The sequence below is a fragment of the Notolepis coatsorum genome (assembly GCF_963971535.1).
Source record: "Notolepis coatsorum genome assembly, chromosome: 1".
NCBI lineage: Eukaryota > Metazoa > Chordata > Actinopteri > Aulopiformes > Paralepididae > Notolepis > Notolepis coatsorum.
In genome coordinates, this window is record NC_140165.1 from 209,326,362 (window position 1) to 209,398,450 (window position 72,089).

The 72,089-nt window shown below is 45.4% G+C and overlaps 1 protein-coding gene across 1 annotated transcript; it reads left to right on the plus strand.

Annotated features, from left to right (window-relative positions):
- Positions 1-3,225: 3,225 nt before the first annotated feature.
- Positions 3,226-19,997, plus strand: tirap (toll-interleukin 1 receptor (TIR) domain containing adaptor protein; the record flags this gene model as incomplete). Its single annotated transcript, XM_084308800.1, has 5 exons — positions 3,226-3,722; positions 4,875-5,005; positions 10,464-11,018; positions 17,624-17,719; positions 19,667-19,997. The coding sequence occupies 5 exons, from the start codon at positions 3,226-3,228 to the stop codon at positions 19,714-19,716; spliced, it is 1,329 nt and encodes a 442-aa protein (XP_084164926.1). The 3' UTR covers positions 19,717-19,997.
- Between the last annotated feature and the right edge of the window lie 52,092 nt (positions 19,998-72,089).

The following is a 72,089-nucleotide window of genomic DNA, read 5'->3' on the forward strand; positions in this document are numbered from 1 at the left end:
TACAACGTTCACTTGTTTACACTTATGATTTGAAATATGCACTTGTATGGCAAATGAGTATTCGTAGGCAAATCAACACTGAATGTCCAATCTCTGGCCACGCAGGGAGTAAGTATACAACCTGGATATTTAGGAAATATAGCGATGGTACTTAAATGATTATAGCTGGATACACTAAGGGGGGGGGGGGGTCCCGCTGGTTGTAAGACAGTAGGAGGGGGGGGTTAGAGAAGCCGCTGGCGGTATCCCATCTGGCCGACGATTTCTTGGGAGAATTCAAAGTCTTGAACACGGTGCCCACAGAACCTCGGTCCGCAGACGAATACAGCTGGACCCTCTGGTGGATGGTAGCTGCCGGTCCACAACGGAGAGACGTGAGGCGACCTCACTGGTGTAGAGCGCCGTCTCACCTGGAGTCCTCTCCGGGGGGTAGTTCCAACACTCCGCAGTGTTGGCCGTTATCCATGGAATAATCAAAGCACCCAAAGCATAATCCAAGCCGTGGAAGGCTCGCCGTCGTCCGGGTAGAGTAATCCAATATACAGGTCCAGTCGCCCTGGCCCGGAGCTCCTCGGATGCAAGCACCACTAGGGGTCTGCCCAGCCTGGTTAAGCGTCCAGATAACGTCAGGAACGATGGGGGTACTGATAACTTTATAACTCTAACCGAACGATGCACCATACATAAATAGACTATTATTAGCTTAATAGAATACGTCCAACTCGAAGGTATAGTGCCAAACTATGACTATTCAACTATTAATCAACACGATATCTCAATGCCTATTCTGAGGCCAAGTAGGCCTTACTACACCACACGTGCGTTGTGGGTGAGGCTTCGCGTCTGTCACTCTGTTGGAGGGTAAAGAACTGAACTAAAAAGAAAGTTCTACTTTACTTGCGCCATATATATATGCGCTATGAACAAATAGTACCATTCGTATTTCGCCAGACGTATTCCTGCGCGGAACCGGGGCCTGCCACGACATGTTGGGCGGCACGATTGAACTTGAACCTAGGGGTATGGCAACCTGGCGCCAGGTTCTCGTCCAATGGTAGAATGAAACTATTATGGGCTGTTTAGTAGACTAAAGGGATATTCAGTGCATATTGTACAAGGAATATACAGGGGATATCAAACGATATACAAACACTATTTAAATATATATATATAAATAAATATATATATATTCGGTTTAATCTGATCCTTCACAACAGTGAGGAAGCAGACCCCTCCACCTATGGACTTTCCCGACTCCTCTGTTCGATCATCGCGGAAGACAGAGAAGGAATCAGACGGGATGATATTTTGATCTGGTGTTGATGGCTTCAACCATGTCTCCGTGAAACATAGGATGTTACAGTCCCTCACGTCCTGTTGGAATCTAATCCTTGCTCTGAGATCATCCATCTTGTTCTAACAAGGCCACTGGCCATGACAATATCCCCTCCAAATTCCTCAGAGACTCAGCAGCCGCCATCACCCCAGTCATCACACACATAATAAACCTCTCCATAAAACAGGGACATGTACCCAAAGACTTCAAAATTGCGAGAGTACCCCCCCTGCACAAAAAGGGCAGCAAATTAGACCCAGACAACTACCGCCCTGTTTCTATTCTTACCTCCATCTCGAAAGTCATGGAAAAAATAGTATACAAACAGGTCGAAAAGTACCTTGTGGAAAAAAATCTAATCTACGAATTCCAATCTGGCTTCAGAACATCCCACTCCACTGACACATGCCTTCTCTATTTGAACGACCACATCAAACAAGAGGTGGACGTGGGCAAATACTGCGGCATGGTCATGCTGGACCTACAAAAGGCCTTCGACACTGTCAATCACTCCACTCTGATTGACGAGCTAAAAGCTATTGGATTTGATAGTTTATCAGTGAGCTGGATGCAATCCTACATGGAGGGGAGAGAACAGATGGTGGAGGTAAACGGTACCCTATCCGCCCCCCCCTCCCAGTGAGCTGTGGTGTTTCACAAGGAAGCATACTAGGACCGCTACTGTTCCTAATTTATGCAAATGACATGTCGTCAGCTTGTGACTGCAACTTGTTCCTGTTCACGGACGACTCAGCCCTGCTGGTCTCTGACAAAAACAAGTTACAGGTTGAAAAAACTCTCAGCTCGGAACTAGGCAGATTCTGCACCTGGCTCGCTGATAACAAACTATCATTACACCTGGGTAAAACAGAGTCCATTCTCTTCGGTTCAAGTAATAAACTCATCAAGACCGACGGCTTCTCAGTTTCAGTGGGTGACAATATTATCACAAGGAAAGATGAAATTACATACCTGGGCCCTCATTCATCAACGTGTCTTACGCACAGATATGTGCTTAACCTGTGCGTACGACCATTTCTAAGCAAAGAGTGGGATTCATCAATTTCAACTTGAACTTGACTTCGTGCTTATGTGTACGCACAGCTCGGAGCACACTTAGCTGACGCCCAGTGGTAGAATATATTATTACAACAAGGAAATGAGCTTCTGTGCATTAGTTTCAACACTGGCATGTTCTGTATGAACCGTAATTCATTATAGTTCATTGTAAAATAGCAACAGTAGTGTAATTATGGTCAAACCCCTATAAATAGCATTTGGAATAATAGATATTTCTCTCAGAATGAATGCAGCATGGTTTATATAGCGTTATCGGAATATACGGGGTGTACTGACTGACTGCGCTCCGCGTAGCTCAACTCGTTATTATTTTGCGCACAGACCGCAGAAACACGGGAACGTTTTGATTATATTTAAAAGGCTTTACGTTAAACGAAACAAGTGGAATTTCGAAGCTGTAAGCAGAATACAAGTCATATGAACACCCACGATATAGTGTTCTTCCCCCTTTTTACTGTATAAGAAAGAATAAAAACGCATTGCAATGACACCAGATAGTGGACAGACTATGTAAATATGATGATGGGATTCAAGTTCGCGTTTTTGTTGATCATAGGCATGCTGTCAGAGTATGATATCTTAATCAAACATTCTAGAACATTTGTCGTCACAGATCATGTCATAATAGTGTTAAGTTCACTTCTACTGCGGCCATTACGGTAATCTGGATAAAGGTGAATGGGCACTGTTGTTGCGCGTCACTGGTTTTGGACTGGAGGAAGGCAGTGGCCACTACGCTGTGGAGCGTGAAATAAACATGAATGAAAGATAACGGTTGTCTTATTTGCGACTTAACATGGTAGCAGAGGATGGCGGCCTCTAACGTTAATAACTACAGGCAGCCGCCTGGACTGGACGAAAAGACGTCTTTTGACAAGTGGAAGAATGAAGTGGAGATGTGGAGTCGGGTGACGGATTTAGCCAAGAAGAAACAAGCGTTGGCTGTTGCTCTATCGTTGACGGGTAGAGCGAGGGATACTGCGTTGGAAATACCTGTCGATGATCTGAATAAGGATGATGGAATGGTAACTTTGATTCGGGAACTTGACAGTGTGTTTTTGAGAGAAGAGAAGGACCGGGCTTACGAAGCCTATTCGGAGTTTGATCAGATTTCGCGAGGAGACGGCGTCTCTATGGTGGACTATATTGTTGATTTTGAACAGAAGTACAACCGGATCAAGAAGTTCGATATGGTTCTACCTGACGCTGTTTTGGCATTCAAACTACTGGATACAGCGGGCCTCGACATCAAAGACAAACAACTGGCGTTGACTGCCTGTGGTAAGCACACCTTTGTTGATATGAAGTCAGGACTGAAACGTATATTTGGAGAAAAAACGGAGAAAAGGGCAGGAGGCATTACTGTGAAGCAAGATGCAGCTTTTTACACAGATCAGAGACGAGAGCAGCAGAGGCGGGAGCAGCCGCGATCTCAAAGTGGACAAGTTAGAGGACCATTCGCAGGCACTAATCCGCTTGATAAATTTGGAAGACGAACGAAGTGTGGGATTTGTCAGAGCACATTCCACTGGGTGAAAGATTGCCCAAACAAGAAAGAATATGTAAAAGTGACGGAAGAAAATGAAGAGCCAGATGAGTGTAATATAACACTTATTTCTAAGGAATCAGATGGAGCAATATTCATGGTTGAGGCTCTGGGAACGGCCGTCATTGATACGGCATGTACACGGACTGTATGTGGTGAAAAATGGCTGGATAACTATGTTGGGGGACTAAATGAGAAACAAGTCAAAAGGTTGGTTAGCACAGAGAGTAGCAAACCTTTTAAGTTTGGGGATGGGCGAGTTGTGCATTCTACAAAAAAGGTCAAGATACCAGCCAAGATAGGAGAAACAAAATGTTATATTGAAACAGAGGTAGTCTCATCTGACATTCCTTTACTGCTCAGTAAAACTTCGCTAAAGAGAGCAGGAGCTGTGTTGAACCTGGAAAACGATACAGCTATAATGTTTCAGAAACCAGTAGCTCTAGAGTTGACTTCATCTGGACACTACTGTCTGAACATACTGGATAAGGAGTCCCCGAGTGAAGCATATGAGAATGTGGTCCTGGCCATCACAGATAATATGACCAGTGTGGAAAAACACAAAGCTTTACTTAAACTTCACAAGCAATTTGGACATGCATCAGTTGATAGGCTAAAGAAGCTGCTGACAAATGCTGGAAACACGGATGATGAATGCACTGCTATTCTAGGGGAAATAGTAGGAAAATGTGAGATATGTCTCAAGTACAGCAAGGCTAAGCCCAAGCCTGCTGTTGGTCTGCCCATGGCCTCCAGGTACAACGAGACTGTGGCAGTTGATCTACATGAGCTAGAACCAAATGTGTGGTACCTACACATTATCGATCACTTCACTCGCTTTAGTGCAGGTAGCATCGTGACCTCAAAGAAGCCAAGTGTGATAGTGAACAATTTTGTGCATTCCTGGATCAGTGTCCATGGTCCACCTGAGCGTCTCTTCACTGACAACGGTGGAGAGTTCAATAATGAGGAAATAAGAGACATGGCGGAGAACTTCAACATCGAGATCAAGACGACTGCTGGCTACAGTCCATGGAGCAATGGTTTGCAGGAACGCCACAACCAATCCCTTACAGAGATACTACTGAAGGTAAAACTTGACAAAGGACTTGACTGGAAAACGGCTCTTGATTGGGCACTCATGGCAAAGAACACAATGCAGAATGTGCATGGCTACAGTCCACATCAGCTGGTGTTTGGACAGAACCCGAACCTTCCCTCTGTGTTTGTTGACCAGCCACCTGCTTTGGAGGGAACTACAATGAGCGCATGGGTGGGAAAGCACATAACAGCATTACATGCAGCAAGGAAAGCTTTTACGGAGGCAGAATGCTCAGAGAGAATCAGACGAGCTCTTCGAAAACAGCTTCGTCCAACAGATGAGAAGTATGAAACGGGAGACAAAGTGTTCTACAAAAGGACAGACTGTGTTGAATGGAAAGGCCCTGGGGTTGTGATAGGGCAAGATGGGGTGGTGATTTTTGTACGTCATGGTGGGACATATGTCAGGGTTCATCAATCTAGGCTGCGAAAAGTGCACCCTGGGGAAAGTAATACTGTGGGCAATGTCGATGTATCTGTTAGTGATAATAATGTGCCTGTTACTGACAATGATATGAATAGTAACAGTGAGGACATGCCCGTTACTGATGGTGACATGAATAATGACGCAGCAGGTGTAGCAAACCAGGATATAGATAACCCTAATGCGATCAATCAAGACGATTATCACCAGACCGGCATAGAGGTGAAAACCGGTATAAAGGTAAAAGCCGGTCAGACAATCAGCTTTGTGGATAATGTAACAGGTGTTTCTCACACAGCTAAAGTGATGGGACGAGCAGGAAAGGCTACAGGAAAAAACAGCAACTGGTACAACCTACAGTACTTAGAACCTTTTGACATCACTGGTACTATGGGGTCAGTTGATCTTACTAAAGTAGACAATTTTCAGGTTAAGCCACTAGATGGTGTAGAACTAGATGGTCTAGAACTATGCTCTGATATGCAGGAAAATGATGTATTAGTAACAGAGGGTGTACCATTTGATAAGGCTAAACAAGATGAAATCAGTAACTGGAGGAAAAATGTGGGTCAAAGACAGGTGTCAACGAGATGGGTGTGTACGCTTAAAGAAACCCCAGATGGTATCATACCTAAAGCACGGCTAGTGGCTAGGGGTTTTGAAGAATTTAACACTCAAGATCTACAGAAGGACTCGCCTACATGCTCATCAGAGTCCCTTAGATTACTCATATCAGTTCTGTGTCAGAAAAAATGGACATTGAACTCTATGGACATAAAGTCAGCTTTTCTTCAAGGAATGGAGCTGTCTCGGGATATACACATCCGCCCTCCTCCTGAGGCTAAAAGTGACGGGACACTGGAAGCTGAAGAAGTGTGTCTATGGACTTGCTGATGCCTCTCTCTACTGGTACAACAGAGTAAAAGCAACGATGATCAAAACAGGGGCCACTATGTCACAAGTTGATCCTGCTGTATTCTACTGGCTTGATGAAAACTGTATTGTGACTGGTGTTCTTGCCTGTCATGTGGATGATTTCATCTGGGGTGGCTCACACACATTTGCCACAACGACCATTCCCCACCTCAAAACTGTTTTCCAGGTGGGACGTGAGGAACAAGACAACTTTCGCTATGTGGGGATGGAACTCTCCACAGTAGGTGGAGAAGTGCTTGTGCAACAGGAGATCTACATAAAGAACCTTCAGCCCATTCTCATAGACCCATCAAGAGCGTTGCACCGTGATGCTCTTCTCACAGAGTGTGAGACTGACAACCTAAGGTCAAAAATAGGACAACTCTTGTGGGTGGCTAGACAGAGTAGGCCAGATATCATGTTCGATACATGTGTCCTTGCAACCAATCTAAAACATGCTACTGTGCAAACTATGCATGAAGCAAATAAGGTAGTACGAAAACTGCAATCAGAACATGTCACCCTGAAGTTTCACAACTTAGGAAAGGAGGACTGTTTGAAGCTTGTTGTTTTCAGCGACGCATCCATGGGAAACCTCCCAGATGGGGGAACACAAGGAGGGCATCTCATCGTTCTGATGGGTGAGAAAGGACGATTCTCTCCAATCTGCTGGAAATCAAAAAGGATCAGAAGAGTGGTTCAGAGCACGCTGGCAGGAGAGACACTAGCCCTGGCTGATGGTATTGATAATGCCATATTTTTGTCCTCTCTCTACTCTGAACTTACTACAGGTATGGTCAAACAGCGCACCCTACCTGTGATGTGTGTTACAGACAACTTCTCCCTTGTGGAGGCTATCAAGTCCACCAAGTCAGTGACTGAGAAACGACTGAGACTGGAAATAAGTGGAATCAAAGAACTTATCCAGGACAAAAGGATCCAACGGATTCTGTGGTCTACTACGAAGGACCAGCTGGCAAACTGTCTGACCAAAAAGGGAGCATCTTCCCTTGTGCTGCTTAAAGCACTGAAGAATGGACAGTGGAAGCTAGATTACTGAATAACTGGTTATGATGACTGAGTTTATTTTTGTTTTGTTTTCTTGAAATATCCTTGCAGTGTATTATTTGTTAAAAAAAAAAGAGTGAGATCTTGTATTATTTGTTTAAAAAAAGAGAGTGAGATCTGATCTTGTATTATTTGTTTAAAAAAGAGAGTGAGATTGTTAAGTTCACTTCTACTGCGGCCATTACGGTAATCTGGATAAAGGTGAATGGGCACTGTTGTTGCGCGTCACTGGTTTTGGACTGGAGGAAGGCAGTGGCCACTACGCTGTGGAGCGTGAAATAAACATGAATGAAAGATAACGGTTGTCTTATTTGCGACTTAACAAATAGAACATAGGCTATGGCATGGTCCATCGTGATATTGTGTAGACTGTTATTACTGTACCGGTACCACCCATTGTGACAACAGCCTTGTGAGTCCCGCACACAAACATGATGGAATTCAAGTTCATGTATTGAAAGGCAGGCTACATCATACATGCAGTGAGATTCATTGTTCTTGTATATGCTCTCGTATTATTGTTTATATAGGCTACCCAATACTGACATCAAAATAGATTGTAGTATGCCTCTAGAAATCATATGCAGCAGGTAGAAAATTGACGGAAAATCCATCGCGATTTGGAATAAAATTGAGGAGAACTTTAATCCCTGGGTATTAATCAAACAACACGGGAAAAGGCAGTCATATTCCAGCACAGTCTTTATTAGTGTTTGCGCTGCCCAGGCAGCAATGGTTAATAGATATCATATCCGACATCACCGTACGTGTACACGTCTGTCAGCCTGTCTCATAACACGCTTCCCTCGGCTTAGTCCATTTTTCCACATTTCATGGGGGTATTCCATTACCGTATATGGTTAATCGGGGCGGTTCTGGTATGCAAATACATAAAACAGTGCACGAGCTCAAACGTAGGATCAAAGTCATATTTATCAAGACAGGTGTGCATAGAACCTGCGTACGCACGTGTGGTAAATCCCGTTTATTTTGTGCGTGCACTGATTCTAAATTCTGTGCTTACGTGTGGAAATAGAACATTTTCTACGCCACGTTGATGAATGAGGGCCCTGGGTTCCATCTTAGAGGCAAATCTTACCTGTGACAAAATGGCATCCAATGTAATCAAAAAAGTCAACCAACGAACTAGATTCCTGTACTGGATCTCCTCTCTGGTAAACAAGAATACCCTGAAGACTCTGGCAGGAGCACTCATTCAAGGGTACTACGACTATGCTTGCACCTCATGGTACCAAAGCACCTCAAAGGCGCAAAAAAACAAAATTACAAACATCACAAAACAAACTGGTCAGACTACTGCTTAACCTTACTCCTAGAACCCACCTCACCCCTGCCCACTTTGACAACCTATGATGGCTTAGAGTAGACGAGTACAGCAACTTGCAATGGGCCTGGTCTACAAGATACACTACACCACTAAGGTACCCATGTACATGTCAAAATACTTCCCAAAGGTCAGTGAATACCATGACCACAACACCAGAGGGAGCTCCACAAATCATGTTAAACCCAGATTCGGCTCAAACAAGGGACTAAACACGTTTCGCAATTATGCCACATCAATGTGGAACGCCCTACCATGATGTTCGCAGATGACATCGCGATCTGTAGTGAGAGTAGGGAGCAGGTGGAAGAGAACCTGGAGAAGTGGAGGCATGCCCTGGAGAGAAGGCGGATGAGGGTGAGCAGAAGCAAGACCGAGTATATGTGTGTGAACGGGAAGGAAGACGGAGGGGTGGTGATGATGCAAGGAGTAGAGGTACCAAAAGTGGACGAGTTTAAGTACTTGGGGTCAACAGTCCAAAGTAATGGGGACTGTGGTAGGGAGGTGAAGAAGAGAGTGCAGGCCGGGTGGTGCGGGTGGAGAAGGATGACGGGGGTGATCTGCGATAGAAGGGTACCAGCAAGAGTAAAGGGAAAGGTCTACAGCACGGTAGTGAGACCAGCTATGCTGTATGGTCTAGAAACAGTGGCGCTGACCAACAAGCAGGTGGCGGAGCTGGAGGTGGCAGAGATGAAGATGTTAAGGTTCTCTCTGGGAGTAACAAGGTTGGACAAAATCGAAAATGTCTACATCAGAGGAACGGCCCATGTTGAGCAGTTCGGGCAGAAAGTGAGAGAAGCAAGACTGAGATGGTTTGGACATGTGCGGAGGAGGGAGGTGGGGTATATCGGGAGGAGGATGCTGGAGATGGAGCTGCCAGGAAAGAGGAGGAGGGGAAGGCCCAAGAGGAGGTTTATGGACACAGTGAAGGAGGACATGCAGGCAGTGGGAGTGACGGAGGACGACACAGATTACAGAAACAGATGGAAACGGATGATCCGCTGTGGCGACCCCTGATGGGAAAAGCCGAAAGAAAAAGAAGAATGTGGAACGCCCTACCCACAGCTGTAAAGGAATGTGAATCACTACCCACTTTCAAAACCACTCTCAAAGAGCACCTACGCAAGACTGCAATTCGAAACTGGCGCCTGTAAATGTCTAAACCCAACCCCCTCCAATGTAGAGTTTCCCCCACCCCGCCTACCCAACCCGCCCCCCCCACTCCACCAACCCAACCACCTCCAATGTACAGTTTCCCACCCCATCTACCCAACCTCCTCCAATGTACAGTATCTTCCCCCTCAAATGTATATTCCCTTTTTAGACTCCTTTTGTACACATAAACAGTACTGTATATTCGTAGATCTGGTATGTCATAAATGTCTAGATGCAACAGTACTGTCTATCTGTATGTCATGTATGTCATATATGTTATGATGAATTGAAAATGGGGGAACCTGATGTAAACAAGACGAAAGTCTTTCTCTGGTCTGCATCCCCTTAACAATTGTGTGTATTGAGCTGTACTGTATTGTACCCATTCTGCACTCTGTTAATAAAGTTTTCAATAAATCAATCAATCAATCAAATCTCCAGCGATCTCACATATAATCAAATATATGGGTAGCTTATCCTTTTCTCATTTCAGGCTGGCTCCGTAAGCTCTTGGTGAATTCAAGAGTTTCCTCGCCACACAGAGACTCGCCACAACAAAGCACAGCGCCTTCATCACCATCTCCATCATCCACTAAACCAGCGCACCAGTCACAATCTGCTCTGAGCTCACAGGTGCGCTGGAGCCTCCAATACGACGTGTGCGTGTGTCACAGCTCTGTGGACGTTGACATCGAAGAGGCCATACGCCTGGTCTCTTTCTTGGAGGCCCCTCCCTGCCGCCTCCGCTGCTTCCTGTGGCAGCGGGACACCACTCCGGGGGCAGCCATCTGTACAGAGCTGTGCCAGGCTGTTCAGAACAGCCACTGTAGGGCTCTGCTCATCACACCGAGCTTCCTGCAGGACGAATGGTGCAGGTACACGATGCACCAAACTCTGTCAGAGGGACCCATGTCCAATCGGATTATTCCCCTGATTCAGGGCCTGTCGCACACCCAGTACCCACTGGAACTGAAGTACTGCTACTACATAGACCTGAGCAAGAACCCTGAGCAAGGTTACACTATGGTCAACAAGACTGTGCTGACGTGTGAGTATCCATAATATTCTATTACATCATCATTACAGAAAGGTGATACTCATTAAATGACGACCGTGGCCAATGAGCTGTGTATATGGCATTGAGCCGTAATGGTAGTGTGGTAGCTACTTTGGTGGCAGAAGTGGGACGGTGGACCATGAGGCCCTCGGAAGCGCGTGTACCCTGCCGTAACTGCTTGTTTTGGTGTTCCCCCTACTACCTTGTCTCTGCCACGATATAAACCTGACCTGGTGGCCTTTGTTACTCTCCTGGCTAGACGTCTCATTTTACTGCGATGGAAGTCACCTACTCCTCCATCTCACTCTATGTGGCTCAGGGATATTTTGCACTTTCTTAAGATGGAGAAAATAAGGGGCGGTCAGGTGGCGTAGCGGAGATTGCGTTCGTCACCAACACCGGAGACGCTAGATTCGCCTGTTCGAATCCAGCTCACAGCTCCGGCGTTGTCACCAGTTTGGCTGGCCGTTCACACTAATACAATTGGCTGTATTAGAGGGTGGGAAAGCTGGCGGGGTGGGTCCGGGTCGTTGTAAACAGCGACTCCTACAGTTAGGTCGGAGCGCCTGCTCAGCGCGGATAGGATCTAAGGGGGGTAGTGTGATCCTTCCACACGTTACACCCTCTCAGTGAGAGTCCGCACTGCCAGGTGAAAAGAAGCGGTTGATTGGCTAGACGTGTGTCGGAGGAAGCACGTGATAGCTTCCACTCTCCCAGACCGACTGTGGGGGGTAAGTGCGCAGCGACCAGGAAGGGGATTGGGAATTGGCATAACGACTAACATTGGGATGGGAGAAAATCGGGGGAAAAAGGAGGGGGAAAAAGATCAAAAAATAAAAAGAAATATGGAGAAAATAAGGTGTGTTATAAGGGGTTCGACAGCTAGATTTGATAAAACATGGGGTTGTTTCTTTACCTATGTTAGGGAACAGGGTTCAATTAACACCCCATAAGCAATACTCACTTTTAACCTAGAATTATCTGGCTGGGTTCCTTTGTCTACATATGTGGTGAGGTGTAACCCGATGTTTACCTTCAATTTTTTTTTAAATGTTTTATTTCTGTCTTCTGTACAATCATTGTCTTGAGGATACAATCAATATCGATAGGTTATGTAGATAACCTAGTTATATTAGTATTGGCTAAGCGTCCCGCTCTGAGCCTTACGAGATACTCCTATCTCCTGTGATACCTAAACCTTACAAAGGAGCCCGGGGAGGACCATGAAGCTGCAGCACAGATGGCCTCCACCGAGGCCCCACCCAGGAGAGCGGCAGAGGCAGCCACCCCACGAGTGGAGTGCGCCCTGACGCCCCCAGGGGGATCCTGCCCAGCCAGCGTGTAGCAGAGGGTAACACCCTCGCACAACCAATGGGACAGGCGCTGCTCCGACAGTGCCTTACCAGCACGAGCCCCACCGTAACAGACAAAAAGCTGGTCGGTAACCCTGAAATCCTGAGTACGGCTGAGGTAAATCCCCAAGCACGGACTGGACATGACAGGTGAAGGCCCGCATCTAACTCACCAGTGTGAGGAGGAGGACGAAACACCTGAACCACAATATCCCGGGAGCGGAAGGAACTCCGGATATTCTTAGGCACGAAAGCAGGATTAGGTCGCAGAGTGACACCGCAATCGGTCCGAAAAGACAGGCACTCTGGATGTACCGAGAGAGCACAGAGCTCACCTACGCGTTTAGCGGAAGTGACAGCCAGAAGGAACGCGGTCCTGAAGGACAGCTGTCCCAACGGCGCCCGCTCGAGCGGCTCAAACGGGGCCAAGGACAACCGACCGAGGACCAATTGAAGATCCCAAGTCGGAGCCAAGGAGCGTTGCACCGGCTTAACGCGTCGAGCGCCAAGCAGGAAACGCTTCACAAGAGGGTGGCTGAACAAGACATCCCCTCAAACCCCTCATGATAGGAGGATATAGCTGCTGCATATACCCTCACCGTCGAAGCCGACAGTCTATCAAGGAGAGACTGGAGGTAACTAAGGACAGCAACCAGGGGGCAGGAGACTGAGTCCTGGCCCCCCGCCTTACACCACACTTGGAACATACGTCATCTGCCCGCGTAAGCGCGACAGTGGAGGGAGCATGCGCATTCCAGATGGTAACACCATCAGGATCAAGAACCTGCGCCCCTCAACGTACCCGTCCCAACAACTGACCTAACAGATGTATGGGGAAGAATCCCTGGCGGCACGGCATCGGTCCCAGACCTGCCTGGCCATGTCCAGACGCAATCCTCACCCGTCAGGATGAGGGCCGCCCCGCGACAGTACACCTGCACCCACATTCTCCCCGGGGATGTGGGGAGCCCTTAGGCCGCGCAGATGGAGGACGCCCATAGCCAGCCGCCCATAGCCTGGTGCAGACAGGGGGAGCGCACTCCTCCCTGTCTGTCGATACACGACACTGACGTCGTATCGTCCGTCCTGATCAACACCATTTGTGGACCAGAAGGACCGCTTTCAACACCAACACATTGAACGTAGCGCAGACCGGGCAGCATGGTTTGCCAGCTGCCCCCTACTGCGTTGGCCCGACGCATCACCAGCGAGGGAGGCGTCGGTGAAAACGCGACGTGAGACAGCGCCGTAACCGTCCTAGGACGGAACCTCCCGAGCGTGTTGACAACACGCTCTGAGATGGATGCCCATAGCCCTCCAACCGTTGACTGGGAAGAGGAATACTCTACATCCAGTCTACAGCAACCCCAGGCTGGTAGAGACCTGCCTGGTACGAGACCTGACGATCCACCTTGACCGCGAAGGACCAGAACGTCATCAGGGCAGAACACTCCGTAACCCCGGATGACGCAGAGGCCCCAGTGCGGCCTCCACGCACTTGGTGAAGATGCGGGGAGCCAGAGAAAACCGAACGGCAGCCTCTGGTACTCATACGCTAACCCTGCAAAGGAAGCGTAGGTAAGCCCTAGGATGGAAGATCGGGGATGCGCATACGCATCCTACAGGTCTATGGAGGAGAACCAGACCCCCACCTGACAGTGTTCAACAGGTAGGAGACGATCCAAAAAATGCTGAACCTTCCCATGGGACAGGTCCAGCCTGGGTCTTACACCCCTCCCTCCCGACTTCTCGGGCAGAGAACACCGGGAGGAGAATGCCACGACGATGGCTTGCTTCGTCCACAGAGATTGGATCTCGTCGACCAGAGCTGTCCCTGCTGGAGACCCCGACAACAGGGTCTGTACCAAACCTGAAAACGGGTGGGGTTGTGTAAACACAAGTCCCCGCCTCACCATTCTCTCCATCTACCTCGACATATGGTACTGCCGTAGTCATATGTGACGACACTCCCAACGCACCCGCCGTCACGTGGCGCAGGTCCGCCAGGAACTGTAGATAGTTGGCCCGGTCCCCCCCGCTGTGCGAAGACAACCCTGGAATCGTGCGAGGAGCGCGTTCCGTGTCGGAACACCTGACCCTGACACCACCCACGAGGCAATCGCACCCAAGGGGGAACCCCGACAGAAAAGGGCCTGTCTGATACGGGGGGCTTCCGATCAAAAAAGCTCCCCCACTGAACACCCCTCAGAACATGCTGAAGGAGTTGTTCTGCAGCCGGACATGCAAGGTGTAAGGCCCCCATGGGTTCCTACACACCGTAGCCCTGCAGTGATATCACTACCACCCCAAACCATGTGAGCTGCGACCACTTGCCAATATTCCAGGAGTGGGAGCACCAACATGATACCTGGCCTGGCGAAGGCGAGGCCGGGGAAGCCCGCACTGTGTGCCTCAAAAGGTTCCGAGCCCCCCTGCTGACAACACTTAAGTTGACAGACGTAACACCAGGCTCAACCAACATAGTTCAAGGTGTGGGAGCCGCTTGACAGCACAACATTCTCACGGACAGACCCAGGCTCAGCCATCAACTGGGTGTCAGCCCCTGTCTCCATGAGAAGCGAAGAATGGGGCCGCATACGCTTCAAGAAGGTTCGCGGCCCGCAGCCAAAGGAACACACCCAGAGCCCCGCTTCTGAGGGTAACAGAAAGCGGACTGAGCGGGGAGCGGGCTGCTCGCGGCAAAATGACGACGGAGTGGTTTACCAACACCAAAATCACCCAAAATGGCCGATCCCTCGGCCGCCAAGACTGTCGGCCTCGCGATACCCTGTCGATTCTCCAACCAGGGCACCACTGGCGGGGGAAACATGGCCGCCTGTCGAGGGCCCCGTCATCGCCGCTGACGAGGCCGTGCTCTCTCTTCTTCTGGCTGCGCGGTGTGAGGCGGTGTAGGGCCTAGGACAATACCGCCCGCGCTCCAGCAGAAGACCAAAATCCCCTGCGGAGAGGGGAACCCTGAGCGGTTATAGCTTGCGGCTGGGTCAAAGCTAATAACGTCAACAACCTTGCGCGATGTGTCGACGTCGGCCGGCCCTCAAGGCCCCTCCACCAGACACCATTTCTTTAATAGAAAAAACACCAATTCGAACACAGTTCTAATCGTTGCCAATTCCATACCGTGGCGGTACAAGCCTTAACAGCCCACCAGCCACTCGCCAGGCCGACCCATGGTGTCGGCCGGGCGGGGCATTGTTTCAATATATCAAAAACAAAGGACTGACGTTAACATGGAGCACCAGTGGTGATTGCAAACAGCACCCTCCACTGTGGTGTGGACCATGAAAAGGTTAAATGAAGAGCTAAACCACAAAAACTGTAGAATGAGCAAACCCATACACACAAAGTTTAAGGGGAGACGGACCAGACCCGTCTTCATTCAAAATATTCACAACAGAACACCAGCCCTAGTTTAGCCCATTTACCAAAAAAAGGTAAACAAAGCCCTCCCCCCGCACTACTCCCCCAGTATACCGATTGACCGTCAGTATGAATGGTTTGAGAGGAGAGAAAGCTGTAGCAAGACAGACCTTCTCATAGCAGAGTGACAAAATGAAACAATAGCCCCCTACACAGGGCCGCCCCAGGAGATGGGGGGCCTCGCGTCTAAAAACGCACAGGGCCTCACATTTCTCCCAAGCGGCCCTGCCCTTATACTACTGCAGCCTAACGCCAGGCAATGTGGAACCCAAGACAACAATTGCCTGTGCACAGACACTCAACATGTTTACCATGTCGGCTGGACCCATAGCCCCACTACCCGACGCCAACCCAGATGGGAACACCGTTCAACAAACCCCGCCGGAACACAAGGTAATACCTGGCTAGAACCTAGCCACGACCTACCCCGTTGTCAACCCATTTACCCGAAAAAGGTAAATAGAACTCAAAACCCCACAACAGCTACCGACTGACCTTCATTGATGAACCGGGCAAGAGGCGGGAGAGTGACAACATCTCACGGCGGAGACATTAAAACAGCATAGCAATTAGCAGTAGTGATAGCATGCGGCAGTAGCGATAGCATGTTAGCATAGCTTTAGATGTTTTAGCAGCACGCCCAAGACAGCTTGGAAACCGTTCCCTGCAGAGAACGTTCACCAAACCATCTTGCCCCTGGCGCCAACACACAACAAGGTTGTGTTAACAACACAAACCAGCATTACTAACACTAATACCCATGCCTGAAGACACAGGGCCTACCTGAGTACAAGCTGGCCCGACAGCCAGCCTTGTACAGCTGAACCTCGATGTGCAGTCATCAAACGAGGAACATCACAGGCCCGTCGTGTCGCCGAAAACATGCGTCGAAGATGCCAGGGGCCAGCAACCTCCGGTAAGCTTCCAACATCATTAATCTTCCTTAATCTTTTCATTCCGCTAGCTCGTATGGTGCACGCATCCAATACGCTGGGACGAAAATAGAGGAAGGGTGTTTCATGACCAGGGTCATGGTTATATGGGCGGTGCCACCATAAGGGGCGGGGCCCCATACAGGTGGGGTGCATGTGTTTTTGTTCGTGGGAGATACATTAGGTATCACAGGAGATAGGAGTATCTCGTAAGGCTCAGAGCGGGACGCGATGCAATACGAAATATAACTGTCCAATTGGCTATATGTCAGAACTAATTATATATATATTTATTTGTTGTGGTGTATTCGCTGTAGTCTACGTTCAATAGATATTTTGACTACTTATAGGTAAATAATGTGCAATATGTCTAGCATATATGTGTACAGTTTGACCTACTGCTCATTTTGTATTGCCATACAAATAAACAACGTTTTGAAGAGGAAGCACGGGTGGCGTGAGGGAGCTGATAGGCTGAAGCGCAGGGAATTGCTTCCAGAAGGAGGGGCGTAGTGTAACAACAACCATAGATATATATCACTAGATGACTCACCCGCGCTGCTGGCCAACGGAGACCGACGTTGCCACATGGCGGCCATCTTGCGTGGGTGGAGCACGCCCACTCATAACATGCATGAATATGGTGCGTACTATTGAAATAACCATAGCTTGCTCAATTTTCAACCGTTTGGTTTGTTAAAAACGTCAGAGATGTAGTTAGCATACTGCATACTTAGAATGGACTTTGATATAAAAAAATTATTTTTATTTAAAAGAAACATTTCCAAGCCACGTTAATAACATTTGTAATAAACCAAACCATTTGTAAATCCGTCAAAATTTCAGCGAGTTAAGAGTATTTTTGTTTGTGCAGATCATCACATTAAAGCAGTGGTCCACTCAAGCAAGATGGCCGCCGGTGAACTACGTGGGAGACTCCGCCTTGAGCCATCTAGTGTATATATCTATGGTAACAACCACCGATGCTTAGACTTGCTACTGTAGCTCTTGGTTAGCCTCCTCTTCCGGCCGTGCGGTCGGTCGGTGGACCGCAAATGACATCATGTCATAAATCAATCTCTCCAGACTGTTTGACAAAAGTATATGTTTTTTCAAACATATTCAAGTATAAACATCATAACCATGTCACAACAGCATTTATAATGTATATTATCATCAATATGTTAGTTTAGGAATAGGTTAAAGTGTTATTAGATAGATTTAACTTTTCGATTTGGTCTGTTTATTTCGTGAGAGGCGACCATTTTGGAAATTTTTAACCATGGGAATTGTAGTTTTTTGTGGCCATTTTGTAGAGGACAGCACTATCTCTGGATCAGCGTTGGAATTTTTCAGAACTACACTCCCTGAAAGCCTCTATGGGGTTTCAAGCTTCATAATTCTGTATGAATTTTTTTAATAACTCTTATTATTCGGGATAATAAACCACAAAACGTAACGTTATTGACAAATATTGAAGCGCAGTTAGTTTCTCTTCCCTATTTTTAGCATGCAGCAACAATTAGATTTGAAATTAGTTTCAAAACGGTTGCACCCTGATCAAAATAAAAAAGTACAGTAGATTACAGTAGATTTCATTATCTGTTCTTATGCACGCCTGGTGATACTAAATCCAAATTGAACTCAGCGATTTGAAAGATAATATTATGTACTGTATATATAAATGTGCGAATTGGCTATAATAAAGTAATTTATAAGCCTGCTATTCTATATTCTATAATAATATTGCATTGGTCCGGATGGGAGAATTCAGTACTGTATCTACAGAACATTCTGTTTAATCATCTTCGCTTTATTCATTTCCTTCGATTTTTTTACACATGATCTCAAGAAGGTACTGAACGAGATGGCAGTTCTTCATGTCTGGTCATTATTAGCATGGTGTTATTCACTGTCAAAGATGCAAAGAAAAATCATAATTCATATTCTCCTTTGTTTCATCACAATTTAAGTAAGCCTAGTAATAGAGACAATATTTCTGACACTGGGAATACATTCACTGAGGTCCATAGATGTCCCTAGATACCAAGAATATGCAAATAGACCTTGTAGAAGTGGAGCAATATTCCATTTACTTAGGTATGTACTTTAGGCAAATTTCTTGAAAATTGGCTCCGGGCTTAAGAGGTTAACACGGAACGGCCCACATGTGGGCCCTCTTGAGGACGATTTGCCCACCGGCGCAACGCGCCACTTTGCCGACCTCTAGCGGGTGTGTATATAGAATTAAAGCCCTATTTGTTGCCTGTCGATTGGCGTTTAAGGCGACAAAATCCGTTCAGCGGTTCTCGAGTTACATGCCGAAATGTGAGGCGTGCGCCAAAGTACACGGCAGAGTCAGATTACCACCCCCGACTCCCGGGGCTCTAGCTCCATCAATCATTTGGCAAAAATTATTGGACAGGGTTGTAGCCAATGATTGTGGTTTTCCAATGATACCCCACGTGGGGATCTGCGAATCAGGGATATAGGTGAAAAGTCACAAGCGAAAACAGGAAGAGAAAAAAAGCACCGAATGCATTCGATTCCCGGCTGCTCCCTGAATTTGCTGCAGTAGGGAAGGCATTACACACCATGAGAATATTATTAATAGCAGTATTGTTTATTTTACCTTTTAATTAACGAGACAAGCCAGTTAAGAACAGATTTGTATTTATGTATATATATCGGCCAGGCAAGATACCTCTTGTGGGTCAGGGGTTAAAGGGGTTTATAATAAATAAAAAAGAATTAAGAGAATTCCATTTAAATTAGCTTTTAATCTACTTACTGATAGTGAAACTGGTCCTCTGTGAAATGTGTTGAATAAGAGCAAAGAGCCAGCTGTCTGTGACTGGCTGCCAATATTGATGGCAAGCAACTGTTAACATTCTCTTTTCTTTTTTTCCTTTTAAAGACCTCGAGGCCATGGTTAAAAAGAATGACACACAACTGGAACATGAGTAGCTCTAGCAACGGATTGTAGGGGAGGACAGCTGCTCACAAGAAACAAACTGGTGTCAAATGGCGCAACATCTGAGCCTTCACTTTCACTTACAGTGACAGAGGAGACGGAGATACTGTAACAGATTCACAGAACTTTGTTGGAAGCCCCACTGTCACCTACCCAAGATCCCACTTTGGGTCGCGACCCGTAGTTTGAGAACCGCTGCCCTACATCATGAAACTCCTGAAAACGTACAGGATTTACCGAATCTGCATTATAACATCTCCCAAATGCACATACATGAGACAGATACTACATTTTCCTTAAATTTCTGACTTACAATATTGACATTTAAATGGAACCATTTAAGATAAAGTTCAAGTTAAATAAAGTTTGAAAATGCAACTACATTTTTGTCAGTAAGTTACTTATGTAATTATTTTTATTGTAAAGAAACGCCCACTTGCGGTCATAAGCAGTAGCCTATCGGTTAAATGTTTTAAGCTGATGATTTGTTACATCCCTACATGATGTAGGACAGCACTATCTCTGGATCAGCGTTGGAATTTTTCAGAACTACACTTCCTGAAAGCCTCTATGGGGTTTCAAGCTTCATAATTCTGTATGCATTTTTTTAATAACTCTTATTATTCGGGATAATAAACCACAAAACGTAACGTTATTGACAAATATTGAAGCGCAGTTAGTTTCTCTTCCCTATTTTTAGCATGCAGCAACAATTAGATTTGAAATTAGTTTCAAAACGGTTGCACCCTGATCAAAATAAAAAAGTACAGTAGATTACAGTAGATTTCATTATCTGTTCTTATGCACGCCTGGTGATACTAAATCCAAATTGAACTCGGCGATTTGAAAGATAATATTATGTACTGTATATATAAATGTGCGAATTGGCTATAATAAAGTAATTTATAAGCCTGCTATTCTATATTCTATAATAATATTGCATTGGTCCGGATGGGAGAATTCAGTACTGTATCTACAGAACATTCTGTTTAATCATCTTCGCTTTATTCATTTCCTTCGATCTTTTGCATGATCTCAAGAAGGTACTGAACGAGATCAGTGGCAGTTCTTCATGTCTGGTCATTATTAGCATGGTGTTATTCACTGTCAAAGATGCAAAGAAAAATCATAATTCATATTCTCCTTTGTTTCATCACAATTTAAGCAAGCCTAGTAATAGAGACAATATTTCTGACACTGGGAATACATTCACTGAGGTCCATAGATGTCCCTAGATACCAGGAATATGCAAATAGACCTTGTAGAAGTGGAGCAATATTCCATTTACTTAGGTATGTACTTTAGGCAAATTTCTTGAAAATTGGCTCCGGGCTTAAGAGGTTAACACTGAACGGCCCACATGTGGGCCCTCTTGAGGACGATTTGCCCACCGGCGCAACGCGCCACTTTGCCGACCTCTAGCGGCTCGGGTGTGTATATAGAATTAAAGCCCTATTTGCCCTTAAAGCCCTATTTGTTATATATATCCCTACATATATATAAAGTGTATTGAATGAACAAAAAAATTATAATTCAATTACATTTTTAAATATGGCATTTTAGGGGGCCCCCTGGTGGCTTCGGGAGCCCTATGCAACTGCATAGTCCGCATATGGCAAGAAACCGTACCGAGAACACCACCCAATTTAATAATGTATGCATGTTATTTCTATGGTCTAAGACAGTCGAAAAATATTAGTGAACATGAACAACTCTCCCAAATCATGTCGACAAACCTTCACTCAACAATGGAAATAACATATTGCTTAATTTGGGTGGAGTTCCCAAGACTTAGAAAATAAAACAGACAATGTATTCCTATTTGGGTGGTTGACGTGACATGGCCTTTTTGGAGTCCTTAGTGTCAAAGATAAGTAAATAATGAAAAAATATATTTGAACATTTTGTTATATTGCACGGAACGTTTTATATGAATGCACAGAGCATTTATGTGAATATTGTTCCAGTTATTCAAAAATTACAGCCAAATTAATAAAAGCTCATATGGTGTGACTGTCCCACAAACATTTTACAAAGTTTGATTTTGAATAAAATGATAATTAATGCATTTGTTATTTATTTAACTACATATTGACAACTCAAATGTTTACTTGTGAGTGTGATATTCTAAAAGTCCAGGCATAATATTTTGAATGCTCCCTAAACAAAAAGATTTTGTCCCAAAATTGGATATCATATGGTGTGACGCCATATTCATATTTTTCAACCGGCAATTGTTAGGAAACATTTGGTGTTGAAGGGTCCTTCATCTTTTCAGGAAGTAGGGCAACATCTCTAAAGGACATTGGAAGGTTAGAAGGTGAGTTACCCCTCTTAGTTTTCTCAATTATAAGGTATATTTGAGCACTTCCAATTTTAGACCTTTCACACTGTTTTGGTTTTGTGATGCAAAAATGCCCAAAATAAGATTTTAGTCAATACTCAATTTAAATCTATATTGCCATCTGCCAATGAGTATGTTGTTAGCATGCAAGCATAATAGCCCCAAAGCACAATGGTGTGCTATGTTCATGAAACGTCATATGGTGTGACAGGGATTTCTCATCACACCATATGATTCATGTGTCACACTGATATGAACTGCATTTAACTAGATATATAATGCTATTTCATACATATTTTACACCTTTTAACACTTTTTTGTCACTGTATTATAAACACTTTTTCCAAGGTATACCTACTTGTATCCCTACTTCCCTACTATCCCATTTCTCAAACTAAATCCATGTTTGTCAACTTTCATTTTCTTTTTTCAGTTTGAGAAAGATTTCAGTAGAGGGATGGCAAGTGCAGAAAGAACAAGGAAAATACAGGGAGACATTCAATTGAGATACTGTAAGGAGAGAGGAGGTCCTGAGAAAAAGACGAGAAAAGTAAATCAAACCATTAAACTGATCAAATATGTTAGTTGTACAACATGTGCTGTACACTGAGACCATAGAACAGGTAGCCCAGTATATCTAGAAATTACACACACACACACTTGAATGAAAAAGGTGAAGATTTGATATGGGGTCTGAGAAAACAAGTCAGTGTGAAATGAATGTTGTCCCCATTATTATAATAAGTAAATTACATTTTAATTCAAAATGTATCTGATAATTTTTGTCCTTGTTTATAAAATATCTATCTTGAATTGGTCTCATTACAGTTACCAAGAGAAGAAACTGACAGGGCAATTACATACATTACGAGTAAATTATCTACCACCATCAAGAACAGAAAGACTTGGGGAATTATGGAGAAATGTGCAGTTAAAATAGAGGACAAAGAAGAGAGATTTAAACAGTTGTTCAAAGTGATTATACTCTTAATTTGAACCCATGATATCAATCATATGTCTTGAACTATTTTTGGTTGTTTGTTAAATGGATTAAATACACGTTCTTGCATTACGGATTGTTGTGTGGTGTGATTCATCAGTGTGACGGCATATAATTTGGTATGACTCACAATTATGACATTATGAAGGCTTTTTGGTAAGAAATGTTAAAATCATCAATAGGACAGATGAATAACAGTGTCATCAAATGTTTCTAGCATTTTGGTGTGTTTATAAGAAGGTTTGCCAAAATAAATTAGAAGTACATAGTAAAATGTTGTGCAATGTTGTCATTGAGTTTTGATTCTGAAAAATAATGCAAAATGTAACTAATTTGCACAAGGAAGAGCTAGAAATGTGTATAGTAGTGATGAGGAATGCTGAATAGACATAATTAAAATACACCACTTTAAAATTTTGAACAAAATAACCTTCATGTCACAATTTTACTCACTAACACATTATACTAATGAAAAAATAATTATTACACGAAAAAATCTACAATACCACAAATATTTTGGGAAAGATAAGAGTCCGTAAAACAGAACTGATTGATTTTCATTACTCATGTGATATATTTGTAAAAAAAAAAAAAAAAATCAGCCTAAAATGTCAACCACTCATTTGCAGACTGCCATTTGAATAACATTATTATCATCATCATCATCATCATCATCATCTACAATTCAAATAGTGTTTAATGGTGTTGGTGTCCTTACTTTCACCATATCCTTTCCCTTTTCAAACATGCTGAGTTTTTCCACAAGTAACTGCAATGGGATGACTGTGTTTTTTCTCAGTAAATCTAGCTGATTACAATTAAGCTCGTCCGAGTCTTTGTATTTTAATGACTGTAAACAAGTTACATGTAATCCTTTAATACACAACCCTGTGATAAGTATAATATGTTTTGCTGTAACCACATAATTATTGTCATTGGTTTTAGATAGTTGTAATTGTGTGTTGCCTCTGCACAGGCATCCGAGAGAAATAGAGGCAGAGAGAGAGTTTGTGTGATAGAGAGAGAAAGAGAGGCAGAGAGTTTGTGAGAAAGAGAGAGAGTTTGTGAGAGAGAAAGAGGCAGAGAGAGTGTGTGCAATAGAGAGAGAAAGAGAGGCAGAGAGTTTGTGAGAAAGAGAGAGAGTTATGTGAGAGAGAAAGAGGCAGAGAGTTTGTGCGATAGAGAGAGAAAGAGAGGCAGAGAGAGTTTGTGAGATAGAGAGAAAGAGAGGCAGAGTTTGTGAGAAAGAGACAGTTTGTGAGAGAGAGAAATAGGCAGAGAGAGTTTGTGAGATAGAGAGAGGCAGAGAGTTTGTGAGAAAGAGAAAGAGACAGTTTGTGAGAGAGAGAGAAATAGGCAGAGAGTTTGTGAGATAGAAAGAGAGGCAGATAGAGTTTGTGAGATAGAGAGAGAGTAAGAGGCAGCGAGAGAGTTTGTGAGATAGAAAGAGAGGCAGAGAGAGTTTATGAGAGAGAGAGTAAGAGGCAGATAGAGTTTGTGAGATAGAGAGAGAGAGAGAAAGAGGCAGAGAGAGTCTGAGATAGAAAGAGAGGCAGGGAGAGAGAGTTTGTGAGATAGAGAGAGAGTAAGAGGCAGAGAGAGAGTTTATGAGATAGAGAGAGAGCGTTTGTGAGATAGAGACAGACAGAGGCTGATAGTTTGTGAGATAGAGATGAGAGAGAGAGTTTGTGAGAGAGAAAGTGAGGCAGAGAGACTCAGAGTTTGTGAGATAGCTGATAGAGAGAGAAAGAGGCAGAGTTTGTGAGATACAGAGAGAGTGTGAGATAGAGAGAGAGGCAGAGAGAGGGTTTGTGAGATACAGAGAGAGAGGCAAAGAGGGAGTTTGAGATAGAGAGAGAGAAAGGAAGGCAGAGAGAGCAAGCGCTATTTCACATTATGAACGCACTTATTTTTAATGTCAATGGAATGCACATTTCTGGCGAGAGAGAATGTTAGATTGATAAGATAACAAACACCTGTTTATTTGTAATTAATTCATTAATTAATATAACTTCTGAATCCGGTCACATCATTACAGTTCGATCAGTTAACATTTGCCATGTTTGATTGATCTGAAAAATAAATAAATACAGTGACTGCCCTATTTTCTATACAGTAGCTACAGTCTACCTTAGACCACCGAAAGAGGTCTAAAAGTAGCCTAATCAGTTTACAATGACCTGGGTTTGTGACATACCATTATTATCATCAGCAGGATAATAAACCATAATCTGTGAATATGAGGAAGATCCATAACAACAAAAGAAGTGACAGTTGGATCTTGTACTTTTTAATTGAATGACAATACTGTGATATGATGAAAAATAATGTGGCACTCATGGTTTTGACCACTAGATGGCGTGTGTTTCCCACATTAGCCTATGAGGCACAACCACAAGTTATCACTAGGAACTGGTGCTTGGAATCGCATGAACCTTGAGCAATGTTGCATCACCAAGTCTTATTGTAGGCTAAATGCGCATAGGTATGTTTTATCAGCCAAGCTGATAAAATCTGATCTTTGACCAGCAGATGCGCTTTGATCACCACATTAGATCTCATAAATCACTACCCACCTTCAAAAACACTCTCAAAGAACACCTACGGGAGACTGCAATTCAAAACTGGCCCCTACAAATGTCCTAACCCAGTTGTACAATAAAGACCAAGCATGGCTTTGTCAGTATTCCAATGTACAGCCCCACCCAACCCCACCCCACCTACCCAACCTCCTCCAATGTACAGTTTCCATGTCAAATGTATGTCAGTATTCCAATGTACAGTGTCGTCCCCCCCTACCCAACCCCCCCCCCCCCCCCCCCACCTCCAATGTACAGCCCCACCCCACCTACCCAACCTCCCCCAATGCACAGTTTCTATGTCAAATGTATATACTCTTCTTCTGGATTTTTTTAGTATCACAAACAGTACTGTATTTGAAAATCTGGTATGTCATAAATGTATAGATGTAGCAGTACTGTCTATCTGTATGTCATGTGTGTCTGTCATATGATGAATTGAAAATGGGGGACCCTGATGGAAACAAGACGAAAGTCTTTCTCAGGTCTGCATCCTCTTAACAATTGTATGTATTGAGCTGTACTGTACTGTACCCATTCTGCAATCTGTTAATAAACTTTTCAATCAATCAATCAATCAATCAATCAGCTTGTGACTGCAACTTGTTCCTGTTTGCGGACGACTCAGCCCTGCTGGTCTCTGACAAGAACAAGTTACAGGTTGAAAAAACAGGATCATCCCTATGTTCCCCGGGTCCTATGTTCCCCGCTTTGATTGATTAATAGATTGAACATTTTATTAATTTCTTATATTTTATTAATTATTAATGTCTGCCTTGTTTCGAACGGTTAAGCTTAAGGCCCTCTTTCAAACTGGTTAAGGTTAGAGTTTGGAATCAGGGCTGGTGGTCTAAAATGTTCAATCAATCAATCAATCAAAGCGGGGAACATAGAACCCGGGGAACATAGGACCCGGGGAACATAGACATGCTCTGGTGCTGGTCTCTGACAAGAACAAGTTACAGGTTGAAAAAACCCTCAGCTCAGAACTAGGCAAAATCTGCATATGGCTCGCTGATAACAAACTATCATTACACATGGGCAAAACAGAGTCCATTCTCTTCGGTTCAAATAACAAACTCAGCAAGACCGACGGCTTCTCAGTTACAGTGGGTGACAATATTGTCACAAGGAAAGAAGATATTACCTACCTGGGTTCCATCCTAGAGGCAAATCTTTCCTGTGACAAAATGGCATCCAATGTAATAAAAAAAGTCAACCAACGAACTCGATTCTTGTACCGGATCTCCTCACTGGTAAACAAGAATACCCTGAAGACTCTGGCAGGAGCACTCATTCAAGGGTACTACGACTATGCTTGCACCTCATGGTACCAAAGCACCTCAAAGGCGCTAAAAACAAAATTACAAACATCTCAAAACAAACTGGTCAGACTACTGCTTGACCTTACTCCTAGGAACCCACCTCACCCCTGCCCACTTTGACAACCTAGGATGGCTTAGAGTAGACGACAGAGTACAGCAACTTGCAATGGGCCTGGTCTACAAGATACACTACACGACCAAGGTACCCATGTACATGTCAAAATACTTCCCAAAGGTCAGTGAATACCACGATCACAACACCAGAGGGAGCTCCACAAACCATGTTAAACCCAGATTCGGCTCAAACAAGGGACTAAACACGTTTTGCAATTATGACACATGGAACGCCCTACCCAAAGCTGTAAAGGAATGTGAATCACTACCCACTTTCAAAAACACTCTCAAAAAACACCTACTGACTGCAATTCGAAACTGGCCCCTGTAAATGTCCTAACACAACCCCCTCCGATGTACAGTAAATTACCAAGTATGGTCTTGTCAATATTCCAATGTACAGTTTTTCTTGTACAGTTGTACAGTGTCCCCCACCCACCCCTCCTACCCAACCTCCCCCCCACTCCTACCCAACCTCCCCCCCCCCCCCCCCCCCCCCCCCCACCTTCAATGTACAGTCCCCCCCACCTACCCAACCTCCTCCAATGTACAGTTTCTACGTCAAATGTATATAGTCTTTTTTCTGGACTGTTTTCGTATCACAAACAGTACTGTATTTGCAAATCTGGTATGTCATAAATGTATAGATGTAGCAGTAGCCTACTGTCTATCTGTATGTCATGTATATCATATATGTTACGATGAATTGAAAATGGAGGACCCTGATGTAAACAAGACGAAAGTCTTTCTCTGGTCTGCATCCCCTTAACAATTGTATGTATTGAGCTGTACTGTACTGTACCCATTCTGCAATCTGTTAATAAAGTTTTCAATCAATCAATCAATCAATCAATGACACATACCTGTTTTTTCCATCTACGAAATATTGCCAAACTCCGATCTGTTGTGTCCCATGTAGAGCTGGAAATGATTATTCATGCTTTTGTTTCATCCCGCCTGGACTATTGTAACTCCCTTTTCACTTGCCTCGATGCATCCACTTTGGGCCGGCTACAAATGGTCCAAAACGCAGCCGCCAGGCTGCTGACTAGGTCCAGAAAATATTCAAAATATCACTCCCATCTTAGTTTCCCTTCACTGGTTCCCCATCAAATTCAGAATTCACTTTAAGGTTCTGGTCATCACCTATAGAGCACTCCTTGGTCAGGCACCTGCCTACATCTGCGACCTACTGCGTCCATACACCACGAACAGATCGCTCAGGTCGTCTGATCAGGGCTTGCTGGCTGTCCCCCTGTCTAGATTGAAGAAAAAAGGGGACCGAGCATTCGAAACCGTGGCCCCCAGGTTGTGGAATGCTCTGCCCTTGGACCTTAGATCTGTGGTCTCTGTAAACACTTTTAAAAAGCAGCTAAAGACTGTGCTGTTTAAACAGGCGTTTGGCGAATTATGCTCTATGTAAATCTTTTATGTCTTTTGATCTGTTTTGGCTTTTCCTGATCTTTCACGTTTTTAATTATTTTCTTTTACCATGCTGCTATCTTTTGCATTTTATTGATGTTTTTACTATGTGAAGCACTTTGTGACCCTGGTCTGTGAAAGGTGCTATATAAATAAACTTTACTTACTTACTTACTTACTTACTTACTTACTTACTTACTTACTTACTTACTTACTTACTTACTACGTATAGTAGGCCTAGCTATACAAACAGCCAGGGGTGTAGCTCCAGATTCTGGGCCCCATGAAAGAATGTATTTGTAGGCAATTTTTTTATTGATGAAAACGCATAATATGGTTTTTACCTATACATTCGGATCAGCAGTTCAGCACCTGCACTGTTGGTGGGTGAGCCTAGTAAAGGATGTCGCATTGCGTTCATCTTCAATGAATGGACCAATGCAATAGTCTACCAAAGCCCCCCCTCTCTCTCTATATATCTCACACACACACACACACACACACACACACACACACACACACACACACACACACACACACACACACACACACACACACACACACACTTCAGAAACAAACATAGTATCAATGAGAGCATCAATAATACACCTGAGTGATGTCTAGTTAAAAAAAAAGAAAAAAAAAAGAAAAAAAAAAGATTTGGGGCCCCCTCTCAGTGCTGGGCCCTTGGAATCATCCTAAGCTACCCCCCCCCCCCCCCAGCTACGCCCCTGCAAACAGCGTCCATCACCCTTACACCAGTACTGTCACTTGCATGAAATAAAGGGGATTTTTTTATGCACAATATACCATGGAGATCAACTTTTTCCAATGGACCATATTATCTCTTAATTTGTCTGAGAATAATTTGTCAGATTTTCCACTGGCTCAGTTCTGTTGTCATTAGTGTTATGGAGTAGAATAGCTTTAACTGAGTTTAAGCTGGGATAGGGGCCAGGACATTATGAAAAATTGGATAAGACACCACCCAAAACTTTGATCCTTCTGTTATGATTCCTTGGCAAAGGTCCTCCCTTGGTAATCAAGCACATGGAGGTCAGGACCTCTTTTAAGACATTGAGCAGTTGAACCTCCTATAAGAAACACATTTGAGAGCTTTTTCCCTAAGTTAGCTGGAGAACTGGACCCATCAATTAAGCTTGTAGATGGATCTTCATGATCAATATAGGTTTAGTAGTGAAACACATAGTACATAGTACATGTCGGTTAGATGAGCTTTAGCTGGGAGGCGTGCTCTCATCCTGGCCAGTTAGGAGACGCTGAGGTAGAGAAGGGGATCCAGCTCTCTTGTGGATGGAGAAAGGAGGGGGTTGGGGGGGAATTAGCTCTCTGGGTGTGAGATTTAAGCTATTGTTGGGACAAAGGGATTTCTCCACAACATTATGACCACATAATAGGATCTTATGATGGGATATGAGCTTTTTGAACAGGTCAGCCTTTCATTTACATGTAGATCATGACTGAAATATTACAATAATTCTCTGATGCTGAATATGGTAATAGCAGAAGGGCAATGTGGTTTTTTTGGGGTGGTTTTTCAATCACATTTTAGTTTGTATGCCTCCCTCTTAAAGAAAAGCCCAATGATGGGATCCCTGCAATGGATTAAAACAGATTAACAGTCATTTAAGCTCTGAATAAAAGGCCCTCAACAATGGCCCCTTTTGTTCTTTTCGTAGCGAGCCAACTTTGTGGAATGAAAACTAAGACTAATCTTTGAAAGGCACAGATGCTCCAGGCATCTATTGTTGCTACAGTACCATAACATTTTAATGATGAAGTGCCTCCTCCAACAAACTGAAAGTGACCGTTTGTTCACCACAGAAAAACTATTTTCACAGTTTACACTGACATAAGATACTTTAATATGGTGAGTGTTTCCCCAGCCCCTCCCTTTTAATTTGATGCTACCCTCCCAGCACACGGCAGCAGAGCAGAGTTCACTGGCCACTATACAGACTGGTAGAACACACAGAGTAGCCTATTGCATGTTGACTCAAGCTTCCTCAGGAAGAACCGTCTGATCTGTCCTTCCCTTTCTTTTGATCCTTTATTTAATCGGGAAGTCCCTTGAGATTGAAATTTATTTTCTGAGGGAGACCTTCCCTGTGAAGGGCATCTGTGTTGTCAGACCGGTCCAGTTTGTTGTTGATGTGGACCCCCGGATACCTGTAGGTCCGTACCACCTCTACGTCCCTGTTTCACCAGAAGTCCACCATCAGCTCTTTTGTTTTCGACCAACACTGAGCTGCTGCAGGTGGTTCTACTTGCGCCACAAAGCCAAGTTGTCCACCAGCCTCCTGCTCTCCCCCTCTTTGCCCTCCCTCCTGTGCCTCCTGCTCTCCCCCTATTTGCCCTCCCTCCTGTGCCTCCTGCTCTCCCCCTCTTTGCCCTCCCTCCTGTGCCTCCTGCTCTCCCCCTATTTGCCCTCCCTCCTGTGCCTCCTGCTCTCCCCCTCATTGCCCTCTTTGCCCTCCCTTCCGTGGACACAGTGAGTAAACATGGCTGCGTGGACGCCGTGAGACTCAATTATTAAACTTTTTTCCAACTCATTTTCGGTTTTCTTATTTTGTAAAGTAGTCTAAAAATAGATTAGGGGGAACAATTGATACAAGGTTATTTTGTTCAATAGTTAAAGGGGAACTACACGCAATTTAAGAATTCATACATGGTTATTCCTATGGTCTAGGACAGTCAAAAAATATGAGTGAAAACACATAGCTCAATGAGTGAAAAGGTTGAATTGGGAAAGATATTATCGGTGACACTAACGGTGCCCAGGGGAATGCTCTGAGTATACAGGTACATCTGCCCTTTCAGAACTGAGACCTCTACAATAGAATAAAGCTAATTTGGGTAGAAAAAAAGAAAACAGAAATCCACAAAAACTCCCATTCATTGTCAATTGAGCAGATCCAACTTTTATACCTGATGACATCACAAGTTTGACTTTCTGGTTTCTGGTAGCTCATGTTCACATATATTGAACGAACTTTCCGCAGCCATGGAAATATATTTGAATTGTTAATGTGGGCGGTGTTCACCTTCAAGGCAAATGTACAAGTAGTGCCGCTTAGTTCACTGTTTGACAGTGAAACGTTGTCCAACTCTATGCGCATAGGGGAGTGATAGACTACGAGTGTTAAAAACATTACAGTCACATATATTTCCAGCACTACGTTTGTTTACAGATGTTTTTTAAATGTTTCTAAAATAAGAGTTTCTCTGAATAATGTGAATTCTCTGTGCATTGCATCGGAAAAAAGTGAGTACTCACACGAGGAAATGACTAAATCCAGATTTAACACTGCCATTGGAAAGATGAGATTTGGACCTATCCATAGATGTATGACTTGGCCATAATAAGGTCATTTATGGGCCTGATATTCTATATTCTATATTCAAATGCATTATCATTCTAATTGCAGGTGGCAGAATTGAATTCAGTACTGTATCTACAAATCCTTCTGTTTAATCATCTTCCCTTTATTCATTTGCTTAGATCTTTTATACACTTGATCTCAAGAAGGTGCTGAATGAGCTCAGTGAGTGAAACCTGATCACCCGCAATTTTAACATGGTGTTATTCACTGTCAAAGATGCAAAGAAATGTTTTTATTTATATTATCCTTTGTTTCATTACGATTTACTCAAGCATAGTAACAGACAAAATATTTCTGACACTGGGAATACATTCCCTGATGTCCCTAGATGTTAGATACCAAGAACATGCTAATTGACCTTGTAGAAGTGGAGCAATCTTCCATTTATTTGGGAATGTACTTTTAGGCGGATTTTCTGAAAATAGGGCTACAGCTTAACAGGTTTCTACTCTACCTTGTGTGCACTGTGGAGTGAATTTCAGTTTATTGTTTATTAAGATCCCCATTAGCTACTCTTCCTGGGATCCACAACATGAAACATGTGTAACGGTTGTGACATTGTCACCTTAAACTTTGATGCCCCGAGGGAGTTTTGAACCTGTGGTCTCCCACACCACGGGCAACAGCACAAACCGCTATACCAAGAAGTGAACTCACTGATTTATAACGTGTCTATGTGTCTTTTGAGGGTGAGAGTGAGTTTAACCCATAGCACCGCTACTCACCCCAGTCCCTTCACAACATCAGAAGTCCATCGTGACTGCGCTTCGCGGTACCATCCGTTACACATGTACAAACAAATAAATAAATTATGCACGTTTTATGCTAACCTATGTAAAGCAGTACTCGGTGAGCCTCAGGCTACGGTTACACTATGGCCAGTTTTCGTTTCGTTTTCAGGGTCAGTTTCGCTTTTCAGAACGCAACGTAATGGCAGGCAAGTTAGACATCGTTTCTGCCTCCTGAGCACAGTGATGTATATACACATGTAGTACAATGCCAAAGCAGTAGGTGGCAGTAGGTGGCGATGTAGTTCAAACATGAAGGCCATTTACAACCAATCAGAAAAGTTGAATGTGCCAATACACTTCCTGCTAAAAATCAACAATCCACCATCTTTAAATGCCTTGCGTAGCATTTATTTTTCAGCAAAGAAAGTGCAATAAAAGTGCAATAAACAAAACCGATACATTCACTGTGTGTTCTGCCTCTCATTTGTTGATGAAACAAAACTAACATCAACACAATTGACCACCAAGAGCAGAGTTTAGTCTCACAAAAAGATTGTTGCCGATTTTGTTAGCTTACGTGCTAACGTGATTGGGATATGCCAGTATAACAGTATAGCATTGTGGCTAGCAGCGAAGTTTGTTAGCTTATGTGCTAACGTGATTGGGATATGCCATTATAACAGTATAGCATTGTGGCTAGCAGCTTGGTAACGTTAATGCTAGCAGAATGAATGGGTGTAAACTTTATTTAACAGATTGCAGAATGGGTACAATACAATACGGCTCGATACAAACAATTGTTAAGAGAATGCAGACTGTTGTAGCTTGGACTGGGCTCCTTATAACAATAACTTGACAACACATGCGGTAGCCGCAGCTACTTGGGACAGCTCTGCTGTAAACACTGGAAATAACCGTGCGTGTCTCTACTGCGCATGGGCGTTGAGCAACAACGGCTCTGTATCCGGCTCACGCAGATTACATGGCACCATTGTCTGCGAGTTTTGGCGAGTATCCAAAACGGAAACACCTTTTCAGCGTTGCCAGTAGGACAACGCGTTTTCCTGCCAAAACATTGTTTCTTTTTAACTTGGACAGCAAACGTAATCATTCAGCAACAAAAACGTTGCTGTATTCCCCAGTGTAACCATGGCCTCAGTCAGCTTACAGACAGGCCCCATTGACTTTGCATACAGCAGGCTATCCAGTGCTAGTGTGAGGCACAGGCGTGTGGTGAGAAAGAACTCTACCAATCAACAACCTCTCTGGTAAGAAATATCCCTTTAGATCTACTGTAGGGAAAAGTATGGTAACTTTATTGGAATAATATGGACACAGAAGTGGATATGGGTGGAAAGGAAGTTCTTGGAAACCCCCCTCTAGTAAGAGGTATATGTTGTGTGTCAGCAGCCCAAGGCCCACCACACTAACCAAGCATGTGAAAACCACACACAGCAGCTAAGGGCCGGGGGATGGCTAACTGGTCTGTTTAGGACCACCTACAGTATGTCAGTATGGCAAAGCACTCAGAGCTGCGGTCACCGGTGGCGGTCAACAACAACCTGTACATTTCTATTTGTGGTGGCTGGAGTCCCTCTAGCTAAGAACAGCTTTTCTTGTTTCATAGAACCACCAGTTTGGTAAAAAAAAAAATTGGTTTAAAAAGGGGAACTTACAGTAATTTTCAGTTGGGTTCAAATCACGAGGACGCCGTTGCTAGGCAACTGGGCAATGTGTCTCGAAGGCCACTGAGGCTAATGATTTTCCACTTACAATGTTGTTGAATACCACAACGGTGGCGTCGGTGGGTCATATGGACTCTTCTCGTGAACATGGAAAACACAAGTTCCATTTGAAGGCAGCACTTAACCGGAAATGTTTTCGTTAGCAAGGTTTTAGCAAACATGCATGTGTTTGTGAAGTACTGAGCATACAACTGGATAAATGAGACTTATACTGCATAAATTGTGAGAGTTTGTCAACAGATGTTTTGATATACCATTTCTTTTTTATCCTCTGTTCACCGTGAAGACATGCGAGAGGAAAGAAATGTTTGTAATGAATCCAAGGCATCGGGAGTAATTGATATACCAATTATAATTTTTCTGTGAAGTGCTCCTTAACACACATTTTCAAGTAATCTTTTTGCGTTGGCTTTTTTAGTTGAATCAACTAAATATAGGAGTTGAATCAACAAAAATTTCACATTTTCATCACTCATATTTAATTGATAAACAATTTTATAAATTGGAATTGAAACAACTAGATAGAACTGATGTCAACTTGGTGTAATATTTTCTCTCTCCAATTTACCTATCTCAAGCCCTGCCCTTGAGATAACAATAAAATAAAGCCAAGGCAAAAGGCTAGTTGAAAATACAAGTTGAGATACCTTATGATTATATGATTGATACAGTGTAGAGTGAATAGAGACAAGGAAACGAGTAAATTAATATGGTTATGTGTAGCTCAGTGGGTAGAAGAATGCTCGGCTCTCTGAGTATGTCCGGGGTTGGGGGCTCAATTCCCATTACTCATAGAATGTAATGTAATTCCATTGTACTAGTCATACAGGTAATATAGTATAGGCTCCCAGGAAAGAGAGAGAGAGGGAGAAGAGAGAGAGAGAGAGAGAGAGAGAGAGAGAGAGAGAGAGAGAGAGAGAGAGAGAGAGAGAGAGAGAGAGAGAGAGAGAGAGAGAGAGAGAGAGAGACTGGCTGGCTGGCTGGCTGGCTGGCTGGCTGGCTGGCTGCTGGGAGTGGAGGGTTCCTGCATGATCTGGCCAATAGGGCACCGTTGTCGTGGTGTGTGCTGGATGAACGATGAATCACCCCAAACATGATTATGATATTCTGTGATGCTAGCAGGTGGATTTCCCCCCATGCAGACAGATCACGCAGCCTACTGGCAATACTCTATTTACATGGCCTTGACATTGTCCTTGGTCCAGAGCCAGTAAACATTTGCTCAACATTCAGGCCTACTATATAGGTTTAAAATGTGTTCAGCTAATTTACAGCCAGCAAATACATTATATATATATATATATATATATATATATATATATATATATATATATATATATATATATATATATATATATATATATATATATATATATATATATATATATATATATATATATATATATATATCTTTTATTGAATTACTGTAATTATCCTGTAAATAGTTTAATAAGCACATTTACTTCATTGACACTGGACTGGTCTAAAAATAGGTCATATTTGGTAACACACTGGCTTCTATTTTTACTATAGCAAGCCATTTCCCTTCAGATATAATAAGAGATGAAGAGTTAATGAATTTGATCTGTGATTAGCTTCTATGCCGTGTGTCTCTTGTCCCCCCATAGATAATTCCCACATAACACACTTTATGATAGTTGGCAATGGCATCTTGTGTTAGGGGGGTTTACACGTGTTTTTGGTGGGTTCAGGAATGGATTGAGAGGACCATTATTATTTAAAACATTTTTGTAACAGTTTTGATTGATTCGTGAATATAAATGAGTCTCCTCTTAAACTGGACACCAGAGAGACAAGACCCTTGTGATGATGTCATCAAGAGACAAATCCTGGAGCTGCTCCATAGACTGTGACTAGGACTATAGGACACAATGACAGTAACCATGGCCACCGCCCACCGGCCACAGCCTCTTCACCCTGCTCCCCTCCGGGAGAAGGCTGAGGATCCCGAAGGCTGCCAATGCCTCAGCCCCGCCCCCCCCCCCCCCCCCCCCCACGTGACGCTGGCACAATAACACTGTAACAGTGACTCTGGCAAAAATACTGCACTGGGACTGACCTGGAACTCTGCACTTTACCTTACACTGTACACACTTTTTTTTTTATATATATATATATATATATATATTTTTTTTTGTGACCTGCAACAGGGCAGTTTTAAAACCAGAGACAGTGGACAGACTTGTCTTTCTTGCCTGCAACTTAAAGTAATGGCTTTGCTTGTCCAAATGACAATACTGACCAAATTGAGATTTATTTTTCTCTTGTCCATTTATTTTGTTTGCTTTCTAATTTAAAATACAGTTTGAAACCGTCTGTACACAGTAGGCTATGTGTGCTAGCAGAACTAGACTCCAGTCACGAGTCACGATGCACATGTGCAGTGGTTTGTCCACCAAAAAAGCGCCAAAAGATCGAAAATAAACTAGCAGAGCTAGAACTGTTCAACTCCCCTGGAGCCACAGCCAGCAGAGAAGCCGGTTTACTTTCGCTTTTAAACCAGCTGCAGCCTGAGAACTAGAGTGTGAGGGGATGTAACACTAAAGATGGTGGCAATCAGGGGCGGAGCTAGGGGGTGGCTACCTGGGCTCAAGCCCCGGATGTATTCTGAAAAGCCCCGAATCTATTTAAATTTTTTTTTTTTTTTTCATTGTTACATGAAAATATGTTTGCACCAGATTTAGCAGAAGCTAATTTCCATCTGTGGTCTATCCAGCTGCTAACTGTATTTGAGTGAGTTAAGTCTTGGTGTTGGGGTGCTCCAGTAGCACACCATGTTACCGCGCTGCGTCGCGGGACTCCGTGCTGCGTCACGGATCTGGTTGACTCCGAGTTCGATTCCCGGACTCGCCGTCATTTGCCGAATGTCTCCCCCTGCTCTCTCTCCCGTTTCACCCTACAACTGTCGGTCATGCTTGACCAGAAAAAGCGATAAACGCTAAAAAATAAAGTAAAAAAAAAAAAAAGTCTTGGTGTTATGGTAGACTCAGACCTAAGCTTTAAATCACAATCAACAAGTTGACAAAAACTTAATTCTTCCACCTTAGAAACATAGCTAAAGTACGGCCATTTATAAATCAAAAGGACGCTGAAAACCAGATCCATGCCTTTATCTCAAGCCAACTCGACTACTGTAATGCACTCCTTACCGGCCTCCCGAAAAAATACGATGATAACTATTTTATTGCAATGCACTATTGCATTATTTTATTCTATTTGACTAACTATTTATCATAGACGCCTGGCCATAAGAGCATTCGGAGCATCTCTGCTCTCCCACTATTGAACTTGGGGGAGCAAAGGTATGATCTTGCTCGACCACTTTTTGATTATATGAAAAATATGATATATCCCCCCCCAATATATAAATCTAACCATAACTACGTTATGGTTAACTGAGTTTTATAGTGAAAAGAGCAGCTTTATTGGTCAAGATTGAAGGCTCTATATTGCAGGAAATTGCACGTACAGGTTCATTAAATTCAAAAAAAATCTGTCGTGGAGGGGGTTGTGCCGGACCCCCTCCAAACCACCCCTTGCCTGCCCAAAAAAAAAAAAAAAAAAAAAATATATATATATATATATATATATATATATATAAAAAAAAAAAAAAAAAAAGGGGGGGGGCCCATCTGGGCTAAGCCCCGGATCTCCTACAATCCTAAATCCGCCCCTGGTGGCAATGACAAAGAATTGCTGCAAAATAAACATACATCTGTTTTTTTTTTTAATACTTATTGTAAGGGCAACCTAACAAGAAATGTTGCCAGTGAGGGAATACTGGGTGAAGCTCTTTCCTACGCGTGATGCTTGTTGATAATAAAATTATGTCTTCTCCTTGGTTACTGTTGAGAGTTTTTTTTTTTTGTATTTTATTTTTTTATTCTTTTTTAAACAAACATATAAACAAACATGACAACACACGATAAGATATACAAGCATTAATTGTCAGGGCACATCCAATGGGATCACCTTTTGGTTAGTTGTTTTATATAAGATATACCCATAATACCTGTTATCTAAAAAAAAAAAACCTACATACATATGCTCAGCTCGAACCCCCCCCTCCCGGACCCCACCTTGAGAAGTACCTCCACTATCCCTCGCACCTAACCAGACACTACCATTATAAGCTAGCTTTTATTCTCTCCACCACTTCTAACCACATTGACATTTTGGATTCATTGAGACCCAGAATTCTTGCTGTAGATATTTCATGGTAAATTACATCGAGATATGTAAGAAACCAAACTTTACGGCACATTTTTTCCGGTTGAAACCAGCGTGATGCGATCAGCTTTTTGGCTACTGTGATACCCGATAAAACCAATCTCTTTAGCTGTGGATTCACTGCAAACTCAAAAACATCATTCAACAGCAATACCGAGGGGTGTACAGGTATATTCCAAGATACGAGTTTTGATATTTGTTGGGTCACATCTTTCCAGAATGCCTTAACTGGTGAGCAGTCCCAATACATGTGCATAAATGTCCCTTCGTCCCCATTTGTACATTGGGTGCATTTGGAATCTTGTTTGAGCCCCATTCGGCACAGTCTTATAGGAGTCAAGTATGTCCTGTGAATATAGTTAAGATTGATTTGTTGATGATCCGGGTTCCTTGATGTAAGTCGGACATTTGCCCAGGCTCCTTGCCAATCAAAGTCATTTTCCAGGTCTGGTATATCCCTCCTCCAGACAGAGTCAAGTTGGAGGGTTTCATACGAGGACGTTAGTAATTGATGATAAAATTCTGAAACAAAACCTCTCGATGTCTCTCTTGAGTAGAAGAATTTGTGGTATCTGTGGTGTTCAATTGGTCTGTCTAATGGAACACCGTGAGACTTCAAACATAGCTCTAACTGTTTGTGAAAAAGCCATGTGGACTTGGTGAGATTAAATTTTTTGCGTATTTCTTTATCACTACAAAAACCCTGTTTGTTAAAAATATCCCCTAATGAGTGTATGCCTTGCTCTTCCCATATAGGGAATCTTATAGGTCGTTTTCCAATTAAGAGCATTGTTATTGAATAAGGGAGTATGATTGTGCCATTCTTGTGGGTTAGGATTTTTTTTTTGTGATTCACGCCATATCCGGATCGCATGAGTAATTATGGGGCCAAATTTTCGTTCACAGTGCTTGATTGGTAGTTTAGTGTATGCTATGTCCTTCAGTCTATGTGGGGCTACTATGTTTTCTTCTATTTTTCTCCAAGATGCTAATGCTTGGGAGTCAAACCATGTTGTCAATGGACTTAATGAGTACGCCTTAAAATATAGGAAAAAATCTGGAAATGCCATGCCACCATCTGCTTTATTTCTCTGTGCGGTGGATCTTTTTATACGTGGTGGTTTGTTATTCCAAATAAATTTGTATGTGGAGGAGTGTAATCTTTTCCAGTAACCCTCTGGAGGGGGTAACGGTAGCATTGAACAGAAGAAGTTGATTTTAGGTAGTACATCCATCTTAACTATTGATATCCGTGCTTGTACTGTGTTCTTAAGTTTTGCCCATCTATCAAGGTCGTCTTTGATTTTGTTTTGGATTTTTGTGTAGTTGTGCTTCACCGTTTGTCTTATGGTAGGGAATATTTCCACTCCCAAGCATCTGAAATGTTTTACCATCGGTATCTGTCCTGGGAGGGTTGTATCTTTTTTTGCAGGGGTGTTAAGTGGAAGGAAAGCCGACTTCGGCCAATTTATCTTAAATCCCGATAAATCACTGTTGAGAGTTTTTATTACTACTTGCGGTGTGGACAAATATAAACATACAAAATAAACTCAAAAAGTTACTCAATGTAACTGAAAAGGATCCACGAGGGGCATTAGAGTCCGCAATCATGATGATGTCCCCTGTGGCAAAGTTCCTCTTGTCCTTTGTCCATCGTTGTCTCTCCTGCAACAGTGGTACATATTCTCGAACCCACCTGTGCCAAAAAAGGTTGGAGAGGAATTGAACTTGCCTCCATCGACGTTTAGAATAAGAGTCAATTTTGCTGAAGAGCCCTGGTGGTAGGGAAGGTTTGCCCTTTAACAGAAGAATGTGATTCGGGGTCAAAGGTTCAAGGTCATTTGGATCCTCTGAGGCGTTCGTAATGGGACGGTCGTTCAATATGGCCTCTACTTCACACAGGAATGTTTGTAATCCTTCGTCGTCTAGATGTTGTTGATGAAGAACAGAAGTCAGCACCTTCCTGACCATGCGAATGACCCTTTCCCACACTCCTCCATGATGAGATGCAGCTGGAGTGTTGAAACTCCACTTTACTCCAAGATGAAGTAGTGAGTTTGATATTTTCTCTTGGCTTAGGTGAGTTAAAGCTTCTCTTAGCTCACGTTCTGCCCCAACAAAATTGGTGCCGTTGTCGGACTTAATGTGTGACACTTGGCCTCTTCTAGAAACGAATCTGCAACGTATGGCGTTAATGCAAGAACTGGTGTCCAATGAGTAGGCCATTTCCAAATGGACTGCCCGGCTGGCCATACATGTGAAAATAACTCCGTATCGTTTGATGAGGCTACGGCCTCTCTTCACCTCAAATAGTCCAAAATAGTCTATGCCGACATTTGTGAACGGTGGAAAGTCAGCTTGCAACCTTTCCTTTGGTAAATCTGCCATCTTTTGCTCGCCCAGCTTTCCTCTGTTTCGTCGACAGACAACGCAGGAGTTGAGTACTTTTCTGGCAGCCGCATTTGCTTTGGTGATCCAGTACCGTCTGCGAAGTCCCGAAAGCAGGTGGTTCCTTCCACAGTGTCCCAGCTGTTCATGCATGTGGCGTAAGATGAGAGTGGTGATGTGTTGACCTTTAGCAAGAATGACTGGATGTTTTATATCATCGGGCATTGCTCCTTTGCTAAGTCTTCCTCCCACTCTCAAAAGTCTGTGATCCAGTACTGGATCAAGTCTGCAAATGTGGCTGCCTTTCTTTACTCCAGATGTTCCTTCTTTTAAAGCAGTGATTTCATCACTAAACTTGTCCATTTGACAGTATTGAATGATGGCTCTTTCCGCAGTGTCGATGTCTTCAGGACATAAGGTGTGACCACCCATTGTGGCTCTGAAACTCTTCATGTCCTCTTCCACTTTGTTCTTGTGAGTTATGTCAAACTCGGTGCTGCACAGAGCAGCTTGTAGTTCTTTTCTCCTTTGAAGCAGCACCTGCAGCGTCTTCCTTAGCTGAAGAAACCACGCAACTGAGGTCTTAAGTCTGTTCCATGAGGAGAAGTAAGGTTTCAGCTGATTTGCTTGTGGTGCGTCGTTGATGATGACAGCATTAACTGAGGCCTCTCCTCTGACATCTGGGTCATCACTGTTGATGGAACTTGTATCCATAATGTTAACAGGCCACTCTTCCTCACTTTTGGAAAGGAACTCCGGGCCGTGGATCCATCTACTGCAGGTGAGAATGTGTTCAACTTTCACCCCGCGGGAGGCCTCGTCTGCTGGGTTCCGCTTTGTGTCAACGTACCTCCATTGTGAGATATCTGTAGCTTCTCTGATAGCAGCAATCCGATTAGCAACAAAGGTGTGAAAGCGCTTTGTTTCATTCCTGATGTATTTTAACACCGTTGTGCTGTCTGTCCAGAAGGTCGAGTTTTCCAGTTCCAGTTGTAACTCTGATATCAGGAGCTTGTCAACTCTTGCTGCCAGTACAGCAGCTGTCAGTTCCATCCTTGGAATTGTCACACTCTTTAAAGGAGCAACCCGTGCTTTTCCTAGAACAAAAGACAGGTGGACCTTCTCATTATTGTTTTGCAGCTTCAAGTATGAAACTGTGCCATAGCCATTCTCGCTGGCGTGAGAGAAGTGGTGTAATCTGGCACCTGTGAGCTGTCCAAAATCTTTGGGTTGAAAGCATCTTGGCACACTAAAGGTGCTGAGTCTTTTCAAATCCTCTAGCCACCCCACCCATTGTAACTGATACATTTTTTTTGAGGAATACGCTCATCCCAACTGTAGTCCAGTTTACATAAAGTTTGCAGCAACATCTTGGCAGGTAATGTGAAGGGTGCTAGAAACCCAATAGGGTCGTAGACTGAGCTGACGACAGACAAAAGACCTCGCCTTGTGAATGGTCTGTCCTGAACTGACATTTTGAACCTAAAGGTGTCAGTTTCTGCACACCATTGCAGTCCTAGGGTTCTCTCGACAGGAAGGCTGTCCCTGTCGAAGTCCAGTTCCTTTACGTTCTTGGCTCTTTTTTCAACATCAATGGTTTCCAACACAGATCTGCTGTTGCTCATCCACTTCAACAATTGGAAACCTCCCAACTGGCATACGGCTGTAAGGTCTGTAACCAAGGATATGGCTTCTGCCTCTGAGGACACAGATTTCAGGCAGTCATCCACATAGAAGTTGTGCTGGATGGTATCCGTTACGTGGACTGGGAAGTCTGCTTTGTTGTCTTCAGCCGTTTTCCTGAGGGCAAAGCTAGCACAGCTGGGTGATGATACTGCACCAAACAGGTGGACAGTCATTCTGTACTCAGTGAGTGGCTGTGTTAGATCACCTCCTGGCCACCAGAGGAAGCGAAGGAAATCCACGTCCCGTTTTGCCACATGGACTTGATGGTACATAGCCTTTACATCAGCCATAATTGCTACAGAGTCTAGGCGAAACCTTGTGAGAACTCCAAGCAGGGAATTTGTCAAGTCGGGTCCCTGAAGTAGCTTGGTGTTGAGTGACACTCCCTTGTAGCTTGCTGTACAGTCGAAAACCACTCGCAAGTCTTTCTTTTTAGGATGGTGTACCCCGTGGTGAGGGATATACCACACCTTTCCCTCTTTTCCTTCCAACTGGTGCTCTGGCACTCTCTCCGCATAGCCGTTGCTTATGACGTTATTGAGAAAGTTAGTATATTCTTCTTTGAAGATAGGGTTTTTATTTAATTTCTTTTTTAGGCCGAGGACTCTTTGCTCAGCAAGGTGGCGGTTGTTGGGCATGACAACGTTGTCCTCTCTAAAAGGCAATGGCAAGCAGTAATGTCCATTCTTTAGTTCGGCTGAAGCATTGACAATCTGCATGAACTTGAGGTCTTCTATGGACATTTCTGGCTTGTCTGCTGTTGATTTCTCATTGAAGTCATGGTTGTATTGTTCAACCAACAATTCCTCTATCTGAGCAATGGGAATGCGGTTGGCTGTGACCGTGGGGCAGCCGATCCCACCGTCACCGCCTTCTCTCAACGGTCTGTTAACAACCCATCCCAACAGGGTTTTAACAGCGTAAGGTCCTTTACCCCTGCTGTTTATCACTTCCCATGGCTCCATTGCATCTGGAGTGTTAGTTCCTATCAACAACTCCACGTCAGCGTCAATAGCAGGAATTTCCACAGTGTTTAAATATGGCCAAGCATACAAGTCCTTCTGTCGCGGGATGTTAGATCGAGTCACAGGCATCTTGTGTTGGGTGTACACATCAGGCAATTCAATGTAGGTGTCACTGTTTAGTGCTGCAACCTCTAGTCCTGAAATGACTTGACTGTTGACGAAGTTTTCTTGGTTCATTGTTTTCATCAGGAATCTAGTGCTCCTTCCTGTCAAGTTGAGCTTCCTCATGAGTTGCTCAGAGCAGAAAGTGGATGAACTGCCGGGGTCTAAGAATGCATAGGTTTCTAAGACTGTGTTGCCTTTCTTTGCCTTGATTTTGACAGGTACAATAGACAAGACGCAATTTTGTGCTCCGGCCCCTATGTGGCCACAAGTTTTGGGAGTGGTGACTTGACTCATTCCGTTTTCATCTCGTGTGCCATCTTGTCGTGATCTTAGTTCTTGCCATTCCCTTTCATGAATATGGAGAATGGTAGGGTGTCTTAGGTTACATATTTTACAAAACAACCTACTATGGCACTGTGAACTTATGTGCCCGACATGTAAGCATCCAAAGCAAGCGCCCTTTCTTTTTAGAAAGTCTATTTTTTCACCATGCCGCTTCTTCTCCATTTTAGAACATGTTTCCACACTGTGACCCTCTTCACATAGCAGGCAGGATTCTCTTATTGGTTTGTCTCTCTCCTCTTGATTGTCAAGCTCAACGGGTGCCACAAAGGTAGCAAAACTGCTTCCTCTCTCCTGCAGGCGTCCTTGTGAAGATTTGTTTCCAATCTTTAACTTTGACATTGAGACAACAGTGTCTAGAATGTCTCCGTACAGTGGGTCAGATGCGATAGACACTTGTCTTTCAATGAAGGTGAAAACTTCACTGAAACCTGCTTGACGATGGTGTCTCTCCTGGTATTCAAAAGCAATGTTTCTCCATCTGTCCCTGAGTTTGTAAGGTAGCTTCATAATTATTGCCCGTAGGTTTGATGGCATGTTCATCTCAGACATATAGCTGATGTCTTCCATGGCATTACAACAGATGCGTAGAAACAACGAAAATGCTTGCAAAGCCTTGATATCCTCTGATTTTATAGGTACCCATCCAAACGCTCTCGCCATATATGCAGTGGCTATTTTCTGCTCATTTCCAAAACGTTCATGCAGAAGAGTTCTTGCCTTGTGATACCCCCTGTCGGATGGCATATGTTGACAGCTCTTTACCAGCTCTTTAGGTTGCCCTCTAGTGTACTGCTCCAGGTAGTACAAGCAGTCCACACTATTAACAGCCTTTCCTTCCACTCCATGTTCAAAGGCTCTAATGAATGTGTTGTATTCAAAAGGGTTTCCATCAAAGATTGGTATATCCCTGGGGGGTAGTGATAAGGAAACTTGCTGTTGCACAAGTAATGCTGTAATGTCATTTTGCTTCTGCATGATCGTGAAGATATTGCCTTGATCCTCACTGCTTTGAATGGGTTGCTGCGGTGAACATACAGCAGGAGGTAGGTGTTGAGATCGTTGTGGCATGCTTGCAGTGAAGGCACTTGGTTTTGTTTTGGTTCCGTGAGAACTGATTTCCTTGTGCCGAGTGGCTACAGTACTGGGCTGCTTATATAGCTTTTGGTGTGATTGAGTTGGTCTTGCAGGTTTGCTGCCTCCTGTTGGTGGAAATCTGTATTGCTGTGTTGAATCCATTGGCTGTGCATCAATTGCCATTGCAGGTCCACTCCCTCCTGTTGGTGGATAGCTGACATGACAATCCGACATTGATGGAATGAATTGTACAGCAGAGGGGTTGAGAACAGCCTTTTCTTTTGATGCATAAGAGTTCATTCCATCTGTAACTCTGCTTTCAATGGCAGACCCTCTGTTCCTGAGAACATTTACCTTAGCTGTCTGAGCAGCAATTTGACTTTGTATTTGAAGCAATTGTCTTTTTTTCCTTATTTGTGCCTCCTGGGCTTCCATTTGTGCTTGCTGGGCTTCCATTTGTGCTTTTAATTGTACCTCCTGAGCTTCCATTTCATGACTTTCTTTTAACACCATTTCCAATACCACGAGTGCCGCCACCTCGGCTTGTGCCAAGATGGATGCAGAAATGTTTGATGACATTGAGTGTCGGGTAGAACTACCACGTGACACCCTTGATTTACCCGTATTGGAAACACTGTCATCTGGCCCAATACTATTCACCTCCTCGTTTTCATTTGACACAAAGTTGAAATTTGAACCATCATTATCAAGACCCTCGTTTGTATAGGACACAGCATTGTTATTTGAACCGTTGTTATTCAGAACCTCATTTGTACTCGAAACAGCATTTTTCTTTGTGTCAACCACACCCTCAGTTGCATTGGGCACATCATTGAATTCGTAATCATTGTCATCAACTTGTGTGGGCATGCACTGCTCCCTATTAGCACAAACCCATTTCTCCGTTTTGTCAATGATTTGATTAACATTGTGCAGGTGACCTTGAAACCATTCTGTTTGTTTAGACATTTCGTCGTCGGGTAATAGAGGTTTTAGTGATTCATGTACCCGTGTAGTTTCACCAACCAACTTCCACAGTGTGTCGTGCTTAATTTGCATGACGGAAATATTTTCATTTGAGCACATCATTTGATCCAACTCTTTAGCTATTTTACACAATTGTTTCAGTCCAAAGTTCCTTTCTTTATGCAACAACATGATCTTTGTTTCCAAAGCTTTAAATGTGGGCTTAGAAAGCCTTTTGCCAAGTTCATCGTCTGTTTCATCTTGATTGACAGCTGCCTCCATTTCAACGTTAATTTCCTGATTCCCCACGCTACTCATGTCTACAATGTCAAGCAATAGGCGGAGGTTTTATATAGAATTCTTGGTAGGATTTGCCTTTATCCATTTGCGCGAGGCCATTCCTTCCACAACTTTATTCCATTCATTCATGAATCCGTCTCACCGTAACTTCTTTGATGTGCTGTTCCGCGTTGTTGATATCGTGGTTGAATCGGCAGAAACGTCAATGAAAAGGGGCGCTATTCCTTGACTCCTTCCGTATCTGTCCGTCTTCGAAAACAATCTTGTTTAGAAGCGTATCTTTTTACTTGTGTAAGGGCAACCTAACAAGAAATGTTGCCAGTGAGGGAATACTGGGTGAAGCTCTTTCCTACGCGTGATGCTTGTTGATAATAAAATGATGTCTTCTCCTTGGTTACTGTTGAGAGTTTTTATTACTACTTGCGGTGTGGACAAATATAAGCATACAAAATAAACTCAAAAAGTGACTCAATGTAACTGAAAACAAACAAACGAGCACGGTAAAAAGATAGTGTGGCTTCCCTGTGATAATTACCCAAATTCCCTGCCGCTGCACACCTGTGAACACATACATATAGACTGCACCTAAGCACACATGAGCCCCGCCTCCTGAGCCCACTGCCTGCTAATTGGTCAACACTTTCATGATGACACGGTGCCTTCATACAGTAACATAAAGGCAGAAAATCATTAAATTGGCTACAACACTTATAACAATTTCGATAATTATCGATATCGAGAAATATGATAACATTATCATATCGTTATCGCGATATGATTTTTTTCCATATCGCCCAGCCCTAATATATATATATATATATATATATATATATTAAAATTATTAATCCTTCACTGCACTGTCTTTGTCCTGTGTCTGTTGTTGCTGTTTGTTATGTGGAAAACTAAAAATATTTTAGCCCACAACATTATTGTGACTAATTCAATATCAATAGACAGACTCTAAAAGTCTTGATGCTTTCATTTCCAGTTTAGGGAGACAGTTGTCTGCAGCTCCACTGGTGCAGTCTGAGGGTTTAGTGCCTTGCTCAAGGGCACACCAACGGTTGTTATGTATTAGATATTGATGGCAGTGTTGGCGGGTCTGATGGTCAGAGAAACAAGCAGGGAGATCTGTTTGGGGAAGTGAATGAATAGTGATCTCCCTCCATCAACAACCGTTGGTGTGCCCTTGAGCAAGGCACTAAACTCTCAGACTGCACCAGTGACGCTGCTCAGTGGCCAAAAGTAGAGGACTGTGGTTGTACCAGGCAGCTCCCAAGTGTGTGTGTGTGTGTGTGTGTGTGCGTGTGTGTGTGTGTGTTGATTGATTGATTGATTGAAAACTTTATTTAACAGATTGCAGAATGGGTACAATACAGTACGGCTCAATACACACAATTGTTAAGGGGATGCAGACCAGAGAAAGACATTTGTCTTGTTTACATCAGGGTCCCCCATTTTCAATTCATAGTGAATGAACACAATGCATTTTTTTTAGCAGTTTTGATCATGGAGTTTACGTCATTTCTTAGTCTGTTTCTTTCCAGTTTGAGTTCAGTCACGTGGGCTTGGAGTTCACTGCTCGTGCTTTTGATAAGCTTTGACTGACTTTTACGAACAACCATAGAACTATATGAGGGAACAACGTCCACTAAACTAGTAGGAACAACCATATAACTATATGAGGGAACAACGTCCACTAGACTAACTAGGAACAACCATATAACTATATCAATCAATCAGCACATTTCACATGACGCGTGTCAACTCTACAAACTCAAGACTGGATGCAATTACAAGGGAGGTCCAGGAAATTAAAACAAGCATCCAGTACACACAGAAGGAGGTTGACGACATCAATGCTAACAATGCAAAACAGTCAGATAGTTGCAAGTACATGCAATCTGACATCTGGAAAACCTGTGAAAGCCTGCTAACAGTCACAGATAAAATAGAGTATTTAGAAGGTCAATACAGAAGAAACAACCTGGTCATTGATGGCATAGCTGAGTTGCCTGGAGAAACCTGGGGAGACACGGAAGAGAAGGTGAGGAGCGTCATGGTGGACAAGCTCAAGCTACAGAGGGACATTGAGATGGAGAGGGTGCACCGAACAGGGAAACCTGGGGAGGGACGTGAGAGACCAAGACCCATTGTGGTGACATTTTCAAAATACAAGGACAGATCAGCGGTTCTTCAGAGAGCCAAAGAACTCAAAGGGACAAACATTTACATAAACGAGGACTACACAGACGCTGTCCGTCTGAAAAGAAAAGAACTGTTGCCCAAGATGAGAGCTGCTCGTGAGAGAGGAGAGATCGCCTTTCTGAGGTATGACAGACTGATAATCCGACCACGAAGTAGCACCCCAAAGCAGCCGAGGGACAGTTGAATGGTTGTTGCCCTTGCCACACATACCAACATTATGAATAAAGTATACAATGCTAATTAATACTAACCTACCCAAAAAGGGGTTAAAGATTGCACATATAAATATATGTAGCATAAGAAACAAGCTAGCTGAGATATCAGAGATTTTACTATCAGACAATTTCCATATTTTAGCTATATCAGAAACACACCTTGATTCTACATTTGAGGATGGGGCATTGCAAATTGATGGATACAACATTTTTAGAAAGGACAGGAATGCATTTGGGGGAGGGGTTGCTTTTTATATTCAGAATCTTATTCCAGTGAAGATTAGGGAAGATTTAATGAATAATGAAATTGAAACATTATGGCTGCTGCAAGTACACTTGCCTCATTTGAAGCCTATGTTGATCGGTTGCTGTTATAGACCACCTAGTGCAAATAATGTGTATCTAGAACAAATATGTGACATGTTGGACCAAGTGTGTGATTTGAGTAATGAGATTTATTTGCCCCCCTGTCTCCGGAGGTCTCGTAGTGGTGACCGGAGTGCCGGATGTCCCGCGATGATGTCGGGGAGTTCGCGACCCTCTCTGCGCCACCCCCTATCTCCCTGTCTCCGGCTGTCCCTGAGCAACGACCGGAGTGTTGAATGTCCCGTGACTAAGACGGGGAGGACGTGACCCTCTCTGCGCCGCCCCTGTGCCTCAAATAGATCCGCTATCAACTCTATCTTTAATCTTTCAAAATGTTCAGTTGCTATCGCTATTAGCTCTATCTTTAATTTTTCAAAATGTACAGTTGCTATTGCATGCACTCATCTGTGTTTCACCACACACATGAGTGCATGCTTACCAACTGTCCGTCTGCAACACTACTATCACCAACATCTAAGAAGGGAGATCCCCCCTTGAACGGCCCTTCTAAGGTTTCTCTCCTCCACACTGCCTGTGGAGCTTTTTTTCCCTATTGTTAGGTTTTAGTGAGTTTTTCCTTACCTTCGCGTGGGGTATGTCTGGGAGTGCTTGCATTCTTTCATTTATTTGCATTCATCTAAAAAATGTTTGGACCCTATGGTGTTCTTGTTCTGTTCTTGACTTATTGTTATGTTGTCTTCTTGACCTGTTTAAAGAAGACCTGTACGGCCCATGGGGACATTAACGTGTGTTGTCGGGCCCTATAAATAAATTTGATTTGATTTGATTTGATTTGATTTTATGGGTGACCTTAACATCGATTGGTTTTCATTGAAATGCCCATTGAAAAAACGACTTCTATGTAGCAAATGCATGTGGTCTATCACAGGTAATTAACAAACCAACTAGGATATGTTTGAAAAAGGATGCTAACCAGGTCTCCACCTGCATTGATCACATTTTTACTAACAATGCGGAGCTATGTTCCAAGGCGGTATCTGTAACTGTTGGTTGTAGCGACCATAACTTAATTGCTATTGTGAGGAAGACTAAAATGCCAAAACTGTGAGGTTTCTGTCCTTGCCTTCCCACTCGTTCTGTTCCTTTAACCACCCTCGCTTTGTTTTCATTAATTTTTTCTGTCAAGTATTTCAATTCCCTCGTTCACACGTTTCTCCCCGCTGACGTCATCTGAGACGTCGCTGATTGGTTCCCTCACTTCCCCACGCTTTTCAATCACATTCCCCAGCTGTCACTGCCTTTCAATCAATCGATCTCTCATTATTTATACCCCGTTTTCCCCACCCTAAGTTGTTGGTTCGTCTTGATTTGTCGCTGGATGTTTTTCCCCGTTGCTTCTGTTTCACTGTGCTAATCTCCAGGAAATTCCTAGAAGCCTTCGCTTGGATACCTGCTCCGTGGCGCGCGCTCGCCTCCACTGTTTGTTCCTGTTCCTTTACGCAGCTCGTCTGGGTGAGTTTTTCTAGATTGACTGTCTTGACCTATTTCCTATTTTCGTGTGTAACCTTTACACTGAAGTCTACCACCTTTTTGTCAGACAGTCACTCACCCAGCCATTATCGTTTTTGCCCTTTCCTTTATGGAATAATATTTCGGGATCTTCCACCTCCCACTGTGTATTTACACGAAGATATTATTTCACATTTGGACTGTGTTGGATTTTTGCTCACTGTGTATTTACACAAAGATATTGTTTCACATTTGGACTGAGTTGGGATTTTTGCTCACTGTGTGTTTACACGAAGATAGTATTTCACATTTGGACGGTGTTTGGATTTTGCTCACTGTGTGTTTACATGAAGATATTTCACTTGGGCTGTTTTTGGAAGATTGCACATCACTGTGTTGTTTAACACGAAGAATATAACACCCTGTCCTCCAGCTCGTTTCAAGTCTGCTCTGTCACTGACCCGTTCCCTCTCTCCCTCTCTCGGTCTTGCACAACATCTGAGAGGTCCGCCGTGAGAGTCTGCAGAGCGGTACAGAGGTCTGCTCCTGCTTCCCAAGACTACCCTTCCGGGAGAAGCTGCAGAGCAGCAGAACTTTGCCCCTTGTTCATTGTACCTGTTGTTGACTTGCTTTCCCTGTTTCACTTATTCTAGTCACCAAATAAACAAGCCCTTGTATTTGGCAACTCTGAATCCAACTCTCTTGTGTCGTTGCGTTTGGGGTCGGTGTCAAACCACAACATTACGAACCAACCATGACGACCCCAGCCGACACAGAGGGGGTCAGAACCGCACTTGCATTTCAAGTCGAGTTGACCAGGGATCACGGTCTCCAACTAGAGCGGGCTGCGGCTGCGGTGCAGAACCTCAGGGACCAGGTCCTGCCTATGCAGGGTTCAATGGCCGCTATGGCGGGACAACAGTCCGAGATTCTCGCCCAGCTTAACTCGCTGGGCGACGCCGTTAATACTTTTCATCTCTCACACCCTCCTGGAACATTCCCCGCAGCCCCAGCAGATCTCGCACCTCGGGAACCCCTTCTCTCCGTCCCACGGCTGTTTGACGGTAATCCCGAGGAGTGTGCCACATTCATCATGCAATGTGAGTTGGTTTTCCGTCATCAGCCAAGCCGTTTTTCAGCTCATGGGTCCCGAGTGGCTTATATAACCAACCTACTTTCAGGCCATGCTGCCCAGTGGGTCACATCCTCCTGGGCAATGGAAGCAGATTTTTTGTTCTCCTACCCAGACTTCGTGGCGGAGCTCCGCAGAGTGTTCCACCATCCAGCCCGAGGTCTGGACCCTGGAGCCCGGTTGGGGACCTTCCGGCAAGGGAGCAGCAGGGTGACGGACTATGTCATGGAGTTTCGACTGGCGGCGGTGGAGAGCGGATGGAACGAACCTGCTCTTCGCCTAACCTTCATAAGGGGGCTCAGTGACGCAGTCCGGGACCAGCTCGCTACCAGGGAGGTGCCCGACTCCCTCGAGGAGCTGTTTAGCCTTGTCATCCGTATTGACGGACGCCTCCTGGAGAGAAGGCGCGAGAGGGCCCGACTGTCACCTCCTGAAGCACCCCGGACTCCTGGACGCCCCGTCCCCAACACTACTGTGGGTAACAGGCTTCCCCGTCCGGTGCGCGAGGAGGAACCCATGCAGCTGGGACGCTCTCATCTGAGCCAGGCGGAGCGTCAGGCAAGGCTCAGGTCCGGTCTCTGCCTCTACTGCGGAGGTGCGGGACACCTTATCGCCGACTGCCCTACCCGGCCAAAAGATCGGGCTCACCAAGACCCCGGGAGATCCTGGTGAGCCGTTTTTCCCATTCCCAGCGCCGCGCACCACCTGACCATCTGTTGAGCGTCACCCTGGCCTGGGGGGACCAACGTGCCACGGTGGAGGCCCTCATCGACTCTGGGGCAGACGAGAACTTCCTCGACTTCGAGTTTGCCACCCAAGCCAACATACCTCTTGAGGCCCTTGTGAGGCCCTTGGAGATCTTTTCGTTGGACCAACACCGCCTGGCCGACATCTCTCAACGGACCGGCCCAGTCTTGCTGACCATTGCTGGGAACCACGTAGAGAGGATCCAGTTCCTCATTACCCAATCCCCCCTTGTCCCGGTGGTCCTGGGTAGGCCCTGGCTCGCGCTGCACGAGCCCCACATCGCCTGGGCCTCCGGTACCATCAGGGGCTGGAGCTCCTCCTGTCACGCCCGCTGTCTACAGGCGGCGTCTTGTCCCCCGCCCCGGAGACCGGCTGGTGAGTTGCCCCCGGATCCCTCGTCCGTTCCTCCCGAGTACCACGACCTCATGGAGGTATTCAGTAAGACCAGGGCTCAGTCCCTTCCACCTCACCGCCCCTATGACTGCGCCATCAACCTCCGCCAAGGGGCTCCCCTTCCCGGCAGCCGCCTCTACAGTCTGACTGCCCCGGAGAAGAAGGCGATGGATCTCTACATCTCTGAGTCATTGGAAGCAGGACTCATTCGGCCTTCCTCCTCCCCGGTGGCGGCCGGGTTCTTCTTTGTTGGAAAGAAGGATGGGGACCTGCGACCCTGCATCGACTATCGTCAGCTCAACGAGATCACCATCAAGAACAAATACCCCCTACCTCTCATGAGCTCCACCTTCGAGCCACTGACCCAGGCCTCGTTCTTCACCAAGCTGGATCTCCGAAGTGCCTATCATCTTGTCCGTATCCGTGAGGGCGATGAATGGAAGACCGCCTTCAAGACCCCCAGGGGCCACTATGAGTACCTTGTGATGCCGTTCGGTCTCACCAACGCCCCGGCGGTATTCCAGGCACTCATGAACGATGTCCTCCGTGACATGCTGGAGGTGTTCGTGGTGGTGTACCTGGACGACATTCTTATCTTTTCCAGGACCCTCGAGGAACACATCCTGCATGTCCACCGGGTGCTGGAGCGCCTCCTCCACAATCGGCTCTTCGTCAAGGCGGAGAAGTGCCGTTTCCACTCCAACTCCGTCGACTACCTGGGCTTCATCGTGGAGAAGGGCTTGACCCGAGCGGATCCTCGCAAGATCCAGGCTGTGGAGGATTGGCCGGAACCCACCACTCGGAAGGAGCTACAGAGTTTCCTCGGGTTCGCAAACTTCTACCGAAGGTTCATCCGGAACTACAGCCAAGTGGCGGAGCCTCTTACCAAGCTGACCTCCCCCGCTCTGCCGTTCGACTGGTCCCCAGCGGCATGCGCTGCGTTCCGCTCCCTCAAGAGAAGGTTCACTTCCGCTCCTATCCTGCTCCACCCTGACCCCAAGAGACAGTTCATCGTGGAGGTGGACGCCTCGGATTCTGGCCTGGGCGCTGTCCTATCCCAGCGTTCTCCTTCCGACCAGAAGGTACATCCTTGCGCCTTCTACTCGCGTCGCTTCCTCCCCGCCGAGAGGAACTACGACACCGGCAATCGGGAGCTACTGGCGGTCGTGGCGGCTCTGGAGGAGTGGCGTCATTGGCTAGAGGGTGCCGAGGAGCCTTTTACCATCTGGACGGACCACAAGAACCCACAAGAACCTAACGTTCATCCGCGCTTCCAGGCGCCTCAACGGTCGGCAGGCGAGATGGGCCAGTTTCCTCAGTCGGTTCGACTTCTCGCTGACCTTCCGCCCCGGTTCCCGCAACACGAAGGCCGACTCCCTGTCCCGGATGCACTCCAAGGGGGCTCCACCCTCTGAGGACCCATCTCCCATCATCCCGGAGGCCCGAGTGGTTGGAGCCATCACCTTGGGCATCGAGGGTGTGGTGAGGCGTGCCTTACGCTTCCAACGTGCCCCAAGCAACGTCCCTAGGAGCCGTCTCTTCGTCCCTGACTCTGTCCGGTCCCAGGTACTGCTGTGGGGCCATACCAGCCGGTTCGCCTGCCACCCAGGCGTCCATCGCACGTTCTCCTTCCTGGCTCGTCGTTTCTGGTGGCCCACCATGCGGAACGACGTCAAGGAGTTCGTTTTGGCCTGCGCGGTCTGTGCCCGCAGCAAGGCCTCTCACCAGGCACCCTCCGGGCTCTTGCAGCCACTTCCCGTTCCAAGCCGTCCGTGGTCACATGTGGCGCTCGACTTCGTCACTGGTCTACCCTCCTCCCAGGGGAACACCTGCCTTCTGACCGTGGTGGATCGATTCAGCAAGGGGGTCCACCTCGTGGCCCTCTCCAAGCTTCCCTCAGCAGCCGAGACGGCGGACCTCCTGACGCACCACGTGTTCCGCCTTCACGGCTTTCCCCAGGACATCGTCTCTGACCGGGGGCCCCAGTTCACCTCCCAGGTTTGGCGGGCTTTCTGCAAGGGATTGGGGGCAACGGTCAGTCTCTCCTCCGGCTACCATCCCCAGACAAACGGGCAGACGGAGAGGATGAACCAGAGCGTGGAGTCTGCTCTTCGGTGTGTGGCAGCCGAGAGGCCGGCATCCTGGAGTCGTTTCCTTCCCTGGGTTGAATACTCGATCAACTCAATGGTCAGTTCCGCCACCGGCCTCTCCCCCTTTGAGGCCTCCCTAGGCTACCAGCCCCCTCTTTTTCCCGCACTGGAGACGGAAGTGGCAGTTCCCTCCGTGCAGGTCCACCTCGACCGCTGCCGTCGCGTTTGGGAGATCACCAGGACCGCGCTGCTCCGGACATCTGAGCGCGCCTGTCGTGGTGCCGACCGGCGCCGGGTTCCCGCGCCGACTTACCGCCCTGGGCAGAGGGTGTGGCTCTCCGCGAAGGACCTCCCGCTACGGTCCTCGGCCAAGAAGCTCAACCCTCGCTTCGTCGGTCCTTTCGAGGTCCTGAAGGTACTCAGTCCGGCGGCCCTGCGCCTGAAGCTTCCTGCATCCATGCACATCCACCCCGTGTTCCATGTCTCCCGGGTTAAGCCCGTCTCCCTCAGTCCCCTTATGCCTCCGGCTCCTGATCCACCGCCTCCTGTGCTAGTGGATGGTCACCCCCAGTGGCAGGTCCGCCGGTTGATGGGCGTTCGTCGGCGGGGCCGGGGATTCCAATACCTGGTGGACTGGGAGGGTTACGGCCCTGAGGAGCGTAGCTGGGTCTCCCGGCAGCTCATCGTGGATCCCGGCTTGATCACCGACTTCCATCGGGCCCATCCTGACGAGCCGGGTCGGCCTGGTCGCCGGGCGGCTCCCGTTGAGGGGGGGGTACTGTGAGGTTTCTGTCCTTGCCTTCCCACTCGTTCTGTTCCTTTAACCACCCTCGCTTTGTTTTCATTCATTTTTTCTGTCAAGTATTTCAATTCCCTCGTTCACACGTTTCTCCCCGCTGACGTCATCTGAGACGTCGCTGATTGGTTCCCTCACTTCCCCACGCTTTTCAATCACATTCCCCAGCTGTCACTGCCTTTCAATCAATCGATCCCTCATTATTTATACCCCATTTTCCCCACCCTAAGTTGTTGGTTCGTCTTGATTTGTCGCTGGATGTTTTTCCCCGTTGCTTCTGTTTCACTGTGCTAATCTCCAGGAAATTCCTAGAAGCCTTCGCTTGGATACCTGCTCCGTGGCGCGCGCTCGCCTCCACTGTTTGTTCCTGTTCCTTTACGCAGCTCGTCTGGGTGAGTTTTTCTAGATTGACTGTCTTGACCTATTTCCTATTTTCGTGTGTAACCTTTACACTGAAGTCTACCACCTTTTTGTCAGACAGTCACTCACCCAGCCATTATCGTTTTTGCCCTTTCCTTTATGGAATAATATTTCGGGATCTTCCACCTCCCACTGTGTATTTACACGAAGATATTATTTCACATTTGGACTGTGTTGGATTTTTGCTCACTGTGTATTTACACGAAGATATTGTTTCACATTTGGACTGAGTTGGGATTTTTGCTCACTGTGTGTTTACACGAAGATAGTATTTCACATTTGGACGGTGTTTGGATTTTGCTCACTGTGTGTTTACATGAAGATATTTCACTTGGGCTGTTTTTGGAAGATTGCACATCACTGTGTTGTTTAACACGAAGAATATAACACCCTGTCCTCCAGCTCGTTTCAAGTCTGCTCTGTCACTGACCCGTTCCCTCTCTCCCTCTCTCGGTCTTGCACAACATCTGAGAGGTCCGCCGTGAGAGTCTGCAGAGCGGTACAGAGGTCTGCTCCTGCTTCCCAAGACTACCCTTCCGGGAGAAGCTGCAGAGCAGCAGAACTTTGCCCCTTGTTCATTGTACCTGTTGTTGACTTGCTTTCCCTGTTTCACTTATTCTAGTCACCAAATAAACAAGCCCTTGTATTTGGCAACTCTGAATCCAACTCTCTTGTGTCGTTGCGTTTGGGGTCGGTGTCAAACCACAACAAAAACTGGGACCTAAAATAATTTACAAAAGATCGTATAAAATGTTTAATCAAGACAGCTTTGTGAAGGATGTTGAAAATCTATGTTGGTCAAAGGTGTTGAGGGAAAAAGATCCTGAAAAATCTCTATGGGAATTTGATACCATTTTTATGCCACTTGTTGACAAACATGCACCATTGAGAAAGTTTACCGTCAGAAGCGTCAGGACACCATGGTTGGATGCTGAACTAAAAGAATATATGATAGAACGTAATCGAGCTAAATTAATAGCAAATACATCAGGTTATAAATCAGACTGGGAGGTATATTGTAAATTAAGAAATGTTGTTACAAAATGTAATAAAAAGAAGAAGAAATTGTATTATGAAAATAGGTTTAATTATATAAAAAATGACAGTAAATTATTATGGAATACTCTAAATGAAATAATGGGCAGGAATAAGAAACCTACCCCATCCTTTCTAGAAACAGAAGGAAAATTCCTCACCAAACCAGTTGACATTGCTAATCATATTAACAATTATTTTATTGGAAAAGTAGATAATTTAAGGAATAATATGCAAACAATAGATAATGAAAAATCTTATTTATTAATAAAGAATAAAATTGTAACTGAGGGGTACAATTCCCTGACTGTATTGATAAGTATGGTATCATTAAACCACTACCGCGTTATGTACTTTAATTACTGGCCATACAGTACATGATATATAAATATGATGAACACTTCCCACAATGAATCGGTTCCACACAAAGTGGTAATTAAGTATTTATTGCAGCAAAAGGTACATAATATACTTCTCTATTTGACTTTGGATGCGCTTATAAGGCAAAGGAATGTGCGTAGGCAAATCAATAATGAATGTCCATTCTCTGGTTACGCAGGAGGTAATTATACAACCTGAATCTTAGGGAATTATATCTATGGTACACTAGTAATATATAGCGGGAGATACTGGAAGGGTCCCCCCGGTTGTAAGCCAGCAGGGGTAGAGGATCTGTCGGTAGTAGAGAGTCTGGTCAACGATGACTAAGGAGACTCCAAGTACAGGAGACGGTGCAATAGTCTCTTGATCCACAGACGAATACAGCTGTTCTCCGTAGACTGTAGCTCCACAGTGAAGAAAGCTAGCCGGCCTCAGGCTCTCTGAGGCGCAGACTCGACGTGGCTCCTCACAGGGTAAATCCCACACGTGTAGGCGTCGGCGATTCTCCGCTCCATAAATCACAGGACCAAAACAAATATAATCCAGCCGCAAAGGGCTATGTACAGTAGTCGTCGGGTAGATTAATCCAGTGTACATGTCCACACGGTTCTCGTCTAGGTCTCCTCGGGTGAAAGCGCCATGAAAGCAGCCCAGCCTGGATAAGCACTCTAGCTGGTACGAGGAAGCGTTGGTGATGCTGGTCACTGTAGAACTTTAGCCGCACGATACACTATACACAAATAGACTATTACTGACTTAATAGAAATATGTCGCACTCGACGGTATAGCGCCAAACTCTGACAATTCAGTTATTAATTCGCACGCGGTCTCAATGCTCTATTTGGGGCCAAACAGGCCATACTTCACCGCACGTTGTATCGTGGGTGAGGCTTCAACTTATTGGGTAACTCTACTTCTGTATTCACCTGCGCCATATTTATATGCACGGCGAACAATCTAGTGCCAACCTCATTTCTGTCTCGTATCCCTGGGCAAGGCCGGGCATGTACAGACATGTCTTGACGGTGGCCTTGAACCTGACTCTGGAGGCATGGCCCTGGCGCCTGTGGACCGCTGTCCAATAGGAGAATGAAATATTATGGTCTGTGTAACTAGGCTAAAGGGATATTCCGTGTATATGTACAAGGAATATACAAGGGATATCAAACGATATACAAATACTATGCAATATATATCAATCAATAAATATATATATTCGGTTTAATCTGATCCTTTGTAACAGCCGCCTCCTAATTAGTCCCACCTAATTAGCTAAGCAGAGACAGATTAACCGCACTGTCCACTACTCAATGTCTGTTGTGAGGGGTCGGGCAGTTCACAAAGTCATGGGGTCATGGTCGTCATCGATAGTATCGGGGAGCCTCGGCAGTTCTATTAGCCTCGCCACGGGTCGAGTGTAGATCCGTCCTTGGACGAGCACTTCGGCTGCTCGGACCTTTCCGTCGGCACCGGTGATCACTTTGCTTACGCGGCCAGCCGGCCACATAGCTCGGGGTAGTGACTGGTCGATAATCATGACGACTGTTCCTTCTGTCAAATTGTCTCTCTCTTTCACCCATTTCTGGCGGGTCTGTAGAGACGGTAGATAGTGGAGTAGGAAGCTGTTCCAAAACTTGTCAGCCAATACTTGACTGTACCTCCACATTCTTCGGCCGTTCGCTTCTTCAGGCCTGTACATTGTCTGTGGTAGCGCGGGGTCCAGCCGCCCCATCAAGAGTGTGTTGGGGGTGACTGGGTCGACATCTGCTACATCACTTGAGACGTAACCGAGGGGCTTTGAGTTCAATACTCCCTCGATCTCCGTGAGGACTGTCATTAGGACTTCTTCCGCCACGGTCTGGGCCCCAAGCACGGCGTACAGGGCTGTCTTTATTGAACGTACTTCTCGTTCCCAAGTTCCACCGAAGTGAGGTGCGTTCGGGGGATTAAACTGGAAGTCAATCTGGGATGGAGCGAGGTGGGTCTTAAGTTCTGGGCCCATAGCTTGGAAGCTCTCTCTCAGCTCTCTTTCTCCGCCTTTGAAGTTTGTCCCGTGATCAGACAATAATATAGACGGTTTGCCTTTCCGCGATGTGAATCTTCGGAAGGCCATAAGGAATGAGTCTGTGCTCATGGTTGGAAGGAGTTCTATATGCATCGCTCGGGTGGTCATGCATTTGAATACAATACCCCACCGCTTCTCGGTTCCTCTTCCTTTCTTTATATACAGCGGGCCGAAACAGTCCATACCGGTGGAGTGAAAAGGCTTGTCGCCGAGTCGGAGGCGACAGGGAGGTAGGTCAGCCATCCGGGGTATACTGGGCTGCGCTCGCCACTTACGACAGTCTAGACAGGTTCGCTGGAAGCGCCGCACTGCTTCTCTCCCTTGCAGTATCCAATAACGACGTCTGATCTCCGCGAAGACTCTCTCTGCCCCGGCGTGATGCACATCCTCGTCGTATTTCTTTATGATCAGCTCTGTGACCTTGTGTCGGCTGTTTAAGACTATCGGGTACTTGACGTCATCCGGTAAGTCTGGAGCTCTCCGCAGACGACCACCCACTCTGATGAGACCATGGGCGTCGCTCTCGGGGGCTAGGTGGAGCAGTCTGCTGTCTGATGGGACGGGCTTTGCTCCCTGTAGACAGTCTAGCTCATCGGGGAACGAGTCTCTCTGGGCTCGTTGTAGTAGAAGAAGTTCTGCTTCTTCGTAGTCAGCTGCTGTAATGTCAGTAGTGAGCTGAACCTCTGGGTGGTGCCACAGGAATGTCTTTAGCTGCGCACTCTCTAGGGTGAGGCAATCGTCTATGTCGGGGTCTGTGGAGACGAGTGTGTTCAATCCACAGAACATAGATTTCTTGTTTTCGGCCTCCTCTTTACTCGCTTCCCGTGGGGTGGGTGTAGGCCACTCTTCTTCCGGGAGCTTGAGGAACTCTGGCCCGTCACTGTATAGGTTGTGACGGGTGAGGTCATCCAGGGACATTCCCCGGGTGATGACGTCAGCTGGGTTGTGTTTTGTGTCCACATACCTCCAGCTTGCTACTTCTGTTAAATCTTGAATCTCTGTGACTCTGACTCCCACGAAGACCTTGTATCTGCACGAATCAGACCGGATCCATGTGAGTACTGTCGTGGAGTCTGACCACAAGATTGTTCTTTGCACCGGAATGGTGAGTTCACGTTGGATTAACGTGGCGAGTTGCGCTCCTGCTAGGGCTGCGCAGAGCTCTAGACGCGGGATAGATTGTTGCTTTCGTGGGGCTATTCTTGAGCGAGCCAGGATGAAAGCAGTATGTATTTCTCCTCCCTCCTCTCGGGCACGCAAGTAGGCCACCGAACCGTAGGCTACTTCGGAGGCGTCGCTGAAGACGTGCAGGTCCATCTGGCACGTCTCCGGCCTCACTGTGGGTGGGAAGTAGCTGCGGCGTATGTTGACACGTGGGAGTGAGCTGAGTTCCGTCTCCCACTCTCTCCATATGGATGCAAGGTGTTCGGGTATGGGGTCGTCCCAGCCCTGGTCCTTGTCCCATAACGCTCTTACAATCATCTTTGCCCTGGTGGTGTAAGGTAGAATACATCCCAACGGGTCATATTGTCTGGCGAGTGTTCTGTATACACTCCGTCTGGTGGTCGGTAGTGCAGTCGACCTTCCCTGCTCCTTGGTCAGGGGTGTGTGTTTATAATGGAGCGAGTCTGTTTTGAAGCGCCAGACTAGTCCTAATGTCATTTCTTGGGCTTCTCCTGGGATGGTCGCCATCCAGGTCTCGCTGCTTGCTGCCTTGTCCTCGGGGGAGAGGCTGCGCAATACTTGCGGGTCGCTGCTGGCCCACTGCCTGAGATCAAAGCCGCCTTTGATCAGGGAGGCGCGGAGCTTGAGTAGAAGGGCCTCGGCTTCTTCTGGCGTCGAGACGCTTTGCAGACAGTTGTCCACGTAGAAACTATTTCCTACACTTTGTCGGACCTCTTCATCAGCTGCTGGGTCCTCTGCGACGTGTTTTTGCAGTGCAAACGTAGCACAGCATGGGCTGCATGTGGTTCCGAAAGGGAGGACTTCCCATTGATAGATGGCTGGTTGCTCATCCCCGATCCTCTCTCTCCATAGGAACCGCAGCAGGGGCTTGTCCTCCTCCACTAGTCTCACCTGCAGGAACATCCCTTTGATGTCGCCGCTGATGGCCACCTTGTCTTGGCGGAAACATAGTAACACGCCTAGTAGAGAGGGGCCGAGTGTTGGGCCGGGCAAGAGCTCTTTATTCAGATTTTGTGATCCGATCTGGTAGCTGCAGTTGAACACAATACGATCCTTGCCGTTGTGGTGGACTTTGTGGTGCGGCACGTACCATGATTCGGTCGTCTGATCGGCCTCTTTAATGTCAATTTTCTTTATGTGTCCCGCTGTGATTAGCTTGTTAATCTCAGCGCGGTACACCGTCTCTTGAGCGGGGTCTCTGGCTAGGCGCCGCTCTGTGTTCAATAGATACCGCTCCGTCGCTTCTTTTGGGGCGTGGAAGGTAGGCATACCCTCTCGCCTCAGGAGTGGAGTTGCGTATCTCATCACTCCGTTGACTTTGACTCTCTTTGTCCCCTGCTCGAGGAGGGCTATAGCGTAAATGTCTTCCTTGGAACGAATGTCTTTCTTTTCGTTCTTAAAGGGCATTGTCTCTAGTGTCCATAGCCTCTCGACATGCTGTAGGAGGGTGGTGTCTTCTTCTGTCACTCTGGAGTGGAGGCAGTTAGTGGCTGCTGTTCGGTTAAGAGACTTAGCGAGGGGGCCTTGTAATGTCCATCCTAGGCGGGTCTCGACTGCTGCAGGACAGCCTCTGGGCCCTGTGTGGACCCGGTCTATCGGGACGATGAGGTCTGCATGGTCGGAGCCTATCAGCAGGGTCGGGGTGGCACCGTCTATGAGCGGTATAGGTAGTTGACGCAGGTGCACATATTTATCCATCAGCTTGGCGATGGGGTAGGTGTACTGCGACAGGCCTATTTCTTGGCTGGTGAAAGCATTAGTAATCCTATACCGTCTCTCTGGCTGCCCGCTTGCTGCGATAGTAAAGGAGACATTCTCGCCCTTTATCGTCTTTAGATCTCTTCTTATTGTCCGAATCGTCATCTGGTTTTCGCTCCCCCGCAGCCCCAGCTGGGCCGCAGCGGACGCGAGGAGAAGGGTCTTCTCTGACCCGTCGTCAAGGACGGCGTAAGTGTCCATGACCTTGTCTTGGTAACTCAGTGTTACGCGGACCACCTTTAAGAGCACCCGGGCGCCCCCGCTGCTGGCGGGGTCAATGTACATAACACTTGCCTTTGTGCTGCTTGAGGGTGCAGGCTTTCTTCTGTTACTGTCGTGTAGGACATCTAGGTGGGCTCCGTCACACCGATTACACCTCTTCTTTAAGCGGCAATCGGCTGCCATGTGACTGCGCGCACATCGGTAACAGCGTCGGTTGGACTTTATCCATTGACTCACCTCGTCGGCGGTCATCTTCTTGAACGTGTCACATTGTGACAACCAGTGTTCCTTTTCGCAGTACGGGCACACCATCTTCCACTTCTCTTTCATCGAGGGGGTACTGTGGTTCTTGCTGCTCGGTACTGATTCTGATTGGTGCATGACGGTCACCAATCTTCGGCCATCGTTTGCTCTCCTAGGTCCCTCTCTGGAGCTTGGGGTGCTCCGCATGAACGTATCCAACCGTAGGCTGTTGACTTCTCTCGCCAGGAAGTCGGCTAGGTCTAGGAGGGATGGCTCGGGACCGTTAGGATCACGGTGGTCTCTTTGCCGCCTGAAGCGCTCTTGTCGGGCGGGCGGAAGCTTCTCTAAAATCCTCTCGACATTAGAGTTCGCGTACAGTTCGTGCATACCCTTTTCTCTTTGCGCCCCCAGCATCCCTACCAGGGATTGTACCTTGATAGACAGGTCATCTAGTGAGCGATTGTCTGTGGCTGGGGGTAGGCGGTCAATATGCCTTATCTCTTGTATTACGTAGTCCCATATGCGTCCATATCTTTGGTCGAGTGCTGCTAGAGCCGCTGTGTATGGGGTAGTAGAGGTGGCATAGGCCAGCGCTATATTGTGCGCTCGGGGCACCTTGAGGTGCTTCAGTAGGATAGCATACTTGTACGGTTCATCAGCTACATCGGACATCATTGTCTCTAAGCACATTCGTAGCTCCGTGTACTGTGCTCTGTTCTCGTGGGTGAAGTCCGGAAACGTCGGTGTGCCAATGTATGATGCCATGGATGGCTGGCACATCGGTGAGCGTTGGAAGAGAGGCCTCCTAGGCGAGTCTCCTCTTACACCTTGGCGATTTGATAATTGCATCATTCCAAATCGCGATTTCGATTAAAAAACGATTAATCGTGCAGCCCTAGTGTCTGCCGTCTACGCTGCGGGCGATCTACTTTAGGAGAACCGTTTTGTGGAGTGTTCATCATAGGCCATGTCAATATTAATACCACTATATTAATATTACACTAGTTACCATCCGGCTCGAAGGACCAATTGTAACTGAGGGGTACAATTCCCTGACTGTATTGATAAGTATGATATCATTAAACCACTACCGCTTTATGTACTTTAATTACTGGCCATACAGTACATGATATATAAATATGATGAACACTTCCCACAATGAATCGGTTCCACACAAAGTGGTAATTAAGTATTTATTGCAGCAAAAAGTACATAATATACTTCTCTATTTGACTTTGGATGCGCTTATAAGGCAAAGGAATGTGCGTAGGCAAATCAATAATGAATGTCCATTCTCTGGTTACGCAGGAGGTAATTATACAACCTGAATCTTAGGGAATTATATCTATGGTACACTAGTAATATATAGCGGGAGATACTGGAAGGGTCCCCCCGGTTGTAAGCCAGCAGGGGTAGAGGATCTGTCGGTAGTAGAGAGTCTGGTCAACGATGACTAAGGAGACTCCAAGTACAGGAGACGGTGCAATAGTCTCTTGATCCACAGACGAATACAGCTGTTCTCCGTAGACTGTAGCTCCACAGTGAAGAAAGCTAGCCGGCCTCAGGCTCTCTGAGGCGCAGACTTGACGTGGCTCCTCACAGGGTAAATCCCACACGTGTAGGCGTCGGCGATTCTCCGCTCCATAAATCACAGGACCAAAACAAATATAATCCAGCCGCAAAGGGCTATGTAGTCGTCGGGTAGATTAATCCAGTGTACATGTCCACACGGTTCTCGTCTAGGTCTCCTCGGGTGAAAGCGCCATGAAAGCAGCCCAGCCTGGATAAGCACTCTAGCTGGTACGAGGAAGCGTTGGTGATGCTGGTCACTGTAGAACTTTAGCCGCACGATACACTATACACAAATAGACTATTACTGACTTAATAGAAATATGTCGCACTCGACGGTATAGCGCCAAACTCTGACAATTCAGTTATTAATTCGCACGCGGTCTCAATGCTCTATTTGGGGCCAAACAGGCCATACTTCACCGCACGTTGTATCGTGGGTGAGGCTTCAACTTATTGGGTAACTCTACTTCTGTATTCACCTGCGCCATATTTATATGCACGGCGAACAATCTAGTGCCAACCTCATTTCTGTCTCGTATCCCTGGGCAAGGCCGGGCATGTACAGACATGTCTTGACGGTGGCCTTGAACCTGACTCTGGAGGCATGGCCCTGGCGCCTGTGGACCGCTGTCCAATAGGAGAATGAAATATTATGGTCTGTGTAACTAGGCTAAAGGGATATTCCGTGTATATGTACAAGGAATATACAAGGGATATCAAACGATATACAAATACTATGCAATATATATCAATCAATAAATATATGTATTCGGTTTAATCTGATCCTTTGTAACAAAAATAATGAAAGATAAAAATTGTCAATTTAATTTTGATAGCGTGACTATAAGTAATGTAGAACATATGTTAAGTACCACTAAAAACAAACCACCAGGTGTTGACGGTCTTGACGGGAAACTTCTGAAATTGGTCCCTGATTTAATTGCCCCTGCTATCTGTCATATTATAAATCAATCCTTTAGTGAATGTTTGTATCCGCAACAGTGGAAAACTGCCAAAGTAATACCACTGCCAAAAAATTTGAAATTGCCATTCTCAGGATCTAATAGTCGTCCCATAAGTTTACTGCCAGTTTTGAGTAAACTGATGGAAAGAATAGTAAGTGAACAGATTAAAAGCTACTTTTCTTTTAACACATTGACCACTGATTTTCAACATGCATATCGTGAAGGACATTCAACAGCGACTGCTTTAACCCAAATGACGGATGATTGGCTGAAAGAGATAGATAAAAAGAAAATGGTTGGAGCTGTCTTGCTTGATTTTACTGCAGCATTCGACATCATAGATCACAAATTCTTACTTAAAAAACTTGAATGTTACGGTTTCTCCTCATCTGCACTATCTTGGATGCAAACTTATTTAGCAAACCGGAAACAAATCGTTTTTTTTAATGGGAGTTACTCAGAAGTTAAAACGGTAAGGTGTGGAGTACCCCAAGGAAGTTGCCTTGGGCCTTTGCTCTACACCATATTTACAAATGACATGCCTCTTGTCCTAAATAAGTCCTATATTTCTATGTATGCGGATGATTCAACGATTTACACATCAGCCTCAACAGCCAATGAATTAAATACGGTCCTAAAGGCAGAGTTGCAATCAGTGATGGAATGGATAAAGAATAACAAACTAGTTCTAAACATATCAAAGACAAGTAGCATCATTTTCGGTTCAAACCATACTCTAAGAACGAACCCAGTCTTGAAACTTTTGATAAGTGATGTGGTAATTAATCAAGTCCAGGAGACTAAACTCCTAGGGGTAACATTAGACAGTAAATTGTCATGGTCACACCATATAAACAATATAGTAGTGAAAATGGGAAGAGGGATTTCTGTTGTTAAAAGATGTGCTCATTTGTTACCACTAAATTCTATCAAACAGGTCATTCAAGCTCTGGTTTTGTCAAATCTTGACTATTGTCCTGCAGTATGGTCGAATGTAACGACGAGTAAACTGAAAAAATTACAAATGGTACAAAACAAAGCAGCACGTATAGCGCTTCGCTGTGAGTACAGAACTAATGTTGCAGCGATGCACAGTTGTTTAACTTGGTTACTTGTCAAACATAAATTACTCTGCTCACTCCTTGTATTCACTAGGAATATTTTTGTTACAAAGATCCCCTCAATTTTATATAACAATTTATCAATAAGTCTTGACAGACACAACCATTCCACCAGACATGCTTCTGCACGAGGTTTTACACTTCCAAAAGTGAGGTCGAATGCAATGAAGCGAACTGTCATGTTCCGTGGTATGCAGGAATGGAACTCTCTTCCCAGACATGTTAAGCAGGAGAATAGTAAATGCCGTTTCAAAATCGTGGTAAAACAACATTTTCAACCAAAGAAATTGACATTCCCTAATAGATAGTGTGTACGTAAATTAAAATGTATGTGTCTGATAAAGAGATAGGTATATATGGATGAAAAGGCATGTGTCTGATAGGGATATATTATTAAAATATTGTATAATTTTGTATTTTTATATTGTATTATGAATTTGATTAGGGTTTTTACTGTTGTTTTAATTGTCTGTATGACATGTAAATGTTGTGAGTGTATAAGGGTTTTTATTGTTGTTTTAATGGTCTGTATGTCATGTAAATGTTATGAGTGTATAAGGGTTTTTATTGTTGTTTTAATTGTCTGTATGACATGTAAATGTTGTGAGTGTATACGTCTGTAACTGTATTTTATGTGTTATGGACCCCAGGAAGAATAGCCCCAGCACTGCTGTGGCTAATGGGGATCCAAATAAACTTAAATTAAATTAAACCAAAGTGCTGTACAGAGGGTAGGTACACATAGATACATAAAGACAAGAATCACACTCCGTTTTATGGGAGGGCACACAGGCAAACACATAGGAAAACAGGGCATGAGTCAGTGAACGGGAAAGCTAGTAGGTAGAAGTGGGTTTTGAGCCTCGATTTGAAGGCATCTATCGAGGGGGCGAGCCTAATGGAGGTGGGGATGCTGTTCCACAGTTCAGGGGCTGCGATAGCAAAGGCACGGCCCCCCCTGAGCTTGAGGTTAGACCTCCGGACTGTCAGGAGCCTCTGATCGGCTGACCTGAGGGACCTGGTGTTGGAATAGGGGGATAGGAGGTCTGAGATGTAGGAGGGGGGGTGACCATTAAGGGCTTTAAAAACAAATAGGAGAACCTTAAAATCTATCCTGTAGCGTACTGGGAGCCAATGAAGGGAGGCAAGGACAGGGGTGATGTGGTCTCTCTTGCGGGTTCCGGTCAACAGTCTGGCAGCAGCGTTTTGTATCAGTTGTAAGCAGGACAGGGAAGACTGGTTAATGCCTACTGTATATAGAGGGAGTTGCAGTAGTCTAATCTAGATGAAATGAAGGCGTGGATGACTCTCTGAAGGTCTGCAGGGGAGAGAAGGGCTTTGAGTTTGGCAATGGTGCATAGTTGGAAAAAACATGCCTTTACCACTGAGTTCACTTGTCTGTCAAATTTAAATTGTGGATAAAAAATGACACCTAGGTTCTTGACATAGGGCTTGACCAGGGAGGACAGGTTGCCAAGGCTGTTGGTAAGGGTGGTGACAGCGTCTGGGGGACCGAAGAGGATTATTTTGCATTTGTTTTGATTTAGTTGTAGAATGTTTTGTGCCATCCAACATTTAACATCATCCAGGCAGGATATGAGACTGTTAAGTAGAGACTGGTTGTTAGGTTTCAGGGAAACGTAAAGCTGTGTGTCGTCAGCATAACAGTGAAAAGAGATATTGTGCTTCTGAATGATTGGACCAAGGGGTAGCATGTAAAGGGAGAACAGGATCGGGCCAAGGATGGACCCTTGCGGGACCCCACAGGAGAGGGAGGTTGAGGGGGAGGAGCAGTTGGCGATGTTGACAGCAAAGCTTCTATTTGTGAGATAGGAGGAGAACCATGCTAGTGCAGTGTCACTGACACCAACCCCATGTTGGAGACGATCTAATAAAATGGGCCTGTAATTACTGTGCAGGGTGGGGTCAAGGTTTGGTTTTTTCAATAGGGGCTGGACTACTGCATGTTTAAAGCAGGATGGAACAGTACCAGTTGCCAGGGAGCTGTTAATAATGGAGAGGATGCTGGGACCGGTTGTGTGAAAAACCTGTTTCAGGAGAGCAGTGGGAACAGTGTCAAGGGGGCAGGTCGCAGGTTTCATAGAGGAAACTATCTCTGTGAGGGTGAGTAGACTGATAGGCTGAAAGCAGGTCAGTGTGGATGAGCAGACCAGAGGGACAGCTAAGTTACGTGTGGGGGGTGAGATGTTCCTTCTGATATCTTCAACTTTGGTGGTGAAAAAATTTGAGAATTCCTCACACTTAGCTGGGGACACATCCAGACAGGTGCTGGGGGGGGGGGGGGGGGCTAATGAGAGAATTGATGGTAGTGAACAGGGTCCTCTGGGGTTGTGGGAGTTGTTGATGAGGTCAGAAAAATATGTGATTCTCGCCACTTTAACCGCTAGCTGGTAGTTAATGCGACTGTCCCTAAGCATTTCAAGTGAAACTTGAAGTTTGTCACGTTTCCACTTCCGCTCTGCCTTCCTATACTCTTTTCTCTGGGCTCTGGTGTTATCATTGAGCCAGGGCTGCCCTTTAGGCTTAGGTTTTTTCTGTCTAAGGGGGGCTACAGAGTCTAGAGTGGAGAGGCAGGTGGTGTTGAAAAGGGATGTAAGCTCTTCAGTGCTAAGATGGGAGGGAGAGGCTTCAATAGTGCAGGTGTTAGGGGCAGCTATGAAGGCAGTGGAGAACTTACTGGCAGTCGAGGGGTTAATGTTGCGAGAGAGACGTGCAGGGGGAAGGGATTTGGGTGTGGTGAGTAACAGAAATAAGGTGAACATAACAGCGAGATGATCAGATGAACATGCATTTGTTATGATGCTGTTCATCGACTACAGCTCAGCATTCAATACCATAGTCCCCTCCAAACTCATAGCCAAGCTCAGGGACCTGGGCTTGAACTATGACCTCTGCCAGTGGGTCTTGGACTTCCTGACGGGCAGACCCCAGGTGGTAAGAGCAGGCAATTGCACCTCCTCATCCATCACGCTCAATATAGGGGCCCCCCAGGGCTGTGTTCTGAGCCCCCTCCTCTACTCCCTGTACACACATGACTGCGTGGCACAGCGGAACAACAACACAATCATCAAATTAGCTGATGACACAGTAGTGGTGGGCCTGATCTCTGCCAACGACGAGAGGGCCTACCTGGAAGAGGTAGAGAATCTGTCACAGTGGTGTCAGGAGAACTGCCTCTCCCTGAACGTCAGCAAAACAAAAGAGATGATTGTGGACTTCAGGAGGTCGGGGGTCAAGGACTACAGCCCCCTCAGCATCGACGGGGCACCGGTCGAGAGAGTGAACAGTTTCAAGTACCTCGGAGCCCACATATCCGAGGACTTGACATCGACCACACACATTGACAGTGTTGTGAAGAAGGCACGACAACGCCTCTACTTCCTCAGGCGCCTAAGGAAGTTCCAAGTCAGTCAGAAGATCCTTAAGAACTTCTACTCATGTACAATAGAGAGCATCCTGACTGGCAACATCACCTCCTGGTTTGGGAATAGCACTGCACAAGACCGTAGCAGACTACAAAGAGTGACACGTTCAGCCGAACGCACAATTGGAGGGGGGCTTCCCACCCTCCAGAACATTTACAACAAGCGGTGCAGGGGTAAGGCGAAGAGAATCATCAAGGACTCCAGCCACCCGAACAACTGCCTCTTTGAACTGCTGCGGTCAGGCAAGCGATACCGGAGTCTTAAGGCGAGCACAGAAAGACTCAGAAGAAGCTTCTATCCCCAGGTCATCAGGCTGCTCAACGAACAATAAACACTATGCAACAACCATCAAATGCACACAGCACACACACCCACACGCACACACTCACTTAAACAAACAACACACTGCAGCACCCACTCTCCACACTTTAGAGTTTAGATCACCTAAACACACTTTACACTTTATATTTATTGGTAAAGGATTTGCACTACAACTCGTACACCTTACTGTAAATTGTACCTAAATTGTACCTCATCCCATTTCTGCTTTGCACTATATAGTATTGTATATTAGTACATTGCATAGTATATTGTATATTGTATGGTAACCCAGTTACTTCTATTCTGCATCGAACATTGTACATATGTCTATACTGAACACTGTGACCTCTATTTTTACTTCTATTTTTTTTTTTTTTTTCACTTTTTCTCCCATTTTCTATATTTTTCTCCCATCCCAATTTCGTATCATCCAATTCAACCCTCCCCTGTCACGAACGCTGTTTCTTGCCTCCCACAAGCCGGCTGCAATGTGGACTAAGTCATACATAGCACAAGTCCCCTCCGGTACTTGAGGTAACAGCAGTCGCATCTTTTCACCTGCGCAGCTCGATCTCTCAGTGGCAAGGAGTAACGCGTGGGAGGCTCACGCTGCCCCCGACACTTCCTGATTCTACTGCGCAGGCGCACCAACCGACCTGTAGGAGTCGCTGTCCACAACGCCCGATCCCCACCCATCAGTTTCCCACCCCCTAATACGGCCAATGTGTATTAGTATGAACGACCAGCTAAACTGAAAGCAATGTGGAGCGCTGAGCGCAGGGCCGTAGCCAGGGTTTAGAAATTAGGGAGGTCCATTTATTTTCTTGGCCCAGACCGGCCCACTAATCGGTCGGACACCACCCACCAGTACACCATCCTTACGGTCCCCTTAAATATGCGTACCTACTGTACTATTCCCCCCCCCCCCCCCCAACCCATTACAAAGCTGGGTAGTAAGTGCCATGGACAAGTGGACCAGTGTACTCACTCGCTCTTGGCTGAATCTTGTTTTGGGTGGTGATGTAAAAACACCTGCATCATAGCAGGCTCAGGATGGGCAACGTAGTCTATAGCCTGTTCATCCCTGTCTCTCTCCTCCACAACCTGGCTTGACTAGACATAAGGAGAGAGATGATTACAATTAACTGGTACATTCAGGTCCAGAATTGTTGGAATCCCCTGACAAAGATGTGCAAAAAGCTGTACAATTTAAACAATACCATACTGGTAATGAGAAAATAGTTGTTTATTCAATGAATGCATGGAGCAGTTCCATCTTATTTCATTTGATACTAACTACTCAGTTCATACAGATTTCAAGTATTCAAATATCAATGATGAATATTGCATAAGGTTTACACAGTTAATAGATCACCTTTTTGTTTTATATTCATCTTATATGGCAATTAAA